Source organism: Thermobia domestica, chromosome 7 (assembly GCF_964235325.1).
Source record: "Thermobia domestica chromosome 7, izTheDome1.hap1.1, whole genome shotgun sequence".
Taxonomy (NCBI): Eukaryota; Metazoa; Arthropoda; class Insecta; order Zygentoma; family Lepismatidae; genus Thermobia; species Thermobia domestica.
This window is the reverse complement of record NC_137460.1, coordinates 249,205,084-249,277,172: the sequence shown is the minus strand read 5'-3', so window position 1 is coordinate 249,277,172 and position 72,089 is coordinate 249,205,084. Positions and strand designations below refer to the sequence as shown.

The 72,089-nt window shown below is 35.9% G+C and overlaps 1 protein-coding gene across 1 annotated transcript; it reads left to right on the top strand.

Moving 5' to 3' along the window:
- Window positions 1-24,297: 24,297 nt before the first annotated feature.
- LOC145689037 (nanos homolog 1-like) lies at window positions 24,298-45,539 on the top strand. The gene is made up of 2 exons (XM_081763171.1): window positions 24,298-24,429; window positions 42,792-45,539. The coding sequence occupies exons 1-2, from the start codon at window positions 24,375-24,377 to the stop codon at window positions 43,247-43,249; spliced, it is 513 nt and encodes a 170-aa protein (XP_081619297.1). The 5' UTR covers window positions 24,298-24,374; the 3' UTR covers window positions 43,250-45,539.
- The last annotated feature ends 26,550 nt before the right edge of the window (window positions 45,540-72,089 follow it).

Sequence of the window (72,089 nt, the reverse complement as noted above, 5' to 3'; positions counted from 1 at the left end):
GCTTGCAAGGACATGGGTTTAAAAGTAAATGCAGAGGAAACTAAATACATGGAAGTGCGTCGGGACCGCAATACAGCAAATTATGGATGCGTTAAAATATTAAATAATACTTTTGATAAAGTGGATAGTTTCAAATATCTAGGATCAATATTAACAGAGGAAAATCATATTCACGAAGAAATTAAATGTCGACTCAAAGCAGGGAATTCTTGTTACTATTCGGTTCAAAATCTCTTGTCGTTGCGAATTCTGTCGAGGAATCTGAAGCTTAAAATATACAAAACGATAATCATGCCTGTTGTTCTGTATGGCTGCGAAACATGGTCACTTACTCCAGGCACGTAGCCAAGGGGTGGGTCTGGGGGGTCCGGACCCCCCTTCGAAACCAGGAATAAAAACAAATTAAGGAAGGATGAAACAAAAAGAAACGAGAAAAAGAATAATCATCGTTAAAAATTAAAAAAACACACAGCAATCGTTTTGTTACTCTTTCTTATAAGGAGCTTTGTGTGGAGGAAACAGGGGGGAGGTTCAAGTTAAAAATGGATATTATTGTAACGGAGCATTCCGAATTCAATCTAGCTCCATGCTAATCCTATGGACTACAAATGACGGTCGATAAAACGGTTCGATCAGATAGACTCTCAGGTAGAACTTAAGAAATTCCCCCAATCACCAATAATATGAGCCTGGCAACATAGATTCCAGCTACATTTGTTAAAGAAATTTTCAATTTTGTGGCAACACTAATCCATTTTATACGATGTCTTTACTGCCAAAACAGATCTCGTTACTATAGTTGGCGGCGTTAAACGAAGATAAGAAAAAGAAGAAAGAAATCGAAGAGAATCGAATTCGAATGACTTCGGAAGACTTTTTAAAATATTATTTTACTCTAGAATTCTTCATATTTTGTTATTAAAATACTGCCTAACATATCTTCATTTTATTGTTCTAACAAATCAATATCGGTATGATGCCAGTAAAACGGTTTGCATTGATCGAGCCCATGGTGTGTAACCACAGTATTTAATTTCACCCCCTCCCCCTTCCATTACGAAATCCTGGCTAAACGAACAAATATAAGTTGTCAGTAAAATAGTTTAGAATGATCGAGCCCCTGGTGTGATAACCACAGTATTTCGTCCCGGACCCCCCCTATTACGCAATCCTGGCTACGTGCCTGCTTACTCTGAGGGAAGAACATAAACTGAAAGTATTTGAAAACAAGATCCTGAGACGAATATTCGGACCCAAGAGGAACGGGAATGGGGAATGGCGGAAACTTCATAACGAGGAACTACATAATCTATATGGTCGTCAAGTCTAGGAGGCTTACGTGGGCGGGTCATGTAGCTAGAATGGAAGAAAGTAGAAACGCTTTCAAAGTCTTGACTGGAAGACCAATCGGAAAATGACCATTAGGAAGACCTAGGCGCAGATGGGAGGACAATATTAAGATGGATCTCGCAGAGATTGGAATACAAAGTAGAAACTGGATGCAGTTAGCTAAGGATTGAAGTCAGTGGAGAGCTTTTGTGAACGCGGCATTGAACCTCCGGGTTCCATAGGCCATAGAGGTAGTTAGTTGGTAGTAAGGAACACGCCCATTACTAATTCGGCTAAGCAAAAACTATGTATTTTTTTAAATAGAAAAATAAAAGTGTATTTTCTTTTTTAATGCTTTCTATGCACATTCGCAGATAGTGAATTTTGAAGCGTGTCCTAATGAAAAAGTTCTTAAACAGATAAAGAATAAGCATACAACTAATTTGCTGAAATCTTATATAATGTTAAATATAGAGGTAGAAAGTAAGGTTTTGAATATAACTACACAATTCTTGTTTGTGAAGATAAATTATTTTCAAAAGCGTCGCAGCTTCAGGGTCGCAAATGGAACACGTGGCATATAAGGAGAATAATTTTTCATATCACTGTACTTGGTTTCAGTAGAACCAAACTTCATTTCAGGACGCTTTGCATGTCTTAATAAACCTTTTTGAGCATAGTTGATGACTCTGAAGTTCTTGGAAGGCGAGAGATCGGAATGTTTCCTCACTCCACTGCCTTGTTCAGCAAAAACCTAGTACTTATTACGACATCTTCCGGAAAGTCATATTATTTGTGCATGTAGGACCAAATAAATTCAAATATAACTTCATTCTCTGATCCCTTATTTAGGTTCTTGGCCATCCACTGCGCATTTACCTTCAAAATTGTAATATTGTTTGCACTACCTGTACATAGATATATTGTATGCTGTATCGTAAGAAAGGCTAAACTATAGTGCTAATGTTCTTAGATTGATCCATCTGTCACACCAGAGTTTCTTCCTTGATGTTTCTGAATGGTGTAGTAATTATAGCAGATCACAACGAGGCAAATGAACGAACCATTTGGGTATGGACTCATGTAGTCCATAAAGTCAGCAAAAATATATTTCCACCATTTATTTGTGAATTTGTATCGAACTTCCCCGATTGACTAACAAGTCAACTCAGTACAACTTTTTATCTTCTCATTTGTAGACGACACTAGGACACAATATTTTTGTCACCAAAACGGCAGGTGGTTCAATTTACCAAACCCTAGTATAAATGTAAGCAAGTCAGCAACAGTAGCGTCATTTTAGATTTTTCCACGGGGGGAAGGGGGGAATTCGAGATTGTCCAGTGGCAAAAGAAGTTCACTTTTTAAATATATATATATATATATATATATATATATATATATATATATATATATATATATATATATATATAATATATTAGTATACAATTTATTAACAACCATTTGTGTCTCAAACTCAGGGGAAGCATTGCTTATCCCAAATGACATCCCTGGTGAGCAACTTGGCATGATTAGTCTTGCGCTAACCAAATGAGAGAATTGTGCTTTACATTTAGACCTTTTCTCGTATATAAGGATTCTGCTAATAAATTGTTGCTACATACAAGGCAATGTATTACACAAAACTGCATTATGAACACTGTATATCTAAAGTGCTGTTATGTATTATTTAATGTTAAACAAATGTCATTATATGTTCTTTAAGAGTGAAAAATTTAGAAAAATCTTTGGATTAGTAAAATGCTAGACCGTAGTTCAAAGTGTAAGGAATAGGTCTTATTTGGGAACACCTTGTCATTAATGCATTGTAAACGCCATTTAACTGTCTGCACCTTCACAAATAACTTCAAACCAGATGTACCGACTTTGAATATTTATTTTCAGTTTCAAACAGTATACACTTTGCCACCGGTTGCAATACATTTTATCAGGATCTTATTACAATCATTGGACAAAGACAATGATAGTGTTAATATCCCGTTCATGTTCACTTAAAATCCGTGATGCGTCGACAAATTAATATACTATATAATCGTAGACAGAACCACTGCTCAATTTTAGTTCAGATATCAAACTTCACTACTGAGATAGCGAAAACAATAACAAGAAAAGAATCAATATTTTAGAAAAAAAAAGTTCAGAAATGCACTATCTGCAAAAAACTAATTTTTCTAGGAAAATAATTTTAACCGAATTAAACGAGAGCTAAAAAACAGATAAAAAAACCCGCTAAATGCTGAAAATTATACACTAAAAAGCTTAAAAATAGAAAGTAATTCAGCACTACGTAATATCCACAAAAATTGAAATCTGTGTCAATATAAACTAATTGCTGCTTCATAAAATTAAATTAGATGGTTTATTATTAATAAACCAAATTCGGTTTTCCCACGTTTACGCCCATGCCGTTTTATGTCTTCGTCTACAAATTGTTTATAAATGAAGAACAAACGAAATTTTTTTCTGAACAATCTTGAACAAACGATGTGCATGGTTCGTTTTCGATTTCGAATAATTTTCAGGTACGTGAAGTTGGCACCGCCCATTTTGTCTTTCGTCTATATTGTTTATAAATCGTGAACAAACGATGTGCATGGTTTATTTTCGATTTCAAATAATTTTCAGGTACGTGAAGTTGGCACCGCCCATTTTGTTTTTCGTATAAATTGTTTACAAATCGTGAACAAACGATCTGCATGGTTTGTTTTCGATTTCAAATAATTTTCAGGGACGTGAAGTTGTCATCGCCCATTTTGTTTTTCGTATAAATTGTTTATAAATCGTGAACAATCGAAAATTTTATGTGAACAAACGATGAACAAGCGATCTGCATGGTTGATTTTCGATTTATGAAAATGGGTTCTGCTGCATGAAGTTGGCACCGCCCATTTTGTTTTTCGTATAAATCGTGAACAAACGTGAACAAACGATGAAAAAATGATCTACATGGTTTATTTTCAATTTCCGAAAATGGGTTCTGCCAGGTTCACGCACATAAGTTACACCTAGACTGACTACATAATAGTCTTCGAAGAGTATCTTTGCTCCAAAGTATTGTTTGTCAGATCAAAAATTGATGTGACATAGGAAAGTGTGTGGTCAAGGTGTAGAGAAATATTTGGTTGTGTATTAACTCTACTGGCACGAAAATAAATAAAAAGATAGTACATCCAAATATAATCAAAATCAAAAATTAAAGTAGAGTATAATCAAAATTAAAGCTAGAAATTAATGTAATGGAAATTGAAAATAGCAACAATTTAATGATTCAACAATCAAGAGGTAAAAAAGCAATATATATATATATATATATATATATATATATATATATATATATATATATATATATATTTACATAACTTCAGTCTGGATTTCTCACTTTCTGTTTTGTGTTTGTCTTTGCCTGTGGATTTGATTTATTGACATAACACAACAGGCACAGGCCTAATTACAGTGTTACATAGTATATACGTTATACAGATTATATGGGTTAATAAAGCTATTGGTAATAGCATAGCGCTTTGAAGAGAAAGTGTAAACACTCAGTTAGTTGGAGTGGTTCACCACAGAGAGGCGCTGTCGTAGTTTTACGAGCCCACTTCATATGAAACGCTACGGAAACAAATGTAAATCTCATACATTTTTCTTCTTTTTTTAACAGTTCATTAATTCACCTACAGAAACGTAGCGCGTACTTAATTGATTTCAGTATTAAATTGTATACTTAATACATATATATCAGTAATTTTTAGATAAACATAAAATTTAAAAAATAATTTAAAAAAACTTCTGCACCCACAAATTTCCAAACTCTCAAATTTGTTATAATATTTTTCCATCTATTAATAAAGTCTTTGTATATTTTATACATGGCATTGAGACAAAACCCAAGTTACATTTTGAAATATAATGAAACTTGTATAAACCGGAACTTCAATAAAGTGGAAATCTGTCTATAACGGAAACTTGATTTATCTGAATACCATACCATTATTTGTCTGATCCGTAGTAATTACTGCCGTACTACTTCTACTATCCCTTAAAGTCCCGATGTGTCTTTATATTGCTCTTCAAATTTGTATAAAACGGAATTCTGTCCAAAACAGACGAAAATGTCGGACCCATTGCTTTCCGTGCTTTATGTAAGTTTCATTATAAAAATAAACTGATAACATAGATAATATTTTATTATAAGTAGGAAATATAGGCCTACCTGTAACTACACTGCAAGATTTCTTCGTTGAGCCCTGAGTTAGTAATTAGACACTAGCAATTTTTGAAAACTTGAGTGATGATTTTGCGATTTTTGAAGACGCTAACTCCTTCCGAATTTCCTTTGAGCGAAAAGAGAAACGGCATTTGATATAATGTAAAACCAATTTGGGAATTAGTTCCATGGAATGAATGTTCCTTCCTACATCCCAGCACTATGGCTTCAACTTTGATTTTATTCAAACTGTCCAAAGTATCATAAAAATATTTGGCGCCGGAGACCCGGGTTCAATTCCCGGCGGGAGCTCATGTGGTTCGGATTCCACGTTAATCAGTAGGTCCACGTCTCATATTAGTCCAGTAAAGATAGCTCATTTTTCTGCCAAGAAAGGAACAAATTAGTAACAAGCTGAAAATTGGTATGGAAGTAGAGGAATGTGTCAGGAATAACATACTAAAAGTCCCCGACGACGACAAGGAATTTATGGGAAACGTCACCCTTTACATTTATTCCTCTAGTCACCGTTCTAATTATCACAAAGCCATGGGTCATATATTGTTCGAAAGCTTGAAAGACAGAGAATCTAAGTAAATAGCATATATGCGCATCATGCTAAATTTCTAGAAGAAAAGGAAGAAGAAAGTAGCTTTTTATTTTAAAAAAGGTATATTTCCAGAAATCATCGGAAGTTTGTAACACTGACAGTTATTGCACATCAACGAAACAACATCAACATATGTCCTTGATATTTATCTCAAACATAGCCAACAATGATATAAATTGGTGTAATACAAGCTGAGGAAAAAAATGATAACCAATATTACTTTCTGACCTCTGTATACAAAAGTGCATAAGGTGACATTCACTTTCATGGCTCTAGTCTCCTTCTGTTATTACATAGGACCAAGAGTTATATATCATTGGAAATCTTAATAAACATAAATTCGAACGAGGTAAACTTAACACTTATACTAATCAAGCCCAAACTTGAAGAAGCGCAAAACCGAAAATTTCGGGACAAAACGTGATTTTCATATAAATTGTTTAAAACTTGCAACACTGACAATTATCGTATGTTAATAAAACTGCACCACCGTTTTCACTATCATAATTATTAATTTACTTTTAAAATAGCGTACATTTTTCTCAATGGAGTAAGCTTTAATGACATAGTTTTACCCCACGTAAATATAGCACAAAAAATATTTATTGACAGTATTAGAAAGTAACAGAAATTGGTAGTCTGCTTTGCGTGAGTAAACCGTAATTCACACACTTAAAATCACTCTCAACTACAATAGTCATTTGATTGTAATTTTGTTTTTAAATGTCGTGTTTATAACAAAAATGCCGTTTTCCTACTATTATTCTTCAAATCAAACTTAATGTTTACATTAGATGTAGTATGTACTTTAAGAACATTTTTGTAGCTAGAAATCAATGAGATTGTCATTGTTATCTCGTTTATCTCCATGGTCTTCATCATTTAGTTGTGCATTCTTACATCCAATTCGTCGACACTGATATAAATTAAAGCACGCAATTCCTACTTTCCGACAACCGCACATACGATCACAGTCATTTTTACAGTTACAGGATATTAAATGCATGACATTACACGGAGCGGGTTCCTTGGTTATTCTTGTTGATATGAGAATACCACCTAATTTTTTCCGTAAATACTCTGTCCCTCGCGTATCATTGAGCAACATCTCGGCTCAATGAACGTATACTGTCAAAAAATGAATGGAAGATACCACTTTTAACGTATACACACAAAGGTAATGGCTTTTCGGGTTTAATCATTGAAGATATAAGACACCTTCGTGTTCTAAATATCCAAACTCAAAACCAACTTCTGTAGAATGTAACATGGATGATACTCAAGTTGTTGAAGAGAGCAACTAGCCCGAATTGGTATGGATTTATGCAGCTGATGACAAGCAACAACAGTAACTACCAAACATTTGAAGTAGTGATTCTACCTTTCATCAATCTTCAGCCAGCAAACATGAATCCTATATACTTGGCGCTTATGTTTGCCAGTAAAGAATATGCAGGAAACAAGCAAAAACGTGTATAGTCACGTTCGATCAACCTTTGCATGCTTAATAATGTAACATTTTAGCAGCATGTAGAAATTCTGGTGAATTACCGTCGGCGGTTGTTACACTTGGGATTTTCCACACATTAATGTCATTTTTGGGAGCAGTTGCATATATAATAAAAGGTGGTGACATGAAAGAACTTTGGTCTTGTGTATGCTAGTAACTCCATTTCACGGATGCTGTCAGGTCATTATTATGCGCGTGCTTTGCGAGCTCATTTTTTTAACACAGTTAGCAATTGCATTTTATATATTTAATGAATTAGACGCCACTGAAGAGTTTGTGCGTCAATTCCGAGATGTTTGCATTCCTCTAATGACTGAAGAAGATACCGATTCTGATGTAATTGTTCAACACTCAAATATAATCAAGACTGCAAATGATCTCAAGTTATTCATGGACGCTGCTGCAGAATAAGCCGTACCTTTAAGTTCTTTGCCCTGTACTTTCAGCTTGTAGAAATTATGTGTCCTTTCATTCGTGCCGAAAGAACTGAAGACTGGAGTCTTCACCTTCACTGCACATGGAAAATGTTGCCGTACTTCCATGTAGCTGTGTATCTTTTATATGCCAAATACGCACATCTATATTTACAAGGAATCTTATGGCTGAAGGATGAAATGGATCGTCACGAGTTCCAGCTATTTACACGACACGGTTACTTCACTATTCGCAGGAAAAAATATTTTTTGGAGTAGTATATGGTCTGATATAACGATTGAGCAGCTTTAAATGAGAGCAATGAAGAGAAGTGGTGGACTATCCCATGAGAGAGGAATGACTGAAAAGGTAATATCTAGGTGGGTGTCAAGTATGCCAGCAGCTTAACACTTACGAGAATGTCTTGATAAGTTATTACAAAGATAGACATGAAATTCACACTGTTCGGCATGTGGAACTGTACGAAAGCAATCAATCGCGCGATATATTACTTGTAGAGAAAGTCTTGCGTTGGTTTGGCCAGCATTCTCCATTTCCTTCATATCCGGAGCTCGCGTCCCTAAGCACTGGCATAATAGGTAAGGAAATGGTCAACTGTGATAAAGCTAAGAAAATCGTATTGGCTGCTATGGAAGGAATATTTGGACAAACTTTTGGAAATGTAAAACTTAAATAAAAAGATAAAGTCATCCCATTATCCGCAATGCACAATGCAGCGCGCATCCGTTTACAGCGTACTGGCTGTAAACACCATGCTAATCTTCAACCGAATCACATGCGTGTTAAAATCCGAAGAAGAACTCCGACAGTGTTTTGCTTACGAGTTTGCACCCTATCCACTTTCTCTCTTTACAGGAATGTCCATGAGGAAAACGAAAAGGTCTGCTTTGTATGACATGTTTGAATATCGGACAGATTCTAAAACTCAAATTGAGAACACTGTGTACGTTATAGATGGAGGCTGGCTTCTACATCATGTTGTTTGGCCACAACATGGAACATACCTTGACGTGTACAACTCGTATGTGTGCTATGTACTCACAAACTTTGGAACGAAAGCAACAGTTATTTTTGATGGGTATTGTACTGAAAACAGTACAAAAGCCGCTGAGCAGGAACGACGTGAGTCAGAATTCACTCAGCAACTTCATTTATTTGTTGAGTTGAGTTGATTTTGAGTTTAACGTCCCATTCAGCAGCGAGGCTATATGAGACGTGGACCTACTGATTAACGTGGAATCCGAACCACATGAGCTCCCGCCGGGAATCGAACCCGGACCTCCCACGCCAAAGTCGCGTACGCTAACCGCTTAGCCACGGAGGAGCTCTTCATTTACTTGTTATTCACAAATGAAACCGTATTATCAACTAAAAAGGATAAATTCTTGGGTAATTTTAAAAATAAGGATTGTTTCTCCCGTGAGTTGATGGTTCATTTGACACAAGCTGGAATTCAAATCTAGCAAGCAAGAAGTGATGCTGACACACTCATAGCTAGAACTGGAGTAGCCAAGTCTTTAAATCCTTGTAGGCACGACATAGTAATTAACGAGGATGTTGACATTTTAATCTTTTTGCTTGCAAAAGATAATAATCAGTATGGCACCACATTTCGAAAGACAGTACATTTGCCCATGTATCTTGCAGTTTCTTAGTACTAAATTCTTTTATCACTTCTTGTCCACGTTCTGTTTTGCTCATTTACCATGCGACACCATGCGGTTTATATCGACAGGGAAAGAAAAAGGCATTGTGATTACTTCAAAAACTGGAAGATTTATACCGATTACTTGAAGTTTTCAACCATGATAATGCTAGTGTATACTCTCCGGCAATAGTAACTTCATTGGATGAATTCCAGTATCATTCATACATCTGTACAGTAATTCGCTGTCCCATTCAGAACGAAATACAATTAGCAACGTTGCCACCCATCAGTGATGCTGCGAAATATTATATCTTGAGAGCTTATCATCAGGTTCAATTATGGCATGGAAATGATATGCAAGCGACTGAATATGGAGGAAAGCATTAGGAAGTATTCTCAGACCAACAAGAATGACCAAGGAACCCTCTCCGTGTAATGTCATGCATTTAAAATCCTGTAACTGTAAAAATGGCTGTGATCGTATGTGCGGTTGTCGGAAAGCAAGAATTGTGTGCTCTAATTTGTCAGTGTCGACAAATTGGATGTAAGAATGCACAACCAAATGATGAAGACCATAGAGATGAACGAGATAACAATGATAATATCAATGATTTCTAGTACGATATGATTGATTTCTAGGACGATATTTTTGATTTCTCGTAAAATATGTCTGAATGGACTAGTTACAAAAATGTTCTTAAAGTGCATACTAACGTCTAATGTAAAAAATAAGTTTAATTTGAAGAATAATAGTAACAAAATGGCATTCTAGTTATAAACAAGACATTTACAAACAAAATTACAATCAAATGACTATTGTAGTTGAGAGTGATTTTAAGTGTGTGAATTACGGTTCACCCATGCAAAGCAGATTACCAATTTCTGTTACTTTCTAATACTATCAAATACTATTTGTGTTGTATTTACGTGGTGTAAAACTATGTGCCATAAAAGCGTACTCCATTGGGAAACATGTAGGCCATTTTTAAAAGTAAAGTAATAATTATGATAGTGAAAACGGTGGTGCAGTTTTATTAACATACGATAATTGTCAGTGTTGCAAGTTTTAAACAATTTATATGAAAATCACGTTTTGTCCCGAAATTTTGGGTTTTTCGCTTCTTCCAGTTTGGGCTTGATTAGTATAAGTGTTAAGTTTACCTCGTTCGAATTTATGTTTATTAAGATTTCCAATGATATATAACTCTTGGTCCTATGTAATAACAGAAGGAGACTAGAGCCATGAAAGTGAATGTCACCTTATGCACTTTTGTATACAGAGGTCAGAAAGTAATATTGGTTATCATTTTTTTCCTCAGCTTGTATTGCACCAATTTATATCATTGTTGGCTATGTTTGAGATAAATATCAAGGACATATGTTGATGTTGTTTCGTTGATGTGCAATAACTGTCAGTGTTACAAACTTCCGATGATTTCTGGAAATATACCTTTTTTTAAAATAAAAAGCTACTTTCTTCTTCTTCTTCTTCTAGAAATTTAGCACGATGGGCTTATATGTTATTTGCTTAGATTCTCTGTCTTTCAAGCTTTCGAACAATATATGACCCATGGCTTTGTGATAATTAGAACGGTGACTAGAGGAATAAATGTAAAGGGTGACGTTTCCCATAAATTCCTTGTCGTCGTCTAAATATGGCGGACATTTTTCAAAATTGCGGGAAAAGCTACAGTGGGATTTTAGGGGACTTTTAGTATGTTATTCCTGACACATTCCTTTACTTTCATACCAATTTTCAGCTTGTTACTAATTTGTTCCTTTCTCAACCCTATCTTTACTGGACTATATAGCCTCGCTGCTGAAAGGGACGCTAAACTGAAATTCAACTCAATTATCATAAAAATATGTCACCTTAGATGCTTTTATTAGATGCAATGTTAGCGTTCACTACTTTTCTGCCTATAATAACACGCTAAATACTTCTTGAGTTGAGTACATTAGAAATGAATTTCCAGTCTTTTCATTTAGTGAAGACAGTGCCGTTATTTTCTTTTGAAGATGTTCTTCGTAGTTTGCTTATGCAGTATGTACAATTATGTCCAAAATTATTGTCGCATCTCTATAAATATGTTGTGGTATGAATATAATTTGATAACGAATTCGAATGGTATTTCTTATAATGTTAGTATGTGTATAATCGGCAGAGTCATGTACGTGGCAATTTTCACGTCAAAAAAGTAGTAAATAAGAACAAAAAAACGAAAATAAAACTTTCTTGTCCATTTAGAAACATTTTGTTTTACTCATTCTAATTTTCGTATTTATAATTCTTTTCCTATGAAATCTACCACAAATATACATTTCCCGATTATATACACAGTATCAGTATTAAAAGTACTCTGCAAAATAATTATCAAATTCTATTCTTACATGAAGACAGTTATAGATATGCGACAATTATTTTGGACATGAGTGTACATTTAGTGAATTTTGACTCTTTACTATGTATGGGGGGCGCGGTGGCTCAGTGGTAGAGCGTTCACCTCTGGTGCTTGGGGTTCCGGGTTCGATCCCAGCCTCCGCCAAGTGAACTTTGTGGTGGACAAACACCGTGCTCGTGGGTTTTCTCGGGGTTCTCCCGTTTCCTCCCACTTTCTTCATTCCACCATTTCACTCATCTCTCATCATCACCGTCTCCTTTAGCCTAACCGGCATAACCGTGGGACGTAAAACTTAAAGATTTCATTTTTCTTTACTATGTAACCTGACAAATGATAAACGAGGCCCTCTTTTGCAGTACTGCATTTTGGAAGTGGTGAAGAATTACTTATCCAGTCACGTGCATCTGTACCCTTTTCAATCAAAATCAACTTGAAAGTGATATTTTGTAACGCCTTTTTCTTTAGTTATTTATTTTTTCTTCAGTGATTTTTCTTGCCAATTTTCTCATTTGATTAACAAAAGTCGTGAGAGAAATATTATTTGAGGTTCGCAGTTTGAACTTGAAGAAAGCGCGTTTTTTACAGGAACATAGTACAAAGATTGCAACATATGCAAATGAAGAAAGTCAATGGTAGAAGGGTAATAATCACATGACAATGATCTTCTAATTCCGAAATGTCATTGCAGTTGATCCTGATTAAATTTTGATGTTAATATGTAGAAAAAACTATTATTCCACAAATATTCGGCTATTTTTAATGTACTTTGAATGGTGACACGAAGATATTCAAGTGTTCTTTCAGATACAAAAGTGTTCTTTGTGTTCTTGATTAAATACATGTTCTGCAGAGTTTTATGGTGTGAGCAATTTTTAAAGAGTCCAGAGGAAGGGATCTTAGTGTTCAAAGCATCGGCAAAGTCATTCATGTCAGGGAGGAAACTACGCTCTGGTGAAATCTGAAAACGATCGCAGCGCCACCCTAGCCTTGGGACAACAGAGGGTTGACAGTTTATATGGACTAGAGCGGGAGAATCCACACTTTCTCTTCAAAGCGCTATGGTAATAGTTACATTTGTCTTACAAAATTAATAGACTTCTTAAAACTACTCACATCCATTGCCAGTACATCCAGGTTGAAATTTTCTTTAACTAACCTGTTGTAGGTTGCACTAACTCTCCATATAGGAGATCTGCTTAAAACGTTTGTTTTCGCTGTCATACAAAAAAATGTATTTTTCGAAGCAGTTCGCAATTTAATGGATGGTACTTGGATACATATTTTTTCGTTAAGATCAGGACAGTCTATTTTGCCATGATAGAGTTTGTGTAAAAATAATAAATCAATATTTCTTCTCCTGACTTCTAATGTTTCAAAATTAAAATTTTCAACAAGGTTAATGTAGCTTTCAAATTTTGGATAGAATTTTGTTTTCTTAAGGGTAAAAAGCCTTAAAAACTTATTTTGAGTACGCTCAATCAAGAATGAGTATTTCTGTATATTAGGGTTCCATATATTACTACAATATTCTAATTTCGACCTGACCTACGCATAATACAGCACAATTAAAGTTTAGTCATTTTGGAAATCTTTACTGACTCGATAAATATATCCAAGATTTTTGTAGGCTTCTTTGCAAATAGTTTCAATACGTTGAATAAAGGATAATTTTGAATCAAAAAAAAACTCCCAAATTCCTTATAAAATCAAGCTTTTTCAGTTTTTCCCCTAATATTGAATAATTATATTGAATATATGTGTCTTTTCTAGTGAATGTTAAATAACTGCATTTACGAACATTTAACTTAAATTTATTGTTTTTACACCAAATTTCAAGATTTTGTAAATCACTCTGAAGTTCTAAACAGTCCTGAATTGTTTCAATTCTGTTGAATATTTTAAGATCATCAGCAAAGAGTAGATTTTTAGAAAATTGAAAGCACTCAGGAAGATCATTTACCGCCAAAATGAAAAGTAGAGGTCCCAGATTCGAGCCTTGAGGGACTCCAGATGTTGCATGAAAGATTTGAGATTTATGATTATGATACAGTACAGTTTGTTTACGATTTTGAAGGTAGGAAGCAAAATATTGTAGAGTTGAGTTCGAGAAGTTAAAGGATGCCAGTTTGTTTAAGAGAATGTCATGGTCAATGACGTCAAATGCTTTAGAAAAATCAGTATATATAACATCTACTTGTCCTTGCTTGTCAAGTTCATTCGAAATGTAGTCTGTTATTAGTGCTATATTTGATACAGTAGATCTGCCCTTCAGAAATCCATGTTGACTGACAGATAATACAGGTTTAACATGATCCATTATTCGCTTATGCAGTATATATTCATACACCTTGGCAAATGCAGATAAGATAGAAATTGGTCGGAACTGTTCAATGTTACTAGCTGAGTTTGTTTTGGGTATTGGACACACAACTGACTCCTTCCATTTTTCAGGAAAGGTACATGTTTTTATAGATAAATATAATATTCAAAGGTTGTAAGAATATATCTGAACAGCCTTTCACAATGTACGTTGGGATCATATCTGGGCCACTTGCTGTTTTCGATTTCAATTTCCTTACTGCTTCTTTTTTCTTTTTCGGATATGAGAGGTAGTGAAAATATATCAAGAAGAGCACTGGAACGATGATTTAGAGACATGCTCGATACGTCATAGTCCGCTCTTAAGGAGCCATAGACTGAACTAAAATGCTGCCCGAATGCTTTAGCTATGTCCCTATCATCAGTAAGGTCGTGACCATTGTACTGTATGCGATCAGAAGACAAGTGACGCGATTTATTTTTAATGAAGGACCATAATTTCGGATCATTCTTTAATTTATCTTCTGTGCTGCTTAAAAACTCTTTTTAAGCAGCAGTTATTTGTGCTTTAATTTCCCTACGCAGTTGACGGAATTGCTCTTCATGGTACCTAGTGTTGCCTACACTGAGACGACATTTTTTTTTACGATGATACATTTTACGTTTAATTTTATTAATAACATTCGGGGTAAACCATGTAGGGTAGATTTTATTAGTTACTCTTTTACGAGGAATGCAATCATCAAATATTTGATACAATACTTCATAAAATAAATCCACAGCTTGATTGACATCTTTAATATTCTGCAGCATCCCCTAATCCACAGCTAATAGGTTCCGGTAAAGTTTTTCAAAATCTGCTTTCCTAAAATTATAACCTACTGTGTTAGGCACTGTTTTAAGTTTGGTTGAATACAATGCTGTAAACTGAATAAGAAGGGGAGGATGATGTTTATCTTCTATTACTAGTGGATCGCATTCTCTTTGAACTGTTACTTTTGAGAAATTTGTGAGATCAAGATCTAAGGTTCGTCCATTGCTATTAGGAATATTATTAATTGAAATCAAATTAAAGTGGGACATTAAGTTGTCAAGACTTTTACATTTAGCTGATGACGTCATTAAATCGAAATTTGAACTAGTTATTTGTCGTAGATTCAGATCCCCTATACAAAGAATTGTGCAACCCACAGGACAATTTGATTCTACAAATTCAAAAAACTGTTCATATATGTGAAGTGGTGAATCAGGCTCTATGTAAACAGTACAAATATACACGGTAATTGAGTTCAAAACCAGTTTGACAATTACACTTTCAAAGTTAGTTTCCTAGCTATTTACTTTTTGAATATTATATTTTTTAAGCGCAGCAAACAATACTCCCCCACCCTTAGCCTTTTTTGTAGTTCAATATTTCTGTCTTGCCTCCAGACCACATACCTATCATCAAAGAATTCTGAGTCAGTATAATTTGTCGTTAAAGAAGTTTCTGCCAAGCTAATAAAGTCATAAGAGTTAGATAAAACAGCATTATGAAAACAACTGGCTTTAGTACGCAGGCCATTGACATTTTGAAGGCACAAAGAAAATGTTTGGTTTTGATGTTTTGAATTTGATGTTTAGAATTTGGAGTTATTCCAATCCGTTCTGTCAATGCCAATCAAAAAGGAATGGGGCATTACATTATTACATTGCATATTGTAGATGAAACAATGAAAAGTGTGGAATATGTAATGAGTTAATGATAAAAATAAATAACCCCTTCAAAAGACTCCTCTACAACAATAAATCTATTTAATACTATGCATTGTGTATAAAAGTCAGCTGCTTCGGTGTTTGTGTACATGTTTTTGGTGTAGGTCAAATAAAGGGCAAACGAATTATTTGCTTTGTAAATTAAAATCACAAGTCCTTAGAATAGTATCTTTGCGTAGAGGTATTATTTGACACATTAAAATTCCATGCAAAGTAGCTGCATGAGTGGCCAAGGTATATAGGAATGTTTAGATGAGTAGTATTTCTATTGGCAGAAATTTTAACGAATTAGTACGTAAATACGAAAGTATAATAAACATTTAAACTACAAATTAGCAGAATGTAAATAAAAACTAGTAAGGGTAGCCTACAGTAACTAAAGATTCTACAATTCGAGATAAACAAACAAAGAAAAAGAGGCAAATTTAATTTTAAAATATAGTTTATAATCTGGATTTCTTGTTGTGTTTCATGTTTTTGTTCGCCTGTACCATCCGTCTTATCGTTCCCTTTTCTAGACCTATTCTAACCCCTAACATTTTCAATCGCATCACTAAGTATAATGTATAAAAAATAAGACAGAAAAATTTATGCCAGTGATGATAACCCGGTGAAGATAGAATATTTATATGCTGCGACCGAATCAAGTCAATGTGTACATATAAAACTATATAGTATAAGAGTGTACTAAATTTCTGAAATGTTTTCGTAGCCATATTTCACAATTGTATAATTTATTATTAGTCGATATGAGTTTACAAGAAATTTCAAGAACTGGATAAAAGCCTTTGTAGAAATTTGTTGGTTGCAATTCAAATTTGTAGCTTGTAATTGAAATTTCTAACTTGTAATTCTAAAAAAGTCTAGTTTGCTGCTTGTAATATAAATGGTGTAGAACCTAAATTGTAGTAGTATTACAATCATTTTGTAATTTAAATACATATCTTGACAGTTACCTATTTGAAGTTGCCGTATTACAATATTTGTACACAATAATGTGCTGAAGCCGTGACGATACGTGCATATTTTTGTAAGCTTCGAAGTGTGTTTACAACATATTCTTCATGCATACAAAAGATTAAAATAACTGCTTACGTTTAGTTACAAACACTGTTTACAAATCCTCAACGAAGTATTTTAATTAGGCAGAACCTCTCATACAAATTTCGAGGTAACTGCACATATAGTAATCCAGGCTTTTAGGAATTTTCAGTTTACTGGGTAAGAAGAAGTAAATTCCTGGTTTCCAAAAATGTGTTCCACTTGACTACTACAAAATGAAGTGGTTTGGAAACAGTGTTTTTTTTTTCTTAAAGCTTATATTCTACTCAAATTCTGGAACGAGTTTCTGAATTTGAGCTTTTGATAGTCCTGGTACGATGTGTTCAAAATTGCACCTTTTAAGTGGACTTAGACCCTTTAAATTGAAAGCTCAAATTCCGGGACTTTTTTTAAAAACTCAAATTCTACTGAATGTCTGGACGGAGTTTGAGAATTTGAGCTTTCGGTGGTCCTGCAGCGTGAAGTTGGCAGGACCACCTTTCAAATGGACTTAGAGCCTTTAAATTCAAAGCTCAAATTGTGGGAGTTGTTTTTTCTGACAGCTCAAATTCTGCACCGAGTTTCAGAATTTGAGCTGTTAGTGGTCCTGCCAACTTCATGCAGCTGGCTAGAATGTAATAATATATATCTAACTTAAAGATTAGGTAAGACTAAACATTTCACAATATCAGAATATTTTATATCTTATGCGTCCAGTGGGTATATTTGAACCCACGATTTTTTCTCGCCCATACGAGCAGTGAAAGTAAAAATATGAACTTTTTACGATAAAATTATCCTAATATTAACTAAAAACAAAAGAAAATATTTCGCTAAATAAAAATTTGGGTATGAAAGGGTTAAAGGTGCATATATACAGAAAGGAAAAGTAAAGGATGCCACCAAAAGTTCTCAAGTTAAAGCGGTGCATATGTGGAGTTCTTATGATATTTTTGTGCATTTCGAATCATCACACATAACTGCGCAGTTACACTTCGAAGAAAAGTATTGTTTATTCAGTGTTGGCGGAAAGTTTTCTTCTTTTCCCTTTTCTTTCCTCCACTTCAAAAGACTACACCAAAAAGTTTATGGATATAAAAATAAGCTTTTTATTGTTGCATTGTTATGTTCTCAAAGTTTTTGCAGTGTAAATATTGATATTTAAAAAATTAGTACAGTATGTTAAACTTCCAGTTAAACTGAATTTTCCAAGGAATGTTCTAATAGAATTTTCTAAGAATTGTGCTATATATTTTAAATTATGCTTTATTTTTCAAAATTATGCTTTTAAAATTAGTTTCTTTTGGATCCTTAGACAACTACAACTATGTTCAAGGTATCAACCATATGTGTAAATTGCTGTTATGCTTTTTATGCTTTTATTGGGTTGCTCTAATCATCATTGTCTGTATAACCACTTGCATCACTCATTATGGAGATTAACAAAGTTAATTTTAACCAACGGAGTGGGCACATAATTATTATTTTGTTCAATAAAATGTATTATTGATAAATTACTCCCTTGTCCTTGACATAATTTATCAAAATAAACTTATCCGCCATCATTTAGCGTCACATGGTTTCTCTTTACCGAAGATCCAAAATCGAATATAATTAAGTTAGTAACGTTAGTATATTTATTCAAAGAAAAGGGTTGGACTTAATTACCGTATTATCACTAAAGATATAGTCCTATTAAAAATAATCAATGTGTGTTATAATTTATATTAGGCAAAATTATAGCAGATTCTTTCATAAACGTGTTTCAATTAGTCACTATGGTTATTGTTCATGACATTGATAAATAATGTCTTTTCCAATATATAACATAATAAATTGTTTAGTAATGAGCATCAAAAATAAATTGGCAGCCATGTGACACAGTCACTGAATTAACAAAGAAAATATAATGTTCTAGTAACACGTGTACTTAGAGTAAAGTTACATTAAAAAATAATATAAACAAGTACTAACTGACAAAGTACTGATCATTGGTTAATTAGTTTTAGCAAAATTTTCCTGTATTCACTGTGGTGGTGAAAAATAGGCGCGCCAAATCCATTTCACACATTTCCAAACACTTACACTGTTCCAAACAGTTAATGTTAATTAATTAACGAAGATATAATAAAGCTAATAGTTAGTAAATCTTCAATATAATGATAAATCACTATTTGCTTTTAAAAACTTCACAATCCTGAGGAATCTGCACGGCACCAAAGGGCACTGTTCTGGACAAAGCAATCACATGTCATCACAGTTTTCGTATTAATCACAGTAATTATTCATAATCCAGCCCAGCCAAGTCTTCATATTAGTCACAATTAATATAATCCAATCAAAACTGTAAAATATCAGCACAGGTAACCAGCGGAGCGATCTCAAGATTCGACCGTCTCCCAAGAGCGCAGCAAAGGAATTGCAGGGTTTTATGACTTGCTTCAAGAACAGCGTAGTTGTGGCCACCTCGATCGTAGACAGATGCAGAAGGATCCTCAGATAATCTCTTCAAACTGTAAATAGTAAGAGACTTAATAATCTGAACTGAAGAATCAACCAATCGGTATTCCCCTAAAGGGTAAGAGTTAACCGTTCTTGAAAAGTTCCGTCCCTATACATTACTCCATGTTTCAGTGATCGAAAACAACACGAAAAGCAAAAATTCAGAAAGATTCAAGTAACAAGATTTTTAAACTTAATAAAAAGGGAAAGAAATAAAGAAACAAACCTAAAACCCTACTACACGTTAAAATCAATAACAAATAACAAGTCTTAACAAAACATCCCATAAAATAATAAATAATCCATACTCATATACTGCATAGATAAAAATTTGAAAAAGACAATAGACGTCGGAACCTTCCTTCTTTCTCTCTTTCTTTTTCTTTTCGGTTTTCCCCCTTTCTATTTATGTCATAACTTAAAACCATTTTTCTGCTCTTTCCTCCTTTTTTCTCTTTTTTCTTTGTTCTGGCTGACTATACATAAAAATACATTAAGTATACAATACAAAAAAATGCATATGGTAAGGTCAGCCGAATAGGGTCAAATTTGCGTTTGACGCTGTGAAATGTGGAACAGAAACTGACAAATCTGTGCTGCTGTCTGTTGACATTCTTTAGACATAATGGCCTTATGCAGAGTCGTTTTGACGCGTGATTAGTGCAATACTAAAGAGTTTGACTAATATAAGTTTCCAGCAGTAGTCAGATCTTTAGTATGACGCTAATTTTACTAAGGCGGAACTAGTCTTATAAAACAAAGGAAAGAAGCAGTCTGGAAGTACATTCAGGAAGAAAAGTGGGATCAAATTACTCTCTAAAAGGTAAGTACATGGAAAATTTAGTTAATTTAAATTTCGAAGGTAACTGTTTTATGTTATTTCTCTCATGTGCTATATCTTATCAGTAAGAAATTTTGTATGCAGTTACTTCATAGTGTGTGTGACCTGAGGTAGTGGAGTCACGCGATGCAGGTGCATGGCAGTGTTCCCAATACATAAAACAATTTGTTACGGATATGGGTGATTAGCGTCAGTAAAATGTGAGCGAAAAGCGTCACACATTTTTGATAACAAAATATATTATAAGAGGCATTTAGAATACCATTCTTGGTTTCACGTAATTTTTTCGCCAGTTCGAGTATATCAATGTTACTAAAGTTACCGTAGTTACTAAATGTACTTAAGTGTACTTTAACTTACCGTAGTTACTAACTAACTTAACCGTAAAAAATTTAACGTTACTGATTAATTTTATTTTATATTCTTTTTTCTTTCCAGATGGGAAGATATCGGCGAAAAACGCAACATCAATGGACAGAAGAACAGATGCAACTGGCAATAAAGGCATATAAAGAACAAAGGAGCCAAATACATGCGGTAGATTTGTTTAATGTGCCACACACTTGTCTCCAGAGAAGGCTACAACATGTACGTGATCCATTGAAAAGTATAAAACAACGTTGAGGGAAAACAGCGTTTCCAAAAGAGCAAGAGAAGGAACTATTATCCAGAATATAATAGCTGTCTGGGTGTGGTTTTGGGTTAGATCGTAATGACGTACGACGTGCTGCGTACTTATTTGCAGAAAGTAACGGGTTGAAGCACAACTTTTCACGTGTATATCGGCTAGCTGGTATTGAGTGGTTATAACTGTTTCGAAAGCGCAATCCTCAGATATCCTTGCGCAAACTAGAAGGATGATCCATTGCTAGAAGTGGTGGTTTGAACAAAGAAACCGCCGCAAAGAACAGAAAAAAGATCCGCCTGGGAAATATGCAATCAATCGAAAATTTTCATTGTCTGATGATGAAGATCTTTTAGAAAATGTTGAAACACAAAGTTCTAAGCAATCGGAAGAAAATACAGAGTGAAAATTTTGCTTTGTGTCATACTACGATCCTCGTTCACAAGATTCGGGTTCTTGGATCAGATGTCAAGGTAAAGGTACAGAATGGTATCATGAAGCCTGCGTCGAAGCTGAAGGTAAAAAGTCTTTTATTTGTGGCAAGTGTAGGCACATCTAAGCTTGAAACTTCTATGTGACGAAAGTGTAGTGACGTAAAATCTACCAGAGGCTTATTACATTTTTCAACACTCGTAGTGAAATAACGTGTGTCAGGCTTTATTAAAACATTACTCTTTTTTTTTCTTTACAACAATAAATAGTTATCGCCTTCTATCTTATGTGTCAGCACAAAACTAATGTTTATCTTGAGCAACTAATACAATGCACCATTTGTATCAGCTACGTTTTTTAAAATTTAAAATTTATGCGCCTTTTAGACTTATATCCGAGTTTATAAGAAAGTAATGCAATTTTCATAACAATGAATAGTTCTAGGCTCCTATATTGGGTCGTCAGTCCGTCAGTGTGCAATGTAGAAATGTTATTATGTGTATCTTGAGTGAACATGTTAATATTTGTATGCATTTTAACAGGTTTTTAATGAACCCTTTCACCCTACTCATTGACCCTTTTCACCCGACAGAGATTGGGTGAATAGGCTCATGCTCAACTTTTATAATTTTAAAAATAACGTTTTAAGAATTACGAATAAGAAGACCAAACGAATTGAGAAATGTGAAGGAAGGGTGTGTGTACATAAAACAAGAAAAAACAAGAAATTAATGTATCATAATTCTTCTTTTTCTTTCTCCTGACCCTATTCGGCCGACCTTACCATAGTCAAAATACATAAAATCATATATATATATATATATATATATATATATATATATATATATATATATATATATATATATATATAGATTTATTATTTTGATTAATTTCTTTTTTCATTTATTCTCCTGTTTCCTTCCTCTCTTGTTCTTAATTTTTTCTCTTCTTCTTCCTTTTATATTTATTTTCTAATTCCTGATTTTTGTAGTCATTTCTAAAAACTTGCCAAGCTGAACACTAAATAATATATATATATATATATATATATATATATATATATATATAGTGACAGATCCAAGGGGGGCTACAGCCCCCCTTGACGCTCAAGTATACACTGGACAAAATGGGCTTCAATCCTGCTTTACACTTAGATAAAACGGTAATATTCTGAACCTGCCACTGTATATATATATAAACAAAAATTTTATCTACAACATAAAGTCACAAATAAATAAAATATAAACCAAATTGACCAGTTAAAATAGTTGCAATTGAGTATCTCTACTGAATATTTAATTACACAATCATGCGCCTTTATAAAAATTTTGGCACGTTGAATCGACGTAAAATTTTATTTAGGGATTTAGGAGTACGAGACCTTCAGACCATAATAATCGGAATGACTTCGACGTGATATTCATAATTGAAATACCCTTTTGAAACTTCCTACTTGGTATTCTTTTCTACTATAGCTTTCTCCTCCGTTCATGGTTCCTCATTTCTTACAGTAATATAGCATATAAAATTCTTATTATCCTTTATAACAACCAGATCAGGTTTAAGCCTACCTCATTTTAATGGGAAATGGCCTATCCATCTCTCTTGGAGGCGAGATAGTGTAAGGGAAAATGGCCTATCCAGCTCTCTTGGAGGCAAGATATCGTACAGAAAAATGGCCTATCCAGCTCTTGGACGCGAGATGGTATGAGCGTGAAGGGCCTATCCAGCTCTTTTAGAGCCGAGATAATGTAAGAGGAATGGATTATCCAGCTGTTTTGGTGGCGAGATAGTGTAAGGAGGAATGCCCTATCCAGTCTTCTTGGAGGCAAGAGAGTGTAAGGAGGAATGGCCTGTACTGTGTGGATTTTGTATGATAGTCTGTACACCCAAAATGCACCGGACTTCACGTTAATATTAGTTCCTTCATAACCTTGGTGTTGGGGACTCAGTGGTTGAGTGATAAAACGCTTCAAGAAATCCTCGCTTCGATCGCAAGCCATGTGTGTTTTTGCTAGATAACATCATTTTCGTGTGTTTGTCGTGGTCCTCCCAGTTTCCTCCATATTCTCCACTAATTCCTTCATAATCATTTACTTCCATTGACCTTATCGTGACATGGTTAAAGAGTCTGTGCTTACGTTATTAGCAACACAGGTAACGTACATCTCGTCATACGTCTTGAAGGTTCGTGAACAGACATTCTACAACCTTTGAGAAAACAAAATTTTAAAAAAAAATAATAAGTCGGAACCATGTTTAAATTCTTCAAATGAAAATAACCAAGTAGTGCATTGTCTTAGATAGGAAATGATTTTACTACTCATACGTCAGAATATTTCCTTTGCATTGATATCTTTGTTCATGAAATTAGATATTTGTATTGTGTAGATGTATGAAAGTATTCCCACATACCGATGTCCGGATGTAGAGATGTAAATAATCGGTGTCGTAAACAAGATCAGTGACGCTGTGTAAGACGCCCCCTTGATTCTTCATGCATTACAGTTGTTTACTAGCATCCACCAATAGCGTTAGGGGTGACACATCAGGAGACGGTTTTCTATTGGTCATTGATGAGGTCACTTCACAATTTCTTGTCGACGCTCAGTTAGCTTACTAAGGCGTCGCGACGAGCTGGAAATTCAGTATTGTGAAATTTCTTTAGTGAAAAGATATAAAGTATTTGGTTATACCATGTCCGACTACGGCGGATATCCGACGCCTAGTAGCAAGCCAAAAAGCTATCTTGGTAAGTGTTTTCATAGTGATTTTATATTAAATTTATTATTTATAGAAAAGTACCACGTGTCTGATATCCGCCATACTGACCTTCATTCTGCGTGGCCAAATATCGACTTTGCGGTGAGCCTATATCTTAAGGGCAATTGCGAAGCGACTTAAATAATAACAATAATAAAACTAGTAGAGGGTTAGTCAACAAAAACATGCAATAAATAGTCATAAGTATTAACTCTGCTCATCACGCCTCACTAAGTTTCATGTTCGCCATTTTTTGTCAGGGGTTATCATGAACTGCCATGGAAAACTTTATTTTTTGTTTTTTTTTATAGTTATCTTTTTTATATATACCTAATGTATACTTCTGTAGGACCTATAGATTACCATGCATGTCTTTGCTGGATGTGAGGAGGGACAATGGCTTACTGGCAGAGCGCTCACTTTTGTTGGGCACAACATCGTGTTCCACGATTTTGTCAAGCTGTTCCCGTTTCCTTCCATCTTCATTTCACTGATTAATTATTTCGCAGTAATTTATTTTAATAAATAATCAGCCATGCAGTGTAGTAAATGTGGGACGTAACACTACATATTTCACTTAATCTATTTCTGTGCATGTGCTTCAGGCAGGGGTGCGCACAGAAAGAATGAAGTGCGCATTGATGAGGTGCTTTTAAACACACTAACATTTTGTAAAGGATAATTTAAGGTGAATAACCTTTTTAAAATAATTGTCACAGCAAATACTGTACTCTCTTTTGATTTGAAGGGCAAAATTGTGGCAAGAAGCTTAATTGAGTAACGACTGACTTTGTTTAAAATGATGCCACAGGGTAACAAGTGAAGTAGCCTTCCATGTAATTGACACAAAATGATGCAGGAAGTAACTTTTTTTTTTTTTTTAATATTTCTTCTTGGAGGACCAACCTGGGCAAACATTTTCGCACACTTTAGGGCAAGGTTAAATTTGTGGGAATTGCGCTGAAGCACTTCGGGGATGGGCAGCTCTAAGTTAAGGGTTTGATTCCGATTAGGCTACAACATTTTTAAAGTTTAAAACAATATTGTGAAGCAATTATGGAGGTATTTACAAGTTACTACATCCGGCCTTGGGAAGTGTGAAACACTAGCAAAGAAAATAATGTAGTAACTAAAAACCCATTGACTGGAAGTGTTAGAATTTTTATTGTATTCACTCGTTAAGTTTGTAATTGCGTATTACAATTGGGAATTGTTATGGTTTCCGGAAGTACTAATTACCTGTTTATTACATAATCGAATACAGGGTTTAGTCATGTCAGGGCTATACGCGTCCACATATGAATGTACATTGTAAACTAAGACCAACTATACCCTAGATATAAGTTTATCCAATGGAAATTTCTAACTCAAGAATGCCAGAGCAAATTTAACCTCTCTGAGTCCTACATATATGGATATTTATTTACTGCCACTATACGCCATTAAATCTAGTTTGTCGGAGGACGATAATTTAATGAGAGAGCGCTCATCTGTGGTGCAAGGGCTTTTATGTTCGATCCCAGGCCAGGGTGTTCGAGAAAGCCCAAAGCGACGATGTTCTCCACCACCCCCACAAGTTACTTCATAACCATTACCTTCCATTAATCATGAGAGACACGGTGGCTCAGTGGTAGAGCGTTTACCTCTGGTGGGTAGGATCGCTGGTTCGATCCCAGACCTTTTATTGCTGCTAAATTTTTATCTTTTCTCCCGTTTTTTAGTGTTGTTTTTCTATATATTGTTATTGTTATCTCTTTTAACTTATTTATTATTTTTATCTTCTTTAGCTTTTTTTCCTTCTTTCAGCAGCATTTTCATCTGTCTGCGCACTCTTGGTTTTAGCCTTTTCCATTTTTAATAGTGCAGTTCTGAGCAACCAAATCAATCGTGACGGGGACATATAGCCTCGTTGCTGACGTCCCCATTAACCCCCTACTCACACACTCACTCACTCACTCGATCCCGGGCCAAGTAAGTTTATGGTGAACAACATCGTGTATGGATTTTCTCGGGGTACTCTCTTGTCCTCCTACTTTCTCATTCCATCAGTTCTTTCATCATCATTTACTTACCTTCATCATCGTCTCAACCTAAAGGATATAATCGCGGGACGTTAAACTGAAAGATTTCATTTTAAATAAGGTTTCAATGGTGTTACATCTCTCATGTACTCCTTAAAACGCGAAAGAACTCTAAAAAATTTACGTGAAAATAACGAAGAAAAAAGCAGGGCATAAATTTACGAAACGAGAGATTTTTTTTTTTAATATAATCAAGACGAGACATCTACAAAGATTTACAAGACCAGACAAGAAAACCTTATTTTTCGTTTCGTTACCTGGAAACATTGCTTTCAGTCCTTACATTCGTACACGAATTTCTTGTGTTTGTTTCTTTACCTTACGCCGGGGTTCTGTATATATACGTAGCATTTTTTTTTTTCAAAAAGAAAGAAAATATGATTGTCAATATTTATGTTTTAATTTCATTATTTCTGATCGAATCTAAAGCTTTAATTATTTTATTATTTATCAACGAACTTAAAAAGTTCGTAACTGAATTTTGTGTGTATGTGTGTATGTTATTTGCGAATATTCCAATTTTGAGCCCTACATTCGATATAGCATCAAAAACTGAGAAAGTGATGGCATTTTTCGCGTCACTCTGACCGTTCCCGAGATATTGACCAAAAAATGACTGATTTCCAGAGATTTAAGGAACCTAATTTGGGAACTATAAGTTATAGAAAGATGATATTAGTGTTGATCAATACCTAAGATGATGGTAAATATTTTGATACCAAATAGTAACCAGTGGCCATCAGTTAACATCGATACCAAAATGTTTACATTACTTTTAGGTATTGATTAACACCAATATAACCTCTCTCTGACTTACCGTTCCCAAGATATTTCCCAAAAATAGTCCCGATTTCGGGAGCTTTAAGGAGCAATGTCTTGAGAACTGTAAGCCATAGAGAGATGACATTTTGCCAATTTTTGGAAGAAACAGAAAAGGGCGCGAATGGAAACATTTACTTCTAAATGTAGGAGCAATCACAAGTATTCTTCCCGCTCCATTTCTTCATTCTTTTTAAAATTCGTTCTGGCAATGCTCTTGGAGCATTCTCAACTGACTTTCGACGACTGTTAATGTAAATAGCATTTTTATTTTTTGTTTGATATGGGAGTTCGTATGGATCTTTTTCTGTTCTGTTAAGATTTTTTTCAGTTTTACTTTCTGTATCTATGGGTTCCAAATTAAATTTGTCTTTGGCGAAATGATATAATTCTAACCTCTTGCTTTTTCAATATGTTAGCAGTGGCGGATCTAGAAGGTAAAAACTAAGGGGGGGCAGCCAGTACCCAGACTATGATTCGTATATATAAACTTTCAAAAGAATATAAATAATAGCTTAAATTTTGTCACTGAAAAAAACTGGAAGCCTAGGACCCCCGGCCCTGGCCTAGATCCGCACCTGTATGTTACCTACTGATCTTCGATAACATTTTCTTCTTGTCCTGTAAATTCTTCTCAGCCTTTCTAATTCCTCTGCCCAGTATCTTGACCTAAATAATTATACAATATTTTCTGTATTTTGTTGCTGAAATTCCTTCTTGAATTTCCGTGTTTATTTGTGCTATGAAACAATTGACGAAACAAGAATGCAGGAGGAAACGGAAGAACCGTGAAAAAACTCACGGACACGGGGTTGTCCACCACAAACTCATATGGTCTCGAACCGAACCAAACACCCGTCGTACATGAGATTAGCGCTATAGCATTGAGCCGCCATGCCTCCTGCGTTCTGTGTAGTCGAGTCGAGTTTTTTCGCTTTTCTTTTTGGCGTGACAGTTTCTGTCTATGTGGCTCAGTGATAGAGCGTTCACCTGTGGGGCGGGGAGTCCTGTGTTTGATTCCCCGTCACGCGAGTTTATGCTAGATAGCATCCTGTTCTTGGCTTTTCTTGGGGTTCTCGTATCCTTCCGTATTCCCATTCCACTTATTATTTCACATTCACTAACTTCCAGTGATCATCTGTTTCTTCAGCGCTAAAAGGCATATTACAAAAACGTAAAACTGAAAGATTTCATTTCATTTTCTGTTCATGTAGTTTTTTTCGAAATGATTTATTTTATCAAATCAAACTTTAGTATTAATAGTTCCATTAGTTCGCACATTCTATCAGTTACTTGAGCTCCTCCGTGGCTAAGCGGTTAGCGTACGCGCCTTTGGCGTGGGAGACCCGGGTTCGATTCCCGGCGGGAGCTCATGTGGTTCGGATTCCACGTTAATCAGTAGGTCCACGTCTCATATAGCCTCGCTGCTGAAAGGGACGCTAAACTAAAATCAACTCAACTCAACTCTATCAGTTACTTCTGAGCTCCACAGACTAAACACTGAGTTTGTAACTGCATAAAATAGCGTTTCTTGGACATTCACGTAATTCAATGATTGCGAACCACTGTGTGGTTTGTTTTCGAAGCGGAGGGGGGGGGGCACGGTGGCTCAGTAGTAGAGTGCTTACTTCTTGCGTGGGGTCTCTGCTTTGATTCCCGGCCATGTAAGTTTGTAGTGGACAATATAGTGTCCGTGGGTTTTCTCTCGGTACTACTATGTCCTCCCACATCCTCATTCTACCAATTTTTCCACTATCATTCTCTTCACTAAATCATCCATCTCCCTTAGCCTAAAGATCATAATCGTTGGACGTTAAATTGAAAGATTTCATTTATTAGGTTTGTTTCTAAGATGGGTATCATCTCAACGGTCATCTCACAGTGGAACACGCACACAGGAAAAATAGACAGTAGCTACTTTGCCTCTAATGGGTACAATCAAAAAGCTAAATTTCAATCCCTCCGTCAGCCGCATCAAATTTCAGTCGAACGGCCAAATTTCAATCCTGACAATAAATTTTGTCTCCAGTCTAACGAGGCGAATGCTGGAAGGTTATGTTAAATATACGTCATGGATGACTTTCTACGAAATTATTGAAATCTATATTATTGATTTCTTTAAGTATCAAACGACCACATGAGTGACTTTAACACATTATGACCATTCAGAAACATTCTAAGAGGAACATTAATAAACTAAGCAAATTGATGGAGAGATATCAAAATAAGAGTTTTTTTTTTTAGCATTTTTTTGATTTTGGTATTATTTAGAAAACTTCATGTGTAAGTCGGAACATTTCTTCCGCTTTCGTCTTTCTCCCAAAACTAATTATTCGCGTGAAGGGGAAGAGGGGCGTTACACATTTAAGTAAATTTCTCAACGATGACGGCATCTTAAATAATGAAACAATCGTACATAGAGAAAAGACGTTTCACGTACCTATTATTCAAGTGAATCTCTCTCCGCAGGTCGATTTCGGTGAAGATCGAATGAGTCCTCACGATAGACGCTGCTGTGTTTGTATTTTTTTTTAAAAAAAAAAAAGAGAAATGAAATAAACTTTGATAGTCAGTAAGAACGATCACGCGCTAGAACTGTTAATTTCGTCCGGTAGATGTCGACCGCTGGAGGATGTTTGAATCTACCGGCGCGATGTGGGAGTTGGACAACCCTTGTTTCAATAGTAGAAAATGCAATATGGTGCGCTATCGATAAGATCGCTGTTACCATTGATTGATTGATTGAGATTTAATGTGGGGTCAGCACCGAGGTTGTGTGTCCCCGTCACGATTAACATGACTTCTCAAACACAGCTGCCAAAAGTAAAATATAAAAAGATCATCGCAAAATATACTCTAGTAGCAGAGACAGCTTTAAACCGCTTGCTGTAAGCTTGAATTGCAAGTAGGCCTAGCTTGTATCCAGCTTGATTGGAAAGCGTGCCACAAGCAGGATTCCAATAACGAAGTTACATCTGAGCAAACTTGCATTCAGTGTACCATTCAATCGTGACGCAAACGTTTTACATGTCAAATCAATATCCAATGAACGGCCAGTGATGTTGTGACGCTCTGCGAAGGGTCTAAAGCATCCCTTCCTAGTACAGCAAAAGGCAGATTGTATGAAAGCATGCAATTCAAGTACAATTGCAGAAAGCCAAAAGCCAAGCACGCGCCAACTGGCCAAAAGCTTTCTTGGCACTAGGCTGAGAAAGAAAAAATGTGCTGCAAAAAAGAATAATTAATATATCAGAATAAGAAATATACAATAATAAATAGTTAAAAAATATGAACTAAGAAAAATATAAATAGAAGAGCAATCGACTAGGAAATCTCAGAGAACATGAGCAATGTTAGAAGCATTATAAAAACAAGTACACGCTCAACAATATCAATATTATAGGCCAATGCACGGTTAAGTTTAAGTGATGTTAACGAACGAATCCCATTAACGAGCTTGGCCCGTAGAATAGCTCTAGCTATATATTTCTTTTATTCAATAATTATCGTGTGGAGTAACAGACGGACGGAGCAACAAGGCTATCTCATAGCCCCAGTTGCGTGGCCCTAATCAAGAAAAAAAATATTTTGGCAGGTAAAGCTGTTGCATGCAACTAAGAGCAAAATACCGTGGAAATAACAGCAAGCAACGGACTTTTATGTTGGGGAAGTGATTCCACATCAAAAAGTTGTTTCTCGCTATCTACTGTCATTTTTACTGTGATTCATAAAAGATTATTCGTTCCTTAAGAAATGAAATGAAATGAAATAAATTCATTTCTTTCATGAACCATTTTCTTTAGGTTAAACAACAAAAGGTGAGCGTCAAATTATTATTATTATTATTATTATTATTATTATTATTATTATTATTATTATTATTAGTTTTACGTCCTGCGATTATGCTTCTAGGCTAAACGAGCTGGTGATTATGATAATAAAGAAAATGATGAAATGAAGAAAGTGGGACGAAACTGAAGGACCCCAAGAAAACCCTCCCACATGTTTCTTGTCCACCACAAAACTCACTTGAATAGAGTTGTCATCAAACCAGGGGCCCCATACACCGTAGCTAAGCATTTTCCCGCTGAGTTACTGCTCACCTTTAATGAAAGAAAATTGTTATCAAGGAATTGTTAAAATGAGAATGTAGGAGAATCATGAGAAAAATACAGATACGTTGTGTCCATTAGACACATAGAATCTAGGATCACACCAAGGAATACTCTGGTCGTTCTATAACTCAAAATGCTTCTTCCATTCACTATAAGGCTATTGGCTGACAACTATACTCAATGATTATGAAAGAATTGGTGGAATGAGAATGTGGGAAAATGGGACAATCTCGAAAAAAACGCAAGAAAATAATGTTATCCATCACAAACACACATGGCTTCTGCTTGAAGCGAGAATTCCTCCCAGCAGAAGCAAGTGCTTTACCACTAAGTCACTTGAATTCAAAGCTTGTGCTGAGTGCGCAGCATAAACTATTCCCTCTCACACCATCTTGCCTCCAAGAGAGCTGGATAGGTCATAATCCTTATACTATTTCGATTCCAAGAGAGCTAGATAGGCCATTCCTCCTTATACTATTTCGATTCCAAGAGAGCTGGATAGGCCATTCTTCCTTATAATACTATTTCGATTCCATGAGAGCTTGATAGGCCATTCCTCCTTGCACTAGCTCGCCTCCAAGAGAGCTTGATAGGCCATTCCTCCTTGCACTAGCTCGCCTCCAAGAGAGCTGGATATGCCATTTCTCATTACACCAACTCGCCTCCAAGAGAGCTGAATATGCCATTTCTTCTTGCACTATCTATTCTTGAAAGAATTGGACAGGGCATTCCTCCTTACACTATGTCGCTTCGAAGGGAGCTAGATTGGTTATTTTTCCTTACATTATCTTGCCTCCAGGAGAGTTGAATAGGCCATTTTTCTTTACATTATCTCGCCTGCAAAAGAGATAGATCACATGGCCACGCCGACCGCTCTAAATATTACTTAGCTTACTTGAAGTTAAATCTAATTTTTATATAATGAACTTATACAACACGGAACTTAATTCTCACAATACACAGGATATTTAACTAGAGTTGAAGAAACCTCGTCTTCAGGCTGTGGATCAAGAAAGTCTCTAGACACAGATTTTAGCCGCAAGTATATTGTAAGGATCCCCACTCTACCTATAAAAGCCTTTATAATATGGAATAAGGAGCCGCGGAGAGACGAGTCATTCTACAACTTGGGGGTTTGGCGTAAGGCTAACAATCTCATCCTGTAGAAGAGGCATTTTGTCAAACATTAACAGAAGCCTCGGACCAAGATTGATAACTTAGCAAGACCTTAGCCAAGTAAACTAGCGATGAGATTTGGAACATGGAATATAAGAAGTCTTTCTAAGGCGCGTTAAAATCCATCATAAATATGTTAGAGAAGTTTAGAATTGACCTAGTAGGAGCAGGGGCTGATCCAGGGGGGAGGGCGATTGCCCCCCCAGAAGAAGAAACTTCCTTATTTTATATATATAAATAAAACCCATCCCAAAGTTTGGAGCCCTTAAAAGTAGCAGTATGACAACCCACCGCCCCCCCCCCCAAAAAAAAAGTCGGTCCTGGATCCTCTCCTGGTAGGAGTTTAGGAAGTAAGAGTGAAAGAAAAGGGAGCAGTGCAGCCTGGAAATTTTACTTTTTTGTGGGGTTACGAAACTTTCGATTTTGATTAATTTCGATTCTTTTTTGTCTGTCGTATTTATGGCAGAGGAAAACACAAAAGCCAGTTCTCCCCGACTTAATTTTAGTGATATTAATTGAATATGGAGAAGGATGCGTAATCTTCAAATATAGCAGCTAATAAAAATTAGTTATTGTACAGTACCTCAACATTAGTAGTAGAATAGAAATTTTGTAAAATAACACTCGAGACTTCCGACCAATTTAAATTGAACAAATGTATATTTAACTTTTTTAAAAAAAAAAATATTTCCTGAACAAGAATTCTGTATAACAATTCAAGAAAATGATATATTCAGTTATTAAAGCAAACAACGATTTTAAATCGTTGAATTTTCTAATTATTAGCTAATCAAACTATGAACACTTACTTGCTGTAAACACTGATAGCGGAATGTAGATCAAACGAAAGGACAACAGTCTCTTGCATAAGTTGACAATTAAAACAAGAATAAACATGATTGAGTATCACTGATATAACAAGCAGAAAGAGCAAGGAGTACTTACGGACTTTTTTTTGGTCAAGTATGCATTTTGACTTTGCTCGCCTTGTGCTGATAGCGGCATTTTTCACCACTGCTACTATGGGGGGTGATAAAGGCAATGTTACAACTAGAGGAAAGAAACGAGCTTGAGAGCCTTGACTGTACTATCCATTCATCTTACTTTATTTTTCTTCACAACAACAAATTTCCAGTTGAATTTATGAACAAAACACCTCCTAGAGTATGACGTCATTACATAACACTTTGACTCCCTTCTGCTCAGAAACACAAAACATGCTTTGGTGTTATGGTATACTAAATGATTTTTTTTTTTTACATTCCCTCAGTCGCGTCACTCTTAGTCGGTTACCTAGAGCATTCGAAAACCGACGAGTTATCATCATTGCGAATGATTTCTATAGTAGTTTTTGTTTTTTCCTTTATTTCCATAAGTGAAAAAAATAGGAAAATTTGGGAGGGACAGGATGGGGAAGAAAAAGAAACCACAAAAAGGGAAAATTTACAAAAACAAAACAAAACAAACTATAAAAACTTAACAAAAGAGTTTGAATCTAGATTGCTTGTTTGTTGTGTATTTCTGTATGTGTGTTTGGTATCTGTGTTCTCTGCGTTTTTATGTTTTTACCTTTTGGCTTCTTCTTCTTTTTACCTTCCTTCCTTCTTCTTCTTTTTACCTTCCTTCCTTCTTCTTCACATCTTCACAACCAAAGAGATGTGAGGATTATAGAACTATTAGTCTCATATCTCATGCAGCTAAAATTCTGCTCCGAATGCTGAACAGAAGGTTATATGAAAGAACAAATAAAGAAGTTGAGGAGGAGCAGTTCGGGTTCAGTTCGGGCAAGGGCACAAGAGATGCAATTGGATTGTTAAGGGCGATCAGTGAAAGATTTATAGAAAAAGGGAAAGAGGTGTATGTTATATTTATTGATCTTGAAAAGGCTTTTGACCGCGTGAACTGGGAATTGTTGTTGGGAGTTCTAACGAAGATAGGGTTGAAATAGAAAGATAGAAGACTTATAAGAAACTTATACATGAACCAACAAGTAAGTGTTAGGATAGGGGAAGAACTGACGGAAGAGAGTGCAATTGGAAAGGGAGTTCGACAAGGATGCTGCCTCTCGCCAACACTATTTAATGTCTATGTAGAAGAGATAGTGAAAAAGAGCCTACATGATGATGATGGCATTTTTGTAGGAGGTAGAATGATTAGATGCATAAGATTTGCAGACGATATGGCGCTTGTTGCAGAATCTGAAAAGAAAATCAATAAAATGTTAGAAAAAAATGAGAAAGGGCTTTGAAGAATATGGGATGAAAATAAATGTTAGAAAGACAAAAGCGATGGTGATTGGAACGAAGAGGTCTGTGTCAAATATAAAAGTAGGAGGGGAGAAAATAGAACAAGTGAATAGTTTTCGATATCTGGGTAGTATTCTTAGTAATAACATGAAGTGCGAACGTGAAATAAAAGCAAGGATAGGAATGACGAAAGAAGCCTTTAGGAGGAAGAAAAGTCTGTTTTGTGGGACCTTGAAGAAAGAGTTGAGAAAAAGACTCATAAAATGCTTCGTGTGGAGTTTTGTACTGTATGGGGCGGAAACGTGGACATTACGTAAAGGTGATGAAAATCGACTGGAAGCCTTCGAAATGTGGGTGTGGAGAAGAATGGAAAGAATTAGTTGGGTCGAGCGCAAAACGAATGAGAGAGTGTTTGTTAGAAATGGTGGGTGAGAAAAGATCACTTTTAGATATTATTAGGAAGAGGAAGAGAAACTGGTTGGGACTTTGCCTACGAAGAGATTGTATCATGAGGGACGTCCTAGAGGGTATGGTGTCGGGAAAGAGAGGGAGGGGGCGAAGGAGACTACAATTAATGGATGATATAAAAACAGAAAGATCATACGCGAAGACGAAGAAGTTAGCAGAGGACCGTGGAGCATGGAAGCTTCTTAGCTGCGGCAAGTGACCTGCGAATAAAGGCAGAATACCTATGATGATGATGATGATCTATTTACCTTAGGCTTCTTCTTGTTTCTTGCACGTTTTCCCTGTGTGTTTAGGTTTTTCACCCATATGTTTTATATACATATATATCAACACATATATGTATATATATACACACACATATACATATTTTTAAATACATTTCTTTGGTATTGACCTATTTCTTTCACTGCACTAAAGGTTTTTAGCTGTGTTTCCACACTAATACTTGTGCATCAAAACTAATATTCTTAACACTACACTACACTGTAGGCTTTTGTTGTCACTAACACTAATAATCGATTTTCACCTATATGACTTATATATATATATATATATATATATATATATATATATATATATATATATATATATATATATATATATATTTAACTTTACCTTGCACCACACGAATTTCTGGCACACGAAATGTCATACCATTTTTTTTCATTACATATGTAATATTATACCAAGGTAGACAGAATGTTGAAAATTCGTATTCGTACATTTTAGTTTATGGAAAATCCGGTAGATGTCACGAGAAGTTGGTATGAATATTTAGTTGGCGCCAAACAGCAGTTTTCAAGATGGCACATAAGAGTAGATTGAAAGTTGAACAGAAGTTGAACTTTTTTTTTTTTTTTAACAGAAACGAGGAGTTTTGTACCGACACAAAGATGTTTTCATGTACACTTTCGTACAAAATGGGCTCCATGTAAAGAGACTATTAGGAGATTATATCGTCAAATTGAAACAACTGACATCAGTGGTGAAGAATCGACTGCTCGAACCAAGTGTCCGCATCCCTGATCCCTGAAAACATTGAAGCACTTCGTGTTGCGTTGACACGAAGTCCTAACAAATGAACAAGGAGAACGGCTGCTGAGTTACGAATATTTCGTTGGTCCATACAAAGGATTCTCCATTCTGATCTTCACATGTTCCTTTACAAGATAACAGTTGTTCATAAAGTAACAGCAGAGGGCAAGCAACGAAGACATCAGTTCGCTCCATGGTTAGGGCAAGAGGATCACGTTATTTACAAGACGTGGTTTACTGACGAAGCATATTTTCATTTAAATAGTGTAGTGAATAAGCGAAATGTTCGTTTCTGGACGAGTGAACCTCCTCACATTCTGCACAAAAGGAAAAATTATGGAGAAAAGGTCAGTATATGGGCAGCAATTTCATCGCATCGAACCATTTTTCTTTAGTGAGATGGTAAACAAAGATCGATATAAGAACATGTTGGAAAACAGATTTATTCCAGAACTCTTAGCAACAGGTCTCCCATTACAAATTCAATGCTTCATGCAAGACGGAGATCGCCCACACACTGCAAATGTTCTTCATTACCTGTATGATATGTTTGATGGGCGGATAATGTCACATTGGTTTTCTGAGCGTCACCAACGTCGGAGACAATGGTCCCGCATAGTTCTGACATCAATTTATGTGATTTCTTCTTGTGGGGTTACTTGAAAGATAATGTCTTCGCAAGGAAGTGCGCTCAACTTAGGGCTCTCATCATGCAGTTCTGCCGTCTAATTTCGGAAGACTTGTGCAGGAAGGCTGCGACAAACATAAAAGTTTGCTTGCAAGAGATTGTGAAACAAAATGGTGATCACATTGAACACATTTTCTATGCTCGTACAATTAATTCTGCACGAATTTTGTAATAATTTGATGATAAATACATGCGTAATGAACGAAACAAATGATATGACATTTTTTGCGCCACTCTGTAGTTCTATAGTTACGGACCATTCGGAAAGATATAGATTATTATTTGTGTTAGAGAAATTATCCCTTGTTGTATCGAAAGATAATAATAATAATAAATTCCAATGTGCTAAATGTTGACCATGTGGGAGGAAATCCGGTCAGTTGACAGCAATTATCCCAAACTTTTGGTTGAGTAGAGGGTTAATGGAGAAGGAGGAACCTATTCCTGGGAAGGTGGATCAATTGCTAGAGGTCGCATCTCTATATATCTTAGCTTTTGCTCTAAGGAAATCGGTATTGAACCGGAAGCAGTGCCGGATTTAGATTTGATGGCGCCCTAACCTATTAAGGTAATGTGGCCCTTTATACTGTATGTCTAGTTTTCGTTTTCAGCGATAAAATGTCGTTTCTTTTGAGTTTGAATGTATGCTATATGGTATTTTATGGACCTAATTATACCTAAATACGTTTGTACATAAAATGTGTATTTTATTAATTTACAAATTGGTCAATTTACAGTATTTTATAATCTTAAAATTTGCAAAGTTCTTTAGAAACGTAACCTACAGACTCATAATCCAGTCTCTGGAAGCTTGCTATAACATGAAATGATACGAAGTGCCAATATATCATGCAAACTGCTAATAATTAAGAATAGCATTATTAATATGAGATTATGTTATAACCTGCACACAACGCAATTGTAGTTAATAGACTGCATTTATATATCAATATCGCCATAGTAGTCTACACTGTCTATTGGGACAGCAGATCTTTGTACCTTATTATACTAACTTAATTGACGGTATTTTAGTAATAAGTCATCTATATTATAAAATTGAAAGTAACTATGTTTGTGACTCTTTAATCTCTTGAATCGCTTGACCGATCTCGACTAAATTTTCAACGTAGATGAGGTTCGGGACTGGGATGATTTTTATCGTTTCACTTTGACGGAGCAACGTAGGAAAGGGGATGGAGGGGGAGATATATAAAAATAAAAGTGACTATGTTCGTGAATTAATTACCTTTGAACCACCCGATCGATCTCAATCAAATTTTCAACATATATGAAGTTCAAATCTAGGAAGTTTTTTTTTTTTATCATTTCATTTTGACAGTAGATCTTAGGGGAGGGGAGGAGGGGAAATATAAGATAATAAATAAAACTTAACACTTGAACCACCCGACTGATCTCGATCAAACGTTCAACATAGATAAGGTTCGGGCCTGGGATCTTTTCGTTATTTCACTTTTACGGTGGAAGCTAGGGGAGGGGGAGGAGGAGATATATGTAAAAAGAATAAAAATAAAAGTGACCGTTTTTGTGACTTCATCACGCTTTAAACAAAGGATCGATCTTAATCAGATTTTCAATATGGATGAAGTTCGGACCTGGGGTGGTTTTTATCATATCACTTTGACGGTAAACCTTAGGGACGGAGGAGGGGGACAAATATATAAAAAATAAATAAAACTTAATACCTCTTGAACCACCCAACCGATCTCGATCAAGTTTTCAACATAGATGACGTTCGTGCTTGGGATAATTTTCATCATTTAACTTTGACGGTGCAACATAGGGTAGGAGGAAGGGGAGATATATGTAAAAAAAAATTAAAGTGACTGTGACTTCACTCTTGAACCACCGGACCGATCTCGATCAAATTTTCAACCTAGATTAAGGTCGAACATGAGATGATTTTTGTCATATCACTTTGACGGTGTAACTTAAAGGAGGGGAACGACATTTACAAATGATCGAAAATGACCGATATTAGTGTCGAATCTATAGTTTTTGAGGTCGCTGAGATAAACAGTGACACTTCTGATGCCATTTAAATCGAAATTGAGCCTCGCAAAAATTGTGGGAGGGGAGGCGGATATTATATATAGTTGCCTTCAGTTGCGTTACACCAAACTAGAATGCCATACTTTATTATAGGGTATATGGACCCATAGTAAACTTATATTAACCCCTTTAGCACTTGTAGAGCATATAGCCTCAAATTTAGTTTATGTATACAATAATTTGCTACAATATGACTACTCCATCTGAAGTGCTCATCGATTATAATCCCTAAAAGTTTTGTTGCGTTGACTAGTTGTATGGATGTGTCCTTGAGATTTATTGATACTTTTAGCAAGTGCTGAGTGGAAAAGTATATATTGTGTTTTCGTGTTGTTTAAAACCATCTGATTATTATGAAACCTAAAGCAAAGTTTTTTGTTATGTCATGTACATTGTTAACAAGAGCGTTTTTATCTTTTGTTTTGATAATAATTTAAATATCGTCAGCATAGAGTATAATTTTGATATCTATATTGCTAGATAGATCCCTTATATATAGCAGAAACAGGAGTGAACCTAGAACCGAGTCTTGTGGCACTCTATATTTTATTTGGGTATCACCTGTATTTTTTATAATTTCGACTGATTGCTTCCTATTTTCTAAATAAGATTTGAGTAACTTGAGACAGTTTCCACGTATGCCATAATGTTCTAGTTTATAGAAGAATCTCACGGTTTATTACATAAAACGCCTTACTTAGATCGTAAAAATTACTGAGTATTGGAAATTTCTCATTTATTCCTTTTAGTATATGGTCTGCTAAGCTATAGGTAGCGGTTTGGGTGCCTTTGTTGGGCACAAAGCCGTGTTGCTCATTCGCTATAATATCCTGGCGTACGAGAAAATCCAATAGTCTGCTCTTTATTAGATATTCAAATATTTTACTAAAAGCAGGTAGCAGCGAGATTGGTCTGTAATTTTCGACGGATGTGGAGTGCCCCTTCTTGTATGTTGGTCTTACTTGAGCTATTTTAAGAACATCAGGAGATACACCATTTATTAAGCATTGATTAAATAAACACGTTATATGTGGTGTCAATAACTCATTACATGGTTTTATTATTTTTGTCGGTATTTCGTCGTTTGTTGACTTACTTTCCTGCGATTGACTAATTTGACGCAATACCTCGTTTTCTGATATTGACGTAAGAAATATGCTGTAAACAGGACGCAGTATCACGTTTGCTAATAGTTTAATGGCTGTATCGGATTCTCTTATTTTTACTAGCTTGTCAGCTCTTTCCTTAAAATGTCGATTAAATTCGTCACATATTTGTGTAGGTTCATCTATTATTGTATCACAAATGATTAACTTTTTAATATTACTTACTTTTCTATCTTTTATGTATATGTGATCTCTGACAGCTTGCCAGAGAGACTTGGTTTTATTCCTAGAATGAGTAATGATATTGATGTAATGTGTCTGTTTAGTGTTTCTAATTAATGCTTTATAGAATTTAGTAAAATTGTTTATTTCGATTTTTCTATAAGGTGAAACATTTTTTCTTTTAGTAATTTTCGCTTCAGTTTTTCTGTATTCTTTAATTTCCTGTGTTATCTAACTTCTATGCGCTTTTTTCCTGTACTGTACGCTTTGTTGTTGTTGGAAATGATTGTTGAGCATAGTAAGAAAATAGCAAACTTTGTCTTCTATTCCATGTTTTTCATACACGGTCTTCCAATTTACGTTTCTCAGAAAATCAAGAATATATATATTTGGTTTAGTATTCTAGTTTCTATTTTTACGTATTTGTATGATTATAATCGAGGTCGATTTGTAATAATTGGCAAGTGTGGTTCTGAGAGTCCATCAATGATTTCATATTTTATGTAATATGCATGTACATTTGTTAGCGCATGGTTTATTGCTGTTTCTGAGTGAGGAGTTATTCGAGTTGGTTTTTTAGTCTCACTATAATAATTGTATTTTTTTTTTTTTTTTTGTAAAGAAATATCTCTTCCATTTTTGGGAATTGCATCCTTACTTACTTTACTATATAGTATTAATTATTGTAGAGAAAATAAGTTTATACATATGCTGTCTCAAAAGTACCCTCCCATAGGGTAACTCTGTTATTATCAAAGTCACAACAAAATGTAAGAGGGGGAAACTGTCTCTAAAAATGGTGTTTTCAATCTAAAGTAAAGGATTTTTTTAAAAGTGGACTAACCGTTTGGGCTTGTACACTCTTTGTGCCCAGTGTTAAATGAAAATGCAGCGTTGCCATCTATTGGGAAGTGGATAAATTTTGTAAGAGTATGATAAATGGGGGCGTGTTTGAAATGAAGGCTGACCATCGACACTTAAGCATAAAGGACAATAACTTCATTCACTTATGTTTTGGGTCCAGATAAATGTCAACGTTGCATTTTCGTTTAACATTGGGCGCATAAAGAGTGTACAAGCCCAAACGGTTCGTCCGATTAAAAAAAAAAGTCTTTCACTTTAGATTGAAAACATCATATTTGAAGTTGGTTTTCCCTGTTACATTTTGTTGTAACTTTAATAATAACAGAGTTACCCTATGTGAGGGGACCTTAGAGACACCCTATATATATATATATATGCAGGGTGCCTCTAAGGTCCCTTGACACAGGGTAACTCTATTATATACATATAGGGTGTTTCAAAACAACACCGACAACGTCTGAGAGGTGATTTCTGACACCAAGATAAGACAAAATGTATAGACCAACTTGGATGCACAAATGCTTACTTTCGGAGCTATAGGCTGCCGAAAACGTTAAAAAAAAAAATTAACTTTAAAGGTCAATAGCTTCATAACTATGGGACCATATATATAATCAAGTTTCTTATATATATAAGAAACTTGATTATCTTTAAAATTGACGTTTCACATTTACTACAGTGCATTTTACGAAATATCTATAGGCTACTAAGAGGGTAAGAAAAGACGAATTCGATTTTCTTTGCCAAACATAGAACATCTCAGGAATATCTGAAGTTAGGGAATATAAATTCAGGAAATGAACTCCTTATGAAAATAAACTGAAACGTGTTTTAGGTATTTCTAATATGTTCAATATACACATTTCCGACTTCTTATTCAGAAAGTTCCAGTTGTAACGATCTGCTCAAGGTGGAGATGTTAATTCGATATATTAATTGTAAATTATGAACAGAGGAATACCTGTTTCAGCTCTTTACAGAGGGGGAAGGGAGTAACTGTTACAGTCTTTACATTTCCGTTGTTTAGTTGATTGATTTGAAGTTTAGCATCCCATTAAGTACAGAGACTATAAAAGAGGGTGAATTCGAGCCACATGAGCTTCCACGGGGAATCGAATTCAGATCTTCCGCGCCAAAGTCGCGTATTAACCATATAAACATTAGCCGTTCAAATATCTGGTTTTGTATTCACAGTCATTAAAACTTGCTTTTTCCTGCCGAAAAACATATACTTCTACTAGTATAATATAATGCACGTAAAAATATAAATAAAATGTGGGGATTTCTAGAAGCAAAATGGTGTAACACATATATATCCGTAGCCACGAGTTTGATCCGTCTTCATTAATATGAATAATGTTGAATTCAGACTCATACATTTTGTACTAAATATTTCAATTACATTTATATTTTATTTTAATTTATTAAAATATTATTTTTTGTATTTTGTTTTGTCTTTAGATTTAATTTGGGAGGATTTCAACAAGAATGGCGTAGAAGTGCCATACACTCCTGAGGACGAGGATGAACCTAGAGTTCCGTGGGATGCGGACATTCCCGTTCTGAATCCACATCCACAAACACCACCAGCAACTCCTAATCCTCCAAGCGTCCTCAAGGAGGAGGAACGGGAAGAAGTGTCCGAGGAATGTAGTTTCTGTCGGGAGAAAGGTCAACCACCCATCATCTATAAGAGTCACACGCTGAAGAATGAACTTGGTGAAACCACCTGTCCCAGACTACGCAGATATGTTTGCAAGCTTTGTGGTGAAACTGGAGATAACGCCCATACCATAGATGATTGTCCATTGAACCGGGCCAAGCCTGAGCCCGCCACCCTCTACAGCTTCATCAAAGCGAAGGAGGTCACAGGAGTCAAGGAAGAGAAAGAGATGTCCAGCTCTTCCCGTAAATTGTAAAACAATCATTGTATTTAATTACGTGAAGAGTTTCTAATATATATTACTAGGAAACTGGAAGTTATTATTATTTGCATTATACGAACTCTCTATCAATAGTAAAAAAAAAAAAAAAAAAAAAAAAGTAAACTAAAATTATTTGAAGAATATTACATGCATGTACACCAGTAATATTGTATGCTTCTTTGTTCACTTTCCGGTATCACATTACAGATACGTTACACACTCTTCTTAAATTAATGAGTTCTTTCCCAAATTACAGGAAAAAAAAGGGAACAGTCAAGAGAAAAATTTATTATAAATCTAAAGATGTGTTTACAGTTTTACTAAGCACCCTCGAAATATGACACATATTCCACCAAACAAAAACATATACTATGTAAACGATTTTACTAATATCACAACATATTGACATCAATAATGTCCGTCTTAGTGAGAAAGGGACGTGTGAAACATTTATAGTACTATAGATTTGTGTCAAGTGGCAATCCCTATCAAATCTTATGTTTCCAATAATGTTGTGCCAGAATGAAGATAAAACATTTCTACTTAATTTTCAATTATTTTACTTAGTAAAGTTGTTCTCTTCATGGGAAATTATTTCGTACCTCATTTTTATCTTTCTTTTCACTAAGACCCACAATCTTTCTAATTACAAGTATTTGGTGTACCAAATCATAGATACCGAAAGATATTTAGCCTTTTACTGTGTTACATATATTTGAACTGCTTTTAGCAACGTAAAATATTTAGCCTTTTACTCTGTTATATATATTTGAACTGCTTTTAGCAACGTAAAATATTTAGCCTTTTACTCTGTTATATATATTTGAACTGCTTTTAGCAACGTAAAATATTTAGCCTTTTACTGTGTTATATTTTACGTTGCTAAAAGCAGTTCAAATATATATAAGTTTTATATCCAATTCTATATATATGAAGGGGTGGATTCCAAAAGAGCCTAAGTCAATTTTTGTGAATTTTGAGATATTTGTTCTATTAAGTTGCATTTCAGAATCTCCGTATATTGAACAGAGTCTCATACCAAAACTCCATTAATGAAATTAATTGTAAGCAGAAGTAACGAGCATTGTTTTCCCAAATGTCCTTAGTCAACACTATTCTCTGAAGTTATTTTGTGACTCATGCCTAAAAATACGTATAAAACTTGCTATATATGATAATTTCACCGTTATCTTAAGAAAATTAGGCAATTACAATCTTGTTTTATGTATGTTACTTTCCTTTTACAGAAATACGATGATAGAAACACACAAAAAAATCGTCTCTGAAAAACTAATTTGCTTGACTTGAGCTCTTTCCGAATTGAGCTCTTCGTATAAGTACAAATATTTCAAATTGAATATCATTAATTGATTTATTTGTAGTTGTAGCCTCAAGTTTAACATACATATAGAAAGTTTGGCACATGCCACAATTTTATTTGCTAAATGTAAAACTACAATTTGTTGTTAGCTCCTTTTCATATACCATCATTTCGTTCCTTAATTAGTTATAATATGTTACTAATTAATCAGCAGAAATAACGAAGTGCTTAGTTGTTACCGAAGTTGTGAAGTCTTCCTTTTGATAAGAATTGGAAACATTTTGATAATTTCAGAAATATATGTAATGAAACAGTTTAAAATTTACATTGAATGTCGAAAATTAATCCTGTTTCCATTTATCAATTCATATCTTCAAAAAAAGTAACTTTCGAGATAGTTTCAACTAGGTATTTTATTTGTGTATGTACCACATAATAATTTGCTTTTGTTTATAGTGTAGTGTAAAATATGTGGTATTTAATTGAAACTCGTATCTGTATAAGTTTAATGCAAAGTTTGAAGAAAAATTTGTACAAGTAATTTTACGTTTATATATATTAATTGTCACTGTTCTGTTACACTAACCTGACTATTTCTCGCTCAGAGGGGTGGCTAACTAGTGAAAATGCCGGATTACTCAAAGCGTTAAAGTTTTTTTTTTTTTTTTTTTTTAATACTTACATTACTTTATCTGTTTATTTACATGATATTGCAAATTCAGTTTAATATGTACTAGAACAGCATAGATTTAATCACAAGTGTCAAACATAGTAATATAACTTAAACAGAAGTATCTGTATAAGAGAGTGCAGGCCAAGTAAACAAAAATTTGAAATCATTACCCAGTATGGGCGTTTTGTTTTCAACTATAATACTCCTTCTAAAATAGTTTGTCACAAAATGTACGAAAGGTTTTCACATCCTAAAAATAAATAAAGTTTAAGTGCTGAGAGTGTAGTATATTTCAGTGGTTTATTTCTAATTTAAAGTGTTAAAAGTTTTACATTTTAGACTTTAATGCGCCACTTTTCGCCGTTTTGCAATCCAATGTTTCTATTATTTACAAATTCATTTTCTTTCCATAAACATTAGAGCTTACAATCCTATTTGTTAAATGAAATTATTATTTTGATTTTGATTTAAAAATATTAGTGCCGATCCGGTAGTAAGATAAACTAGATCGGGGAGAAATCTACTGAATTATATTCCATAGGTGACAACGCTACATCCTGGCACTATTTTACTAAAAAAATAGACGAATGCACAGCATACACTCAATTTGTATTTATTTATTTATTGTTAATAATAGAAAAATACATTTTCCACATTTAGAAGACTGGATTTGCAAGTATTTTGGGTAAAACAATCGAGACGAGGGATACATCCCGTAGTGTATTATAGAAGAAAGATCCAGCTAACGAGTTAGAATAACGAACTATAGAAATTATGTAAATTCTAAAGTGTTGACAAATTTTAAAATGTCACGTTGAAGCAATGTAACTCGGAGGGAATTTCCCTCTTCCCTCATCGTTTGCCACATCAACAAATTATAAAACGTTAAGATTTAGCAAGTGGTACCTAAATTTACTATTTTACAATAATCTTGTCTAAATTTTGATATAAATAGTAGGAAATGTCTGGCACTTTGAGTAATGTTCTAAACTGATGATTCAACTGCTTTCTCGTATATATGGCAATCTATATTAGCATTTTGTTTATGGTCCGAAGTAGATAATTCCGGTCTCAAAAATATACCGGAATTATTTTGGTGAAATAACTGGCAAGGGATGTTTCATTTTGAACGGAATATTCCACGAATTTCAATTGAATTTTAGAGATTTCGTCGGACAGGCTATCCACACAATTTGGCGAAAAAATCCCTCACTTTTCCCTGAATTTCCATGACCAAAGTTCCAGATTTCCCTTACCACTGAATAATTTAAGAATACAGAAAAAAGAAAGAAACCCCAACCTCCGCTTTCCCTATAGCTGGCTTTGTTCTCTCTATACTTCTGTTTCTTTCTTTCTTCAATTTTCTTTAAACTAAAAGAATGTAAAGTTACAAACGAAAGTATGCAGTATACAGAGTACTTAAGACAAGAAAAAAAGTTATAATACCAATTACACAGCACTATAGTATTGCTTATAGCAATAAACAATTTATATATAATTTTACTGATCACAAACGAAATCATTATGTAACACACACCTTTTAAGTGTAACCCATTTAAAACTTTTTTTCGGTCTTTCTAACGAAGTCTTCTTCTCATTGATCTGAATATCCTCTTGTTGAATCCGCAATGTAGGACCCACCTATTCTCGTTACAGAATCATATATAATCCGTCAAGCCACCAGAGATTCTCTTTGTAACTTCTCAGCAGTGAGATTTTTGTTTATTGAAAAGCTACTTTGAACAAATGCATTTCCGTGAGAGAAGATAAAACACAGTTTCATAACAGACCAGGAAGTCCTTCTCATTTCCTTTAAAAAAAAATCAAGTCCAATACTATCTCTCTCCTTGGCTATGAAATCATTGAAGTGTTCCTTAAAACCTTCAGTCTGAGTTTTCACTGTGAGCTGGAGATACTGTTTCTTCGCGTTCTCAACAACTTCTCCAGATATTCTCTTGGTTCCATGCAATTCTTCTAGAACAGCGTCTAATCTTTTGAGTCTCAGGCTAGGGTATAAAATGATTTTAGGACCAAAGCATGATAATCCTCGAGCAAGATGCGATTTCAAAGAGCTTCTTTCTTTCACCTTCTCTATCGTACTCACAAGAAATTTCCGAAATTCACTTTTAAATTGCAACTTGTCCTTTTCACAGCGACGGGCTTTCTTTAATAACTTCCCAGTAGAAGTTGGTTAATTTAATCTCGTACTTTTAATTAGTCGGCGTTAAAAAGAACATGTTGAAAGAACCTTAAAACAAGACCCTCTCAATTTCAAAACCTGCCTTCTCACTACTAACAATGCATTTACCGCGATATTCTATACACGATACACTTTTAATAATGTGCTGGATATAAAAGCAAATATGCTAGGACGCAGTTAGACTGTTTCTTGAGAAAATTAGTTTCGTTTCAACAGTATTTCAGAGAACACTATCTCCGTCAATATCATCATCATTTTTGCATCCAGTAATCCAGTAGCAGCAAAGGAATTAACAGTTACTACTTCATAAATTCAATAATTGAACAATGGACCTAAATCGATTTTTCCCTGACTTTCCCTGACCAATGCGCTACTTCCCTGACTTTCAATGACTTCCCAGAATGTGGATACTCTGCCGGAAATTTTTAGTAATTTTAGTATTTTCATATATTTCACTTCATCTTTAGATATTTCACCGAAATAATTCCATCCATTTCACCTGACTTTCATATACTTTACTGAAACATTTTCAATAATTTCACCGGAATAATTTCATGAATTTCACCAAAAGTAAATATTTCGCCCAAGTTTTGTAGTAATTTTACCGGAATAATTATAAAGATTTAACCTGATTTTCTGGATATTTCACCGAAAATATTGTATTAATTTTACTTAACAATTTACAGAAACTTCGCCGGAAGAGCTCCGTAAATTCATTGGAACGTTGCACATCTGTTTTCCACAGATCTTTATTAACTAATAATTTCTACCTCAATCTGTGAGGAAGTTTCAAAAGTACTTATGACTATGAACATACACATAAACGGAATTCTTTATTTGGTGATATTCGTAGGTCTAATTAAACCTATGAAGATATACAACAAAAGTTTGTTTTAGCCCATTTTCAGCCACATAACTTGGAGACCTCCCTTCTACCTTAACAGTCATCATACTGTAGAAATCGTCAATGGCTCTGCTGTAAAATGGATTTCTTTTAAAACATTTTCTTATGAATTATTCTTATGAAACTACTAATCAAATTTGATGACTATTAATTTTCCAATGTAGATTTTCGCTACTTCAGTATTATTTAGGTAGCAGATCCGTGTAGCCCCTGCACTAGCTTCGTCAACACTATCGTCTATTGGTAGTACATGCACGGCTGAATATGCCATATGACACTCTCATATTAGCTGGTTCTGTGAACAGCGTATCATCCACATGGCAACATGATTGAAATTAAGAGCCTGAACGTAAATAAGGTACTTGAAAGGCATATTGTAGCAATGACAACAAACATAGCTTATAAATCATCTTGGTATCCTGAAGATGCTTACTGTGGGTCACCTTTCAAACGAAATAAGAATTGTCACATGCACAACAGTGGTTTAAAAATAAATTTCTTTATATGTCTTGTGTTTGGCTGAGAGTAATTCATAAGCATGAGAGTGTTTCAAACAGTAAGTGTTTAGTTTATTTATTTGCAGTACTAAGTGACACTCTCATCTGACGTATAGTTATTTTCTGCGTGGTTTGAGCCATTCCTATTGTGAAGAATGTATTGTCCCACTGAGTATTCGACACATCCTTCTCGAATATCCTGAATACTCAGGTCAGGAGGGTAACAGACTGCCAGCTACACTTGACAGTGTACTGGGAAATGATGTTGATTTTGTTCGGGATGTTCTGGCATTTGTGCACGCTTCGAAAAGCTCACGCTCTCTAAGATGTTTAGTACTTTAAAATTCCATTTATTCCCGCTACATTTTCATTTCACTTTTTGTTATTGTTCTCGTCATTTATTATTGACTGCACTTAAGCTTGCCTTGGACCATGCTCTCACCCTTTCATTACGTCGCACAGTGGGCCAGAATCAGAATCTGACTGGAAAAAAAGTAGTTTTGGCAACTACGTCTAATCTACATTCGAACAGCACAGTTGTGTTAAGCAAAAAATAAGGTTTCTTGCTGCGTATCAGTAAACACGGATAACAGCATATAGTGGCGGCAGCAGCACTTCAAAATTGATAGTTCATTATCTGTTTTATAGCGCGCTGAATTGGGGTAGTATGAACGTAAGGTTTGCGGTTTAATTGCGCATGTGAAAAGGCAACGAACGATCGCAAAATAAGCTATGAGTAAAGGTATGTATATGTACTTGCTGTTTGACTAAAGTTTTGATTGATTGGTTTACGTTGCTGTTCTGTAGAAGCATTTTTAGAGAGTCGAAGTATTCACGTATTGAAGAACTGCTATTGGAAATTGAAATTGAGATTTAAAAATGTACGTTCATGTCTGTATTGAGATCTTTCGTCGTGATGTAGTATGTAGTTTGATATATGATGTAGTTTGATGTAGTTTGATATATGTATTTCGAAATACAGTTGTGATCTACTGCCCGTTCTTGCCCGATTTTTATATTTATCGTCTTTTCAAAGTTAGGTGTAGCGAGCCGGATACGCTCTTCGTGACGTGAAGAACCTGTACGAGGTATTGCGTTCTAAACCATCACTTTATAATTATGATACGAACAGTTATGGAATGTAAATTCTTTCTGTGGATGTTCTTCGCAGTGTGAGAGTGACTTTAAGTGCCTGCAAGGAGTACGTTTGAGGAGGAAATTTCTGTAACAGAGTTTCACATCTTCCCATTCACCATTGTGAACACAAGTTTAGGGATATCATTTACTTCCTTTTCCTGAATTGGTACATCAGTAGGCTTTAAATTACGTATTTGCGTTTCCATTGAACATACCTCTTTTCTCGACAGTTCAGTTCTCTTTTCTGGTACAATAATTTAATTGGTCTACAAAATCTAGGCGACGATGGTTAGGGATTTTGCTACAAAATTGCTTTGTCAACCTCCCTATCTGATGTTGAATACAACTGTAAGGGAACGAAGGAGATAGCAAAAATATCTGAGCCACTAGTTCAATTTATCTTCTGTTTGAACTTTCTGCTTGTATACATTATGACAACTGCTTCCATCGCAACCCCACTCATACACTAATTTCATTATGTCTCCATCTTTGATGCACTGTTTAATATAATCTTCATTAAAATCACGATGCGCTCAATTGTCTGATTTACTATTGCTTGTAAATTATCTTCGGCTGACGTGTCAGTTACTATAATATTCTTTTCTCTGGGATAACGCTTTAATTTTGCTTCCCACACCACTTTATACGACGGATATATGTCACAATGTTCTGCCTTTGCACCTAGTCTCAAATTTGCATACTGTCTTTTTGTTAAGTTGTTATCTATAATAAGTGCCACGACTTCATCCGGAGAATAAGTGTTTAAGAGAATTTTGGCGAATGATAAGCCTTTTTGATTTTCGTTGCTCCCTTAGGTGTCGTTTGAGTGATTTCTCCTAATACAACCGCGGCATCTCTTTTTCCAGCAGCTCTCAATGAACATTGGGTAGCCAACACCAGTTTTTACTCAGAATGCTTTGTAACGAGTGGTTGTACAAGTTTTTTCTTCGACTTTGTTTCCGGATCTTCGAAGAGTTTACTAGGTCTGCCTAATTTGCTTGTCAAAGGCCTATGCTCTTGGCTTCAAGAGATCGTTTTGAAACCAGTAAATACTTTATCAGAGAACTTAATATGTCCTTCCAAGTTCCAACCAATCATTTTATTTGGATAAAAATTTATCAGTCATTCTATTACACAGCTTCCAACGCTTCTCAAAATCACTTTGAAGGCACTTAAAGTCACTCTCACACTGCGAAGAACATCCACAGAAAGAATTTACATTCCATAACTGTTCGTATCATAATTATAAAGTGATGGTTTAGAACGCAATACCTCGTACAGGTTCTTCACGTCACGAAGAGCGTATCTGGCTCGCTACACCTAACTTTGAAAAGACGATAAATATAAAAATCGGGCAAGAACGGGCAGTAGATCACAACTGTATTTCGAAATACATATATCAAACTACATCATGACGAAAGATCTCAATACAGACATGAACGTACATTTTTAAATCTCAATTTCAATTTCCAATAGCAGTTCTTCAATACGTGAATACTTCGACTCTCTAAAAATGCTTCTACAGAACAGCAACGTAAACCAATCAATCAAAACTTTAGTCAAACAGCAAGTACATATACATACCTTTACTCATAGCTTATTTTGCGATCGTTCGTTGCCTTTTCACATGCGCAATTAAACCGCAAACCTTACGTTCATACTACCCCAATTCAGCGCGCTATAAAACAGATAATGAACTATCAATTTTGAAGTGCTGCTGCCGCCACTATATGCTGTTATCCGTGTTTACTGATACGCAGCAAGAAACCTTATTTTTTACTTAACACAACTGTGCTGTTCGAATGTAGATTAGACGTAGTTGCCAAAACTACTTTTTTCCAGTCAGATTCTAATTCTGGCCCACTGTGCGTCGTGTGCTTGTTTCCACCGATTCTCAGAGCGTGGTTCTGAGTTTACAGAATGCCTTCAGTATGCACTCTCTCGTGCAGGACATTCTTGTGAGATGCCATCAATTGCAGCAACAGGGTTGTGTCGTCGTTGTCTGCTGGGTGCCGGGTAATGTCGGCATCCGGGGAAACGAACTTGCTGACACAGCTGCCAAAAAAGCCGCCTTGGCCGGGGTTGCACTGGAGCATAGCCTTCCTTGCTCCGACCTTAATTCGTATTTTCACCTATTGATGCGCTTTCACTGGCAAGCCGATTGGGACCAGGCCATTGAGAATAAATTACACGCAGTCAAACCACTCCTAGGAGAGTGGCGTACCTCCTCGTCCGCTCGTCGTCGAGATGAAGTGCTCCTGGCGCGTCTGCGTATCGGACACTCTCATCTGACGCATAGTTATTTATTGCGTGGATTGGACCGTCCTTATTGTGAGGAATGTATAGTCCCCCTGAGTATTCAGCACATTGTTGTGGTGTCCTGAATACTCAGATCTCAGAGAACGTTACGGACTGCCTTCTATTCTCACCCGTGCTTTGGGGGATGATAGTAATGTTGATGGCCGGGTGCTTGAGTTCATGCATGCTATTGGCGTTGCTCACGTTCTCTGAGCTGTTTTTAGTCTGTTGGCATTGTTTTATTGCTGCTAAATTTTTATATTTTCTCACATGTTTTAAGTTTACTTTTGTATATTGTTGTTGTTATTTTTTTTTATCTTATTTGTTCTTTTATCTTCCACTTTTGCTTTTTTCATTTTATTATTCATTTAGCAGCACTCTTGTTTCTTTGCACTGTCTTCATTTTAGCCTATAATTCATTTTTAACCTTGCAGTCCTTAGCAACGTGTTTGATCGTGACGGGGACATATAGCCTCGTTGCTGACGTCCCCATTAACCCCCATTCATTTATTATATATATTTATTCTTGTATGTCCCACTTTTTATTTTTATTCGAATTTGACTTTGTTATAACAATTTTGTTTTTTTGTAGTTCGTGTTTGAATGGTCACGTTAATAGAAAAGGGACACATAGCCTCGCTGCTGACGTCTCTATTGCCTTCTAATAATCAAATCTTTAACAAGCTCTGAAGTTTTTCACCGGCACGTTCAGTTACCGAAGATATTTTTATCGGTACTGCGTACGAGCCCAACCTTCCCGATGGCCTTAAGAAACATTCTCCCGGGTCGAGTTTGCGAACTTACAAACTTTCATATATGCTCTTCGTAACTGCTCTGGTAACTGCTAACGAAGGAAACAATGGTTTCAAAATAAAACGGCAGAACACTGCATCGGATTAGTTAAATAAGATGCAATGTGACTTAATCGCTTACTTCTTATTGTCTTCAATAGTAAGTGCAAGTTTCAGGAGTTTTTCAAAGTCAAATTCAGTAAAGCACCAAAAGAAAACAATTTTACAGTGGATAGGATTCGACGAATTCCAGAACCTGTAAACGGAAATAGAATAAACTAACCTTGAGATTCATGGTGTCCCAGAAGATGGTGAAAATCTTTATACGACCATGAACAATCTGGGCAAAGCATTGGGGGTAACGATAACAGAACAGGACTTAGATGTAGTGCATCGTATTCCAACTCGAAAAGAAGAATGCGAAAAGCCTATCATTGTACGTTTTGTTAGCAGATGGAAGAAAGAGGCGGTGCTAGCAGCGAGGAAATCCAAACCAAACTTAATAAGTACAGATATTGGCATTAAGAGGGCCCCAAAGAAGATATATATTAATGAACATCTTACAGCGTACAACAAGACTCTGCACAAGAAGGCAAGGGACCTCAGACCTGAGGTCAAATACGTGTGGGTGAAGGACTGCAAAGTGTACGTAAGACAACATGAAAATTCCCCAGCGGTGTGGATAAGGGATGATGATGATATTAAAAAGTTCCGCAATTGAAAACCATGTTAAGTAACCACGTTATAGTTTAAGGCAGTTTATGGATTACAGTTTAGATAACGATACTTCAACATTTAGAATAAACATAAGTGAAGACACTTTTGACAGTATAGATGATTATGTAAATATCCAGCTAAGCTTACATTCGAAAACAAAGAAATTTTCTATATTGTATATCAACGCGAGAAGTATAAGGAACAAATGGGATGAAATTGAATTGTTGTTGTTAAGAATACCTAAAATTGATGTTATCGTTATTGTCGAAACATGGTTATATTCTGGAGAAAGTGATTATTATAATATTCAGAATTATACAGGCTTTCATGTGAATCGAAATTGTAAAAGAGGGGGTGGAGTTGCTATTTATCTCCAAAACGATTGGACTGGTAGTATTGTAAAAACAATTAATAACATTCATAATATTCTTGCTATTCAACTCTGTTAAGGTTCCAAATTAATTACATTGGTAGGCGTTTATCATCCACACAGAAGTAATATTGAAAACCTTTTAGGAGACCTTGAAGAAATAACTCATTGTTTTAGTAACAGTATAATGTACATATTAGGTGATTTCAATGTTGATACATTAAAACCAAAAGAGAACGAAACTATATATTATAATTTGTTTATTAATTCAAATGGTTTATGTCAGGCTAATGTAAAATACTACAACGATGTGTGAAAAAGTTCGTGGTCGAAGTGAGAAGTTCCATGGTTATGCATTTGGTGGGATTGACAGGGTATTATGATTACGAGCTACTGTCACCGGGCAGAACGATAAATTCGGACCAATATTGTCGCTAAGTAGCGCGAGTGGAGCTGACAACATAAAAGATACGGCCTGTATTAGTCAACATAAAGGGTGTCATACACCACGTTGGCAACACCACATTGCATATATCTACAACGACCCTCAGATACTGCGAGAATTGGCCTCGCATAATTTAATTCATTTACTTCATAGCTTGTATTAAGCACCGTCACACTATCATTTATTTTGGTCTCCTTCTATAAGAACGGAATTATGTTATAGCTGTAAAATGGCAGAAAGGCATCGAACAAAATGGTACATGTGATTCGCAATGCTATTTTCAAATAATAGTAAACGTATTCTCAATTTCGACGTCCAATGACTCAATACTCTTTAGACAACCTGCTATAAATACAGGAATCAATATTTTATAGTCTGATTATGTTAAACTGGAACAAGTACACATTATAAATTACGTTTTCATGATACCGTAAGTGATATTTCTTAACCAGATAGCATTCTCTCCCAGATTAGTCCCTACCAAACAACTTCTTTTTTTTGGAGTGTCTTGCATTAGAGTCACTGTAATGAAGAATGTGGTTATGCTCTTTTTTTTTTTTTTTTTTTTTCGACTTAGCTGCATTTTCATAACAGAGGAAACCAAATCTTTACATCTTGTAGACAAAACTAACGCTATTGGTTTCGACAATTCAAGTACAAGTTTCACTTCTGCGAGGAAATAGGAAAAGAAGAAGAAATGGGAAATTTTAATAAATAATCAATTATTGTGACTATGAAGATAGGATGAGAAGTAAAGATTTTTCAAGTGCGCTTTTTCACAAGTAAGTTGCAATTATTGTAATGTTAGTTATCTCTTACAAATTCTTACAGAATTATTGTCTGAATTTAAAACGACGCACCGTATTTTTAACAAAGGATTGCAAAAAATACGTTTATAACACATATAGAGTATATTTTCAGAACTTACTATAAGACTAAACTAAATATCAAATCAAATACAGACCTCACTCACTACTCTCATTGGAAGGATCCACTGAATCAGTCATGTCATTTTAGGTTTTGCCAGGGAGTAGGGGGCGGGACAAAATTGTCCACCAACAATAATTGTCCACCAAGTGAATTAGCGAATATTCATGGCGAAAGCAGCATGCAAGGGAGTGGGTACAATTAACGCTTAATGAAAGTTCGTGATTTTGTTCAGTAGAGAAATTCTATATCATATGTCGCGAAAGTCAGATGTGTCCATATTTTTGGGCACGAAATTGTAGCAGAAAACCTAGTCTTGGATTCAGAAATATACGGTAACTTGTATAACAGACAGTGTTTGTATTCATGACACTTTCCAACAGTAATAAGATCAGTGTTAAATCTACATGTACTGACATCAGAAGATTATCGGAGAGACAGAAACAGGGGCGTCATTTAGGAATGGCAGAAAGGGCAATTGGCACCCTGGATTTGAGAATGAGGTGCTGTTTAATAAACTATATACGAAAATACTAATAAAAACCGTGAAACATATGTCGGTGGACAATCTTGCCCGCCTCCCTTCCAACTCGAGGGCAAAATCTGAAGTGACGGTGCTGAACAAAAAGACTTAAAAAATTATATATAAAGCAAAAGTACCTGTAACAGAAATGAAAACAATATATTTTGAAATATTTCATCATATTTAATTTTCAAACAATAGTATATGAAGTAAAAGAATTGATGTGTATCAGTCTAGCCTTGGTTCAATATGACATTTATAAACTTACTTCTTTCACAGAGATGAAGGTCCATTTAATCCATTGAGAAACTCCCATGGCAATCAAAAATTTGCTATCCTTGGTGCATCGTGTTGCTGTATCTTGCGAATTTAGATCCAATTTCTTCACTAACTCCATGAAGACACCTGAAATCAGAAATAAATATAATTCGAAGCTGTAGAAAAATAGGGAACACATATATTTGTTTTTCAAGCTATAAGTTGAGATGTATAACCCTCAGCTCAATATAATGCTTAATGGTGTTTTTCTTGTCAACTACCATTGCATTATCATTTTGGACATTTTAGACAAACAGTTTCCCGTTTTATAAACAATACTATGAGTTATACATCTGCATAAACTATTTTGCAAATTTCTTAAACTTTGTTTTTTAACTTTACATCTTTTAGTCCAGAGCAACCGTGTTAATCGTGACGGGGACATATAGCCTCGGTGCTGACGTCCCCATTAACCCCCATACATTCCTTCATTCATTCATTTGTTTTTTAATTCTCACCATTTTCATTTTGCACTATTTCACATCCGTGAAGCTGGCATAAAACTGTGGATTAAGATAATAATTAAGAACATATAAATAGAAGTCTCGAAAATATATTTAGGTATGTGGAAAGAGATTAATAATTTTACACAGTAAAGGATAATAAAAATATTGCATTATAATTATTATTATAAATTTGACCGCAAGTGTTATCAAAATCTTAAAAAAGTACATATTCTGTGAACACAAGAAGTGTGTTTTTCAGTTATAATGTGACTCGATCTAGGACTAGAATACATGGATATGAACAGCATCCATAATCGTACCAGAAGGGTGAGAGGCCCGAATGAGTCGAACGGGCGTCTAACTTAGTGAGCTGGTTGGATGCGATAGGTGTAAGAAGTTGATTTAGGAAACTTCAGTTCTTATAAAAAGCAAACTGAGTCATTTCGTTCGGTTGTTACAATGAAGTGGAAATGTCTCGGAACGTTCCCGAATACAAAAGCAAACAGGCTGAGCTTATATGTTGGCCTCCACAGACCGTCCAGGGTTTAAGTAGATTGTTCTATGGAATTGCACTCATCCATTGCCACGCTCACAATGTATCAGGATCTATTCACTATAAATGTTTGGAGCAAAATATGAAAAATTAGTTCTTATTGCTAAGTAGTCTAAGTCATATTAATCCGACAAACGTAGTGCAGCCTCCTTACATGGTATATAGAGTGACGTCTCTGGAACATGCAACAGTATAGAAACGTTATTATTTTTGAACTAATCTTGGAATGCGTCAGTTATATAGTAATTCCCGAAATTTTTAATACCAACTCCCATCTTCACTAAAACGCCAACAAGTTTATCACGTAACATGGTATAGATTGTTGCAGTACAGAAGAATCAAAATTAAAACGTTCCTTCTTATAATAAAAATATGTACAAATAACGTGATATTATCAGCAATAAAAGATGTACTCAAACAAACACATTCACAGAACCACTATTGTGAAACTTTTCTTGATATTCCAATCTTCCTCTTATGCACAAAGTGACACATTCAATATATTTTCTACTGCTAATTACTTACTCTGAAAATTAATACTTCATTCTTTCATTTCTCTCATGATACATTTTTTGGCATATTTTCAATACTGTTTTATACAAAACACTAACTGGAATTCCTACACAATAATTTCTCCATATGCTAGCTATGATTCTCTCAAATAAACAAATTTAAACTTAGTTGTTTGCTAATAAAATAAAGAAATAAAAGATAGCATAATAACAAACTAAACCCTCTTCAATCTATAGGTTAATTATTAGTGAGTTAAGGTAAGTTACAGCAACGAAATTATAAATATATCCGAAAATAAAGTTGTGTGAAAATGAAACCTACTATCCAGTCCGCAGACTTCAAAGTCTGAGTCCCAGATGACAGTTGATTATTGTTTCGTTTCTTGTCCAAATTACCTTCGTCAAGATTTAAACTAACATTTTTCAACCTTGTAAAAAAAAAAAAAAAAAAAAAAAAAAAAAAAAAAAAAAAAATCAAGGTATATTCTTTTAAAGATTGCCATCTTATAATAGACTGTATGGGAAACTTTTTCATGCGAACATACTGTCGGCATAATGTAAGATAATTTCATAATCTATGTTTTCCGGAACAAAAGGGGTATTGTTTTGTACTCTTGGCAAAATTGCCTTTTCCAAGCCTGTCAGTTTGCCCAGGTGAGGGCCCGGAAGAGCAGAAAAATAATATTCTAAATTGATGCTTCCAACCTTATCTTCTTGCTTTCATACTTGGGTGTTTCCGCTTTTATTAGTGGTATGGCATCTTCAGACAATGTAAAACCACGCTCCGGAATTCTATCATTCTATTTAAAAATTTCCGTAATTCCTGAATTTTCTTTTAAATTGGGTAACGTTGTTTCCCAAAGCTTGGAAATTTCGAGTTATTACCCGGATCCCAACAAAAGATCGGCTATTTATGAAATAAAATGCATTGCCAAGAGAGTTATATAGGCAAAAAAAAAAAAAAAGACGTCCGAGTAAAGGAGCATATTAAAGATACAAAAGCGGAAAGTCTGGTGCCAGGTTTAATGAAATGTTTAAAACAAACGCAACACAGTAGAAGATTTAAAAATTTTATTTGGAGCTAGAAATGAAGTAGAGAGACTGTCTTTTGTAAATTTATTTACTCATTAAAAAAAAAGAAAGAAAGAAAAGAAAAAATAAATTTAGACAAGGGATGGCTGAGTGAAGATTGGGAGGAGGTGATTACAACAGAATAATAATAAAAATAATTACCTGAGTTGGCAACCTTTTAACAAGAAACAAGAAAGGCGCACAAATTGATTCCGCCATATTTTAGTTTGCATCAACTTCATTTCAGTGTTTCCGTACAACACAGCTCTTCCCTTGGTAAGACCATTCCATTTTTATTCGTTTGTGTTTCTATTCTTTTTCTTCCTGATCTCCTTTTTCTCTGTGACTAAGACTTTACGGGAGAGTCGAAAGCTTGAAAGCTTAAAAAAAAAATCAGGAATTCCAGAAATTTATAAGTAGAATAAAATTTACGAATTATATTCACACTACCAAGCAATCACTTAAGCTTATATTATGTTTAAGAATAAGGATTGAGGAATTATGTATTTATTTATAAGTTGTGCTATGAAAAAGTTACGAGGCAATTACATCGGAACAATGAAAATAATCATCAAACACTTTACGTTAAATAAAGTTTAACTACTGCTAAATAACAATGACATTATATATATCATATCTGCAAGTGCTCTAGTTGCGAAAATTTGTCAGCAAAAGAACTGCTTTTCATTATCTACTTCTATGGAAATGGCTTATTTGCTGATTTCGGTGATCTATTGGCGGCCTAATGCTGGTCTATAAGCTGACTTGCGAAATTTGTGGTTTAAATGTGTAATAAGGCCTGCCAATCTCTGCATTCTTTACAATACAGTGATACACAGAAGATACAATTTTCTCATGTTGAACATGAATTAAACGTACTAGACATTTTTTTTTTCTTCACAAAATTAAACACAAATTTCAATCGTTTAAATATGCAAAATTTAATTATATTGCCAACACAAGCAAATATATATATATATAATATTTAACACCATGATAGAGAAGATGTAGACAAAGTTGAGTTGATTTTGAGTTTAATGTCCTATTCAACAGCGAGGCTATATGAGGCGTGAACCTACTAATTAACGTGGAATCCGAACCACATGAGCTCCCACCAGGAATTGAATCTCGGTCTTCCACGCCAAAGACGTGTACGCTAACCGCTTAGTCACGAAGAAGCTCTGAAGACAGAAACAACGTAAGTACCTCTTTTTTGGATAGTCTATACATCTATATAACTGCATGTACTGCACTGTGGAAGTACACTCGATGTTTTCTCAGAGCTTCTTCACGCCTAAGCGGTTAACGTACGCGCGTTTGGCGTGGAAGACCCAGGTTCGATTTCCAGCGGAAGCTGATATGGTTCGGATTCAACGTTAATCAGTAGGTTCCCTCTCACACAGCCTCACTGCTGAAAGGGACGACAAACTCAAAATCAACTCAACCCGAAGTTTTCTCATAAATGCACCAGTTATTCCATGTGAATGATTTATTTCACATATTAAGAAATTTTCAGTTCTGAAAAACCACTGCAGTGGAATTGTTAACACTCAACTACAATAACTACAGTGGGAAGGAAAATGAAAAGAAGTAGGTCAGTGGCTATGTTTAAATGTGGATCTCCACGTCCGCCTCATGGAACTAAGGAAATCAACCAGCGGTAAACGTCAAATCACATGATTGCCAAACAATGAGGCTAACCATTACCCTACGACCCTCTCTCATTTAACAACATAGTAAATTAAAGTATTTAAATCCAAGACATTGAAATTCGAAAAATCCAAAGCAAATATTTAATTTTCATGAACTCATAGCTGTATCAGGAGCATCGATGTAATGAAAATTTTTTGCACGGTTAATGTTTTAACTTCCCAATAGGAACATATCGAGTTCTTGTCCCTCGGTCAGTTATTTGGAAAAGTTTCATCTGCAAATTTGATTTTGAAAAGTTTAACACTAGTATTAAAAAACTAATAGTTAGGAAAAATAGGTACCACTTGTTGCCTTTTCTGAAATATTTCAATGGTGAACTTGAAGTGGATACTTCTATCTTCACGCGCCATAAAACATGTGTATATGATTATATATATATGCCTGTACTTGAGACACTCTTTTATTGATACAGCTGTATACGTTTCCCAACTCTATAAATATAAGAGCGTGCATTCAAGTGGGAAAAAAAGTAATATATATTCTATTGATTGAAGTAGGAGGTGTATATAGTTTCAGCAGCATGTGTAAAAGAAGCTATCTTGCTTATAACCGTCTCCCCTGCTTCCTGTCCATCAAGAAGATATGAAAAATACACATTTGTTATTACAATATGTAGGCAAAAAAAGTCCCGAAATTATATGGACCTGGGAGCTTTTATCATTCCCTTAATGAAGTTTTGTGTATGCCACTTCATGGTTTCGCGATAATAAAGCGTTCTGCTTCATCTGGTCTGACCTGCAAAGACCCAATATTTACATCCAGTTAAAAATCTATGAGGCTATTTGTTTATTTTTTATTATATGCTACCTAGGTATATTCATTGTTTTATTGCGGTGAAGAAAAGTTTCTTCTTTATATACATAGCTACGAGAGCGATCACTTTACTATGGTTAGAAATCTGGAAACTATTTTTTACTTCTCATGAAAAGGAATCAAGAACTACAATTGAGGAGTTGTGTTTCAAACAGGTACAAGTCCACCTAAAACAGGTTTTGGCAATATATATATATATATATATAAAAACTTCGAAAGTCATGATACGATTACATAAAACTACAATTTAGCAGGTTGTACAATATCGGAACAAGTATTTTTCCGGTTGGAATTGTGTAGTATTTGGTAGAGATGCAAACGAAAAATAATATCCAACTGAAAATTCAATTTTGAATTTTTTCCTACATGTACCCTTTTGCGTGGGACTTTGTAATTCGGAGTTTCGACGTGACATGTAACTATATTTAGTTCCAGATCAAAATTTATGCTTACAGAAACACAATTAACATTCTATGTTTCCTACGAAAACTCTATTTTGGTACCTGAAATATTGTCTTGTGAATTTTGCCACACTTTACACTCGCAGTAAAAAATAAACAGCATTTGGGCAGAAGTCTAAATCTACAAGAGTTAGTTTAAAGGAATGCAGTTTTAAATATCAATATTTCTATTTCCCAGAAATATTGTACAAGGGACACCGTGAAGTGCTGGGAATAAAAACTACAGACTCCACATTTTGTAGGTTGTAGGGAATTAAAAGTCCAAGAGCCACATGTTGTTACATTCATGTATTCCTCAAAGTTGCCTCGTAACTCAGCTATTAGTGTAAAAAATCTTGTACTAACAGATATGCACACTAGCCCAAAATGAAGTTACCTGCCTTATGCTTTTCAATTACTTCTGGTTTTAATTTTTAATTAATTAAAGCAAATTACCATTAAAGTGATTAAACTGTTTTTGTTTTTTGTTTTTTTTTTATTAAATCTCAAACTTGAGAAAATCATAAGAAAATATTAAATAAACGATCTAGTAACATTACGTATTACAATGTGCAGAATGAAGTGTAAAACCTTCAGTATAGAATCTATTCTTAGTACATTCATAAATTTGAAATTTAAGCAGCAAAATTAATAATTACAAACACAGAGAAGAAATTTTGTTTTTATTCTTTGTTAGATATCAATTACATATATGGACAAGTCCGCCATATTTACAATACATGAAATACCTTGTATACGCAAACCAATGGGAATAATAAACAATCTCTTTCTCCCTTGTACGAAAACTCAGTTACAATTCTATATTTCTGCGAAAATTCCAGTTTGATATACTTGAAACGTTGCATTGTAATTTTTTTTTTTTTTTTTTTTTAAGTCTCAATGTCCTGAGTTCAAGCATCTACGCTACATCAACACACCAGACAGGAAAATAAAACCTAAATGGTTGGATCTACTACATAATATGAAATATATATTCTCTCTCACACACAAACACAAAAAACAAGAAGAAACCTTTGAACTGACTAAACTAGGTATATCTATATTATTTCAAGGTTGAATCAACTACGTAACTTGAAATTACAATATATACACTGAGCAAGACTATGTGATAAAAATGTCTAAAAAAAACACAATCACGTAACAGCTTCGACAGATTAACTGTGTCTTCATCAGATTTCCACTCCTGGCTACCTGGGAGTTGGTCATCTCTTATGTACTTTCTGGAGATAAACTTTTCATTAGGCTCCATTCCTTCATTAAGAAGTAACACTTGTGTTTGAAAAAAAAAAAAAAAGGTTACTTTTTAATGAAGGGGCGAAGCGTAATTCAAAGTTCATACACGGAAAGTATGTAAAAGGTAACCAACTTCCAAGTAGCCTGAAGAAGAGGAAGTCTGACGAAGACAGAGTTAGTGTGTGGAAACTGTTAACTGATTGCATTTTTTAAACATATTTTTCTCACATAACCTTGATCAGTGTGTTTAGTTTGACAATATGAAAATAAAAGCTAATGGAGTATATAGACTTAAAATGTATGTAATAAACAATATCTTCTCTCTCACACACACACACATAAACAAGCACTTCAGTCTACTAAAATAGATGCAGTCTTAACAGAATATTGGACAGGAAAATCAAATTTAAATGGTTGAATCAACTGCGTAATTTCAAAAGAATAATATACCATGATTTAAAATTAATGGAAACGATGGTCAACCAAGCAGACAAAAAAAAAAAAAAAAAAAAAAAAAAAAAAACTTCGTAGATCGATCAGATTATTATCAAATTAATTGAACGTAACTGCTTTTCTTAAGAATTTCTCCACGGACACTCTTCATTACTTTTCTGGAGAATTGCGAAACTGAAAGCACTGTACGGTTTTTATACAGTTGATGTAACGTTTCAGATTTCTCCATTAAAAGTACTGTTTCTTTTATTTTTGGCTTCACTTTCCATTCAGTGTTCGTGATGAATATTCTTCGGATCTCTTCTCTTTCATCATTAGTAAAATACCTCCTTCCTTTCCTTGAAGGCCTAACAAGTGTTCGTTTGTTTGCTTCTGTAATCTCCTGTTGTGAGGTTGGTTCTGCTTGGTCCATTTCATCCTCCAAAATCCTTCCAACTACCACTGACTTTGCGGCAAAGATTTCTGTTTGTGCGGTTTATGTGTATGACTTCACAGAATGTGACATCTGATCAGCCAATTTACCGCGGAGCTCAGGAGTTTTGGAATGTACAGTAAATGCAGCTATCTTCATAACTAACCTACGTGATTGGACTTCTACAGCCCGCACATTTCCATACGGGCTGTATGGAATGTGTTAACTAGGCAATACTAAGCTGATTACAGTTTCCGGTAATGAGAACATATTGGTGGGTAGGCTTAAAATATGGCTGCAGTTCTTTTATATATGTTTTCATTAGGTGATGTAGTCCAGTCCACGAACTTTTTTCATGTTCGTGAACACAAACCGCAAACATTTCTATGACATTTTCTGAACATTCACTATTTGATTCTGAAGGCACAGGGTGAAATGTCCCATCGCTGCCGGTCCCTGAGCATTGTGGAATAGGAGTTGAATCATTACATAATTCCGAGAATAGAATGCTCATGGATACCTACTGTTTCCAGTGAAGCTTTCCGAAGATTTTCTTTTGCTTCCATAGCCACCTAACTGGTATGTAACGCCTTAATATCTACGGGAGAAATTGCATTTTTGGACTCACTAACCATTTGTAGCAATTTTCTTACTAGTTTTATTTTCCGATAAACTTGCTTCATCGAATGATGCTAGTCTTGCACAATTCAATTTCACGCAGAGACACCATGCCCTTCTGTAAAACGAAATTTAAAAGAACTCGTAAATTAGTCGAGATATGACAGCACTGTTCCAAGCTGTTTATGTTCCATTAGTTTAATATTTTTTTTTTCTTTTTTCATTTGCGCTATGCTCATTCATGTCACCATTTCACTAGCTTGCGAAATTTTGGATCCAGATATAATTTTCCTAACTTGTGAAACGATGTTTTTCTGATGTTTTTGATCTGATCTGATCTGTTTTTTCTTTGTTGACACTATACCCCAATCCAATGTTTACATCCACCTATCGAACTGTTTGAAAATTGATTGTTTATCTTATGAATCATGAGGACTACGTTTAAACTGAGTTGGAGGATTCAGCAATAGATCGATTAACTGTTTTCTACATACTGGGCATAGATGTGTACCTCTCATCCGTTTACTTGCCTAATAAATAAATAAATAAATAGAACGGAATAAATATGGAATCAATTTTGTTGCTACACTTGAAAAGAATGAAGTCTTGAGTGCCCTGTATTCTATTTCACAAGGAAATATTACAGTAACTAAGCAAAAGAATATTTTCAAAAAGTTCAATCAAGACCAAAAAAAAGAAAAAAGAAAAAAGAAAAAAGGAAAAAAAAGAAAGTAAATTACACATGGTCTCTTATATTACATTGAAGCTGAAGTTTGAAGTTTGGGCTGCGTGAATGCGGATGACAGCACCGAGGCTATTTGTCCCCGTCTCACGGCTGCTCAAACCCAGACTGCCCTCACGAAAAAATTAAAAGAACAATATAAAAGCAGAGAAAACATTGCATGGTAAGAAAAACCTTAAAAAAAACAGTTAAAAGAATAAATAAAGATAAACTATAACACTAACAATAAATACAAAAAACAATCAAATATGAGAATAAAGGATAAAATATAAGCAACGAAAACATAAAAGGAACAACGAACTAAAATGCTCAGAGAACGTGAGCTAGGTCAACAGCATGCACGAAGCCAAGAACATGGCGAACTGAACACACATCATCCCCTAAAGTTCGGTCAAGGGTAGATAGCAGTCTGTAACGTTCTCTGAGTTTTGAGTATCCAGGATATTCGAGGAGAATGTGCCGAATACTCAGTGGGACGATACATTCTTCACAATACGGACGATTCAGAAAACGTAACAGATGACCTTGCGTCAGATGAGTGTGTCCAATGCGTAGACGCACCAGGAACACTTCATCTCGACGACTAGGGCGATAGGATGGGAACAACTTCCATTATACTACATCGAATTGGAAGGAACATAAAATTACTTTATATTTATCACTATTATTCGAGCAGCTGGAAGGTGATGCTGAAATGTCTGCATTGCAGGTGTTAAGACTGCAGTAACGTAACAGATCTTACCTTATCTGAGAGTTAGGCCCTAAATAGAAGACTTGCTTCTTTTTTCATATCCGCGCAAATCTGTTTAGGGCCAGTATTCTGTGGGTTTCTCTTTCGTAATATTCCGTTGTTAGAATGACATGACAATGTGTTGTACTTGTCAAGTGATGTCTAATCAAAGTATTCAACGAGAACTCGATCGAGCTGACTATACATTCAAACAAAGGTAAACTAATTATGCCACAAAAGCTAATAACTTCGTCTTACTTTAAGCAAGAATCAAGGTTCCCACCGTGTACACATCTACGTAGAAACCAGGCACGAGTTTTTCCGGGAATGTTCAGAATTTTTTGTAGCAAACGACAAATTTACACAATTAGATCACCTGTTATACTCCTCCCCCAATAATATGTTCTCACCGGATTCATTTTAATACAAGTTAGCTTATTTGATTTTGGTTACATGACATACACAACCATTTCGTAAAATGTATCTTAGTAATTTTATTTATATAAGCTGACCATACCTTCACAGAAGACTCCAGGTTACAATGTGTATTTTATTCCTATTTTCGACGTGTTTCAATCCAGGTAACACGAATTACACTTTATTAGAGAATGCGTTTTAAGTAAAAAAAAAATTCAGTTTTATTGAGATATTTATGAAAAATTTACTTCGCGGAACGAAAAATATTCCCTGTAATAGCCTTATTTTCTTTTTGAAGTAGGTAGAATATCTACTCCAAAATACTTTATTATGTGAAGCACTGCGTTTCAGTAATTGAAAATTCTATTTTTTTTAAAATTATGATTAAACAATGAGAGACAGAAAATGTGAATTATTATTGTCAAAAGAAATCACTGAATCACGTATGATGCAGTTGAAAATAAAAGCAAGCAGTTGTTATTGCAAATACGTAACCTTTACGAGACAATATTACTCTAACATTTTTTAAATGATTGGGTTAATGCAAACGAAAAATCCACTTTGACGTTTGGTGGGAACTTACTTCAGAAGCAGAATATGAGAATGGATTAAGGTCACGTGTTTAACATCACAAACTCAGAACACGTCTAAAAAGCATGCTGGAGTATCCACATACTCATGAGGCAATGCATTGTTCAACAGGGTCCGTATGAAATTGCAACATATAGAACACACTATTGCGATTAATTTTTCTTTGTGAACTCGAAGAATGAGACATCTGTACGAAAAGCTATAAACAATATTCACCGTGCACTTACGCAAGCAATGGTGAATGAACACACCAATCACCGCTCAAATTTCATGGCTGTGGTAGCTTGCCATACAAGTTCAAGGCTGAAGACTCGTTATTGTTCACTACTATATTTTAACGCTCTTAATCTAATAACGAAACCGAGTTGATTATATTAACTAAGGTATATTGTAAGATTTCGTTCGTACAAAAATAATTTTTCCAGAGGCATCTAACATACGGTACTCATCGGTTACTAGGCCCCCTCCATGTAGCGGACCGTCATCGTCGGGGAGGGGGTGGAGCTGAGAGGGCGGCTTCATAAGTCATTCATTTATCACCCCTCATCATCATCATCTCCTTGCATGCCCTCTCAGCCGCGAATACCGCTACCGGACTCGCGGGTGGTTGGTGGGAGTCGGGAAGAGGCAGGTCTAGTGGACGTCTTCCTCCCTTTGGGGAGGACGTGCACCCACCCGGCCTAATGTTGTGTACGTCCAGTGTTTGTGTTGTCCGAGGTGTTGAGTCTTTGAACATAAACAAAAAACAAAAAAATCGCAAAATATAAAATAGTTAAAAAACACGAAAAATTTAAAAATACAAAAAAATCCGCACCTTTTTGTTTTGTTTTCTTTTTTCTGGGCTGGTGGGGTCTATCTTTTTGTTGGTCAGGTCTCTTTTGTTTTGTTCTACTTCTTCCTTTTCTGGGGCCACGCGTTTTTGTCGACGGGAATGGTCTTGTTGCACTCCCATTCCCCTTGACCGCGTCGGCCCCACGCTGATCCTAAGGTGTCGGACGTGCTGAAGGGATGGCCAGGGGGTAGCGTTAGTTCCCCTATTAACGCCCCGGTGTGACCTCACACCCTTTTTTCCTTTTTCAATGTTCATTCAAACAAAACTTTTATGGGTACAAAAACATTACAATCGAATCCGGGCTCTCCCTCACGGAAGAAGCCCAAACAAAATGAAACTGATGTAGTGGAAAAGACAAGTATCGCGACCCCTGTTGTCCGATATCTTGTAATAAAAGATAAAGACGTAGATAGTGCCAATTCTGATGCCAACCGTCCGAGTGCTATTAAGGGCTTGTCCCCTTTTGTTATTCATAAAGTTATCACTTGTCATGCCGGACAGGTTAAAGATATGAAGAAGCTGCGTAATGGCACTTTATTGGTGGAAACGACAGACGAGAGGCAAACGGCGAAGCTACTCAAGTTAACATCTATTGGACCGGTGAACGTGTCAGTCGAACCACATCGTATGCTGAACGTTTCTAAAGGGGTAATATCGTGTTGGGATCTCCTCAATGCAACCGAGGAGGAAATCAAATCGGAGTTAGCGGACCAACACGTTATCGACGTGCTCGAATCAAAAGTAAGAAGTCAGGCGAACTTGTCGCCACCCAGTCCCTGATTCTTACTTTCAGTTTGCCCACGCTTCCGGAGTACGTCAAGGCTGGATACTATCGTTTGAAAGTTCGGCCCTTTATCCCTAGTCCCTTGCGTTGCTTTAAATGTCAACATTATGGGCACACCAGCACCTCGTGTAATGCGAGTGCTGCTCTTTGTGCGATTTGTGGCCAGGGTAGTCATGGTGCGGAACCCTGCAAAGCGGCCAAGCCCTTCTGTGTCAACTGCAAGGGTGAGCATTCAGCTTGGTCTCGGGACTGTCCAGCCTTTCAACGCGAGAAGCGTATTCGGGAACTCATGGTTGTTGAGAAGATCTCTGCTGCTGATGCTAAGCGTCGTCTGAAAGAAAGCGTCCCTTCTTCGCTTTCTGTTCCCTTCGCTACTGTTGCAGCAAGTTCCCGAAAATCTGTAGCCACCCAGACTTCCGACGTTTCCACCCAGACAGACTCGGTCCGAGAGAATAGTTGTGACACGAAGACCCCAGTTGCAACGACAAGCGAACTTCCCAGAACCCCACGTGTTTCTGTTAGTGGTGCTCTTCGGCGTACTCCAGCCCATCGCCGATCACCTTATATCGCCGGACTGAAACTTAGCCAACATATTCGTCGGCTGAACGAGACTGTTCTCACTCCCAAGAGAACAAAATCTACGCCAGTTCGTAAGCCTCCTGCCGTTTCTCTGAAATCTGACATGGTGGAGGACGAACTCATGGATTCCGAGTGGGCTGTTATTGGACCCCGTGGGAAAGTTCGCCTCAAACGTTAATCCTTTCCAGTATGGCGCTTCTTCAGTGGAACCTCAATGGCTTCTGTGGTCACCGTGAGGAATTGTCCCAACTGATCACTGACCACTCGCCTGTACTTCTCTGCTTGCAGGAAACCCATTTTAAGCCTACCCAGTCCTTTCTTCTTTCTGGGTATACTATGTATCGATGTGATAAGCCAGACGCTAACCACGCTGCTGGCGGCGTGGCAGTCTGTGCCTCCGATTCTGTGTATTCTCAGCCAGTTAACATTGTATCCCGACTGCAAGCCGTTGCGGTGCGAGTACACTTTTCTCGCCCGCTTACAGTTTGCTCATTGTACGTTCCTCACTCCGAAGCCTTTACAACCGCCGATCTGCTTCAGCTCTTCCATCAACTTGAGCCGCCAGTCTTACTTGTAGGAGACCTCAATGCCTACCACCGTCTGTGGGGTTCTGTCCGTACTGACGGTCGTGGCCGCGAGGTCACCGACTTTCTTGAGGAGAGTGGCTTGCTCATCCTTAACGATGGCAGTCCTACTCATTTCTCCACTGCCCATGGCACATATTCTTGTATCGACCTCTCCATGTGCAGTGCTGGTCTCTTGACTTCATTGACATGGAGAGTGCATCCTGATCTTTGTGGCAGTGATCACTTCCCGTTGTTTGTTGAAGGTCTCCCTGTTACTCCTCCTTTTCCTCTCCGCCGCTTCAATCTGAAGCGTGCTGACTGGCGTAAATTCCGTGAGCTCAGTGAGTTTCATTGTCGTGATGATCTCCCTGTAGCTGTTGTGGCTGAGGGTTTTGAGCAGACTGTTCTCGATGCTGCTCATGGTTCCATTCCAGAATGCGGTGGCGACGTTTCCCGCCGGCGTGTTCCATGGTGGTCTGCGGAACTCCGTGAGGCTATCCAGGCTCGTCGGCGCGCTCTTGCCACTTTTAATCATCATCCTACAGAAGACAATCTTCAGGAGTTCCGCATTCTACGTGCTCGTGCACGACGTCTGGTAAAGCTCTCGAAGCGCCAAAGCTGGAAGAATTACGTTTCGTCCATCAGTAGCCGCACACCTATGTCAACTGTGTGGCGTCGGGTTCGCTCCCTAAACGGATCCGCTTCTTTACCTCTTGTTCCAGCCTTAAACGTGAATGGTGTTCTAGAGACCAATCCCTCAGAGATCGCCAATATATTGGGCCACCATTTTGCCACTATCTCTGAGTCAGATCACTACCCACCAGCCTTTGCTCGTTCCCGTCCTCAGCTGGAGCGACACCCGTTAAATTTCCGTACCGCCAACAGTGAGGACTATAACGCTCCTTTCACGCTCGTTGAGTTCGATTCTGCTCTCCGCGAATCGTCCAATACTGCTCCCGGGCTTGACCGTGTTTCGTATGATATGTTGCGCAACATCTCCCGCGATTCTCAGCTTGCATTATTGCAACTGTATAATCGCCTCTGGGTTGAGGAGTTTTTTCCACCTGCTTGGTGCGAGGCCCTGGTTCTTCCCATCTTAAAGCCAGGGAAAGCCGCAACTAGCCCCACGAGCTACAGACCCATTGCTCTCACGAGCTGTGTCTGTAAGCTGCTAGAGCGAATGGTCAACAAGCGCCTGGTGTGGTATTTGGAATCGCATTCCCTTTTGAGCACATTTCAAAGTGGATTTCGTCGTTTCCGCTCCACTACAGACAATCTCGCTTATCTTGAGGGTGAAATTCAAGACGCCTTTCTCCACGGCGAACATCTTGTAGCTATATTTTTCGACTTAGAGAAGGCGTATGACACTACATGGCGTTACGGAATCCTAAAACAATTATATGACTGGGGTCTTCGTGGGCATATGGCCCACTTTATTTCGAATTTTCTTCACGAGCGACACTTTCGAGTGCGTGTGGGCTCTACTCTTTCAGAGCGCTTTGTACAAGAAAATGGTGTTCCACAAGGCAGTGTTCTTAGTGTCACGTTGTTTGCTGTCGCAGTCAACAGCGTTCTTTCGCAGATCCAGCCTCCCGTGTCTGGTCTGCTTTATGTTGACGATCTTGTCATTTTCTGTCGCTCCCGCCACCTTCGCGGCATTACTCGACAGCTTCAACTGACTCTGAATCGTCTCGTTCGCTGGTCGAATGAGACTGGATTTCGCTTTTCCACCGAGAAATCCCAATGTGTTCACTTGTGCCGGCAGCGTACGTGCGTTGTTGACCCGGACTTGTACCTCGATGGCACCCGTTTGTCATTCGTTGATACAGTCCGTTTCTTGGGTCTGGTGTTTGACCGTCGCTTGTCGTGGGCACCACATTTACGGAATCTTAAATACTCTTGTCTTCGAGCTCTGAATCTCCTTCGTGTCCTTTCCCACCGCACGTGGGGTGCTGATCGTACTGTTCTACTACGTTTGTACCGTAGTCTAATTCGGTCCAAGTTAGACTATGGCTGTATTGCCTACGGCTCTGCTCGTGATTCTTTGTTGCGCCAACTCGATACAGTGCATCACCTGGGTATTCGTATTGCTCTTGGCGCCTACCGTACTAGTCCTGTTGCAAGCCTGTACGTTGAAGCCAATGAACCTTCCCTAGCGTATCGTCGCAGGAGGCTCCTTCTTAATTA

Bases quoted from the DNA above. Each gene is read 5' to 3' on its own strand.
- LOC145689037 (XM_081763171.1), top strand. From the start codon at position 24,375: ATGTCCGACTACGGCGGATATCCGACGCCTAGTAGCAAGCCAAAAAGC. The intron at 24,430-42,791 runs GTAAGTGTTTTC...TTTTGTCTTTAG, and splicing joins CAAGCCAAAAAGCTATCTTG to ATTTAATTTGGGAGGATTTC.